This window comes from Camellia sinensis, chromosome 5 (genome assembly GCF_055761805.1).
Source record: "Camellia sinensis isolate YWXY chromosome 5, ASM5576180v1, whole genome shotgun sequence".
NCBI lineage: Eukaryota > Viridiplantae > Streptophyta > Magnoliopsida > Ericales > Theaceae > Camellia > Camellia sinensis.
Genome location: NC_138965.1, coordinates 183,241,910 through 183,297,194, shown reverse-complemented (window position 1 = coordinate 183,297,194; position 55,285 = coordinate 183,241,910). Strand labels below are relative to the sequence as shown.

At 39.6% G+C, this 55,285-nt stretch overlaps 1 protein-coding gene across 1 annotated transcript; it reads left to right on the top strand.

Moving 5' to 3' along the window:
• Window positions 1-44,420: 44,420 nt before the first annotated feature.
• LOC114263015 (cysteine-rich receptor-like protein kinase 43) lies at window positions 44,421-50,610 on the top strand. Its single transcript, XM_028203507.2, has 7 exons — window positions 44,421-44,707; window positions 44,825-44,964; window positions 45,074-45,284; window positions 48,374-48,608; window positions 48,722-48,872; window positions 49,911-50,355; window positions 50,451-50,610. The coding sequence occupies exons 1-7, from the start codon at window positions 44,647-44,649 to the stop codon at window positions 50,453-50,455; spliced, it is 1,248 nt and encodes a 415-aa protein (XP_028059308.2). The 5' UTR covers window positions 44,421-44,646; the 3' UTR covers window positions 50,456-50,610.
• The last annotated feature ends 4,675 nt before the right edge of the window (window positions 50,611-55,285 follow it).

Below are 55,285 nucleotides of genomic sequence, written 5' to 3'. Positions count from 1 at the left end.
CCAGTCCCCCATTAGCAGACATGTAGAACCACCGTGGCCGCCACCTCTTGATCGATGTCGGCAGCCCCGCCACCAATCCCCTCCCCATCACCGCCTGTAGGGTGACCCACGTCTCTTGCTACCCCGAAGCCTTGTAACACGAAAAGAACTCGTGTACTGCCATGGCCTCCCCTCCATTCTCCTTGGGCCACGCGCTCGCACAGGCCAGCAGAATCTTCCATGCATTGAGCATCAATTGCCCCAGCGCTACCTCCAGACGATTCAGTACGTCAATCACCACTTGGGGCAGTGGCAACCTCAGCCCACCTTTTAGCGCCTCCTCGTAAAGGGAAAACTCCCCTGGCCTAGCATCAGACGGCCTTTCCCTTGATGTTGGCAGAAATAACTCCACCTCCGCCAGAATCTGGTATCTTTCCCTGATCGCCTCCAAATCCGCCGCAGTAATTGTGGATTTGTCAGCCTTAGTGTGCCACTGATCCGGCTCCACCTGGCTTATTGGCCTTGAGGCCAATATCAGGGCCGACGCCTGCGATTTTCCCACCGTTTCCCCCACCCCCACCATTCGTGTCTCCGTCCTGTATCGCGCTGCTAGCTCCTCTGCATCATCGTCTCCCAGAGGGTCCACCCTCACATCGACCACTTCTTCTTGTGCCATTTCTAGGGTTTGCTTACGAATCACCTCTGACGCAGGAGCAAGGAAGTTGAGAAAATGTTTCACAGGTGTGTCGTACGCAATGAAGGAATTAACACTTGGATATTTTGAGTTTTTGTAAAAAGGCAGGTGAAACGCATTATACCAAAAACCCACGGTTTACCCGCATTCCATGGATCCACATTAATTTTCGCCCGTTTCAAAACCTTTCAAATCAACTGCCAAAACCGCCTTTTCAAAAACCCCTCGTGACCTATCGTTTCATTTCTGCTCCAACGCTTCACTTCCCCCACGATATTGCCACGTGTATGGCCACGATGCACTGTCCCCTCCTCTTACCCTGTCCTTTTCATTTCACATCATCACATGGCACCACCCCCCCTCTCTTTTTGAGCCCCGCGCCGTCCTGGTCGGCAAGCCTAGAGGTCGACCCCTCCCACTCGGCCACCCTCGCGGTCGGAACGCCTCACGGTCGATCCCTCCCGCTCGGCCACCCTCGCGGTCGACCCGCTTCACGGTCGACCCCTCCCGCTCGGCCACCCTCGTGGTCGGCACGCCTCACGGTCGATCCCTCCCGCTCGGCCACCTTCACGGTCAGCTTCTCCCGTTCGGTCACCCTTGCGGTCGGCACGGCTACCGGTCGGACTCTCCACTCGGTTCGCACTTCTCTTCCTTATTACTATTCCCTTCGTTGGGCTAAAGCTATACTCGGAAATGGGGGACTACTGACATGGATAGGCCCACAAGGCTTACGGCCCACAGCAAACCAACCCAAACCCATCGCTTGGGACCCATAGCATAACCCGGTTGGCAAAGCTCAGGACAGCTGGAAGCCATCTGGACATGGAGGGCCAATGACATTCGGGCACATGGCAGGTGGAACACAGGCCACATCAGCAGACAAAGATCTGCAGAGTTATTGCCACAAACATCACCATTAATGCAGCCCATCACAGCATTTATTATGACAACACCTCCCCGTCGGAACAGAGCCCTCTCACCCTGAACAAGGTAAGCTACGGCACAGGCTTTCGGCGGAAGGGGGCACGTCACAAGGGACAGTGAAATGATTAGCAAAGGATATAAGCAAGAATGGAAGACAAGAGGAAGGTTAAGCTTTTCTATCTCTCTCTCTCTATATATATATATGTATATATTTCCTTCGTCCTCTACTGATTCGCACGCCGGAGGGTTCACTGGGGGACTACCCCGTCCTCCTTTGGACTTGCTTGCAGGTCATCTGGTGGAATCATCCGCCTGAATCGGAACTTGAGGAGCTTGGACCAGCCCAGCCCAGGCCATCCACCCAGGACGAACTGCATTATCAAATTATATATAATTAAATATCACATTAAATTCTCATGTAACCACGTAATTAATGAAGTTAAAAATAAAATAAAGTAATAATAATAAATAATGACTTACGAAAAATTAGGGTTACTACAATAGCGATATTTCTTTTACATTATATAAATTATTTATTTTGATATTATTAATGATTTTTAAAAAAATATGTAAATAGAGTCTGATTTTAATAAATTAATAATTTAGCTACACACACGCAAAAAAAAAAAAGAACTTGAAATTCATATACAATTTGTGCAACTTGGGCAATTTAGGTTTAACTTGGGTTAGATATGAGCAGACGATCTCGAGCTACAATTCGGACAAGGGCATGTCTCAGCACAACTTGAGTTGGGCTTAAACAATCTCCCAATCAGACCGACCCCGTCCGAGTTGCATCTCTAATAAAATGAAGCAATTATAAATATCAGATCGACCTAATTTATTTTATAAATAATATACAAGTAGGGTTTAATAAAATAAATGTTTGAATTATAAAAGTAGGATCCGTAATGGGTCCAAACTATTCTTTTCAGTCCAAACGAAAATTGGAGAGAAGCCTCTCCTAAAAAAAAATGGACGAGAAAAGTGAACAAAATTGATACAAAACTCTAGAGTATAATTCACCATTGAAAATCGATGTAAAATACCACCACGCTTTGCAAACAATGTCCACACTAGCCCACTCTATCGACACTAACCCAGCAGTAGTCATTTCCTTTTGTCCGCTTCACTCACCTATCAGTATTCGATACCTCAATGGTGTGTTAATCCAATGCGTAAGTCGTCCTATCTGCTGCTCGATCCGTAGAGCAACACCCATAAGATCCCATACTCACGTGGGAGCGTCCGATCCCATACTCGGCGTGGTCGTTGGATAACGATCCATTACTATCGATGTAGTCAAATATTACCGCCATCAATTATATGTATCATCCCCTGTTCTTTTATTTTTGTAGGAGTTAGATTTATTGACTCAGTTCACTTATTTACAATCTAATTAAATTTCTTATTCGTGTGTAGTTCTAATGCAATATATCCTACATCAATTATTAATCTAGTAAATATGTTTCCTAATCCAATCATCTATCAGATTAACAAAGTTTATTTTTATTTTAAAAAATTAACATTTTGATTTATAATTCAACTAATCCTTTACATATAAAGGATACATTACTTTTAATAAATAATACTAGAATCGATCATGTAACATGGAGTAATTTTTATTATGTTAGAAATTTCAAATAAATTATTAAATTTTTTAGCAAATCTCTCACATAGGTGTGAGATAGTGGCGGAGCCACATGTGACAAGGGGGTCACATGCCCCCCCGGAATATTTTTTTTTTTTTAACATATGTATATAATAAAATTTTAAACAAAAATAATATTTAGAATAAATGTCAAGGGCATTTTTAAATTTATGAAAACAATAGTGATTGTTTTATTGAAAATGAAGTGACTATAACAAATTATGTTTTTATGTATGAAAATTTTGTGAAAAAATCTCAATATATAGGTAATATCCATCATTATTGATATGTAATTATAATTAATCTCACTATATATATGTAAAAATTACTAGAATATTAGTTATATTTGCATGTAGAGTTCACACTTCATATGTTGTTTTACTATTGGTTGGTGATATCATACGTCAATAATAGCGTGATATTACAATTATATGAAATTTTTACTCAAATTTTGTAAAAATTTGATGTATCTTACCATTATATAATTTATTTTAAGACTTAAATATATGACTTTTTTGCATTGTCCATGATACACTAGTTATACGCAATACTTTCTTTTCAATTTTACTCGAAATTAATTGTAAAATTTTATGTGAAATACTTTTGTAATAATTTATTTAAGTTTTTGTACTTAATATTAATTTAAAAATTATTATTATCTTCTTATTGTTGGTTATGGGGAAAAAAAATTAAAGTTGTAATCAATAAGTACTCTTTCTGATTTAGTTTCCTGGCTTCGCCACTAGTGTGGGACCCACACACATGTGATTTGTGTGGGTCCCACACCCATATGAGAGGTTTAGTAAAAAATTTAGTAATTTATTTGGAGTCCATAACATTTTCTATTTTTATATACAGATAGAGTACATGTCATATGATACATTCTATTATTGTAATTGACTTTAAATAGTAAGGTCCATTACATTTATATTGGTATTTGAGGAACAACGGAAATATATATGATATCTTATTAACATACAAAAATTTCTCCCTTTTTCCCTTCTCATATCTGGCTTCTTCTTTATATATATATATATATATATATTTCACTTTCGCCCTTCAATCTGTTCATATTTCCTATTATAAACATGATGTCTAAGTTTTCAAAATGATCATTAGGGTTAATTACAAATACACCCCTTAAAGTTTGATTAAAATACAAATCGTCTATATAGTTTTAAAAATTATATTTCATCCCTTGAAGTTTCTAATTTCATAACAAATCGTCTATTTTATTAATAAATCATCAAATCAATTAAAAGTTTTTAATGATGTTAGAAATATGTTTCAATTAACAATTTAAGTAATTTTAGGAGAGCAATTATGAATTTTATTTTTTTAGTTAATTCTGTTAAATAAATTTTTTTAACAAGGGAGTGTTTGTAATTTTCCAAATCACAGTGACCAATTTATACTTTAAACAAATCTCAAGAGGTGTATTTATAATTTTCCCTAAACATTAATTGGCACAATGTTTCACAGCTAAATTAAAGCCACACTTGCCTTCTTTTTTTATTTTTTTAATTTCTCATCCTTATATTAAATACTAATATTATATGGCATCAATTAATAAACTAATAAATAATAATATCTATCTATCTATCTATCTATCTATCTATACTATTATAAAGTGAACAGGAACTTTGTTGTCCTGAAGCTTTACTCTCCTCATGCCATGTGGCAGTATTTTTTTATTTTTTAAAAAAAAATTAAACAAAGAGATGGGCAAGGCTTGAACCCATGACCATGGGTTAAAAGTATGAGGACTCATACCACTTAAGCTAAGTACACATTATAATATTAATTTCATTATTATTTTTTTTTATTCCTACTTATTTAAATTGCACACACATCGTGTGTGCCACCCACTAGTACCCATTAAAAATGTTTGAAAATGCTCTCAACTCTTCCAACGGCCTTTTGAGCGATAAGACCTCAAAGGAACAAGATCGTCTCTCCAAAAGCATAAAGAAACTTAAGGCTCTTTCAAAGCTAGATGAGGATGTCTGCATAGGGAAAGAACTACTAGTGGAGAAAGGCAAATCTAACATGGTGGGGAGCGAAGGGGATTCCGCTATGGATAGGTCGGGTCCGAGATCTCTTGAAACCAGATCATTCAAGAAAGCTCTCACTGATAGGAGATTGAACGAGAGGCCTTTCAATGTTGATCTAGACCGATTATTTACAGACGACGAAGAGGCCAGTGAGGCCCCAGGTTTTCCTTATGATAAAGAGGATATGACAAAGGAATCGGTTAATGGGATCCCACGTATCAAGCTCTCTAGAAGTCTAGTCAACAAAATTAGGAGACCGTGGAAGGAGTGTCTAGTCATCAAGCTGTTAGGGAAAACTGTGGGTTGCAAACTATTAATTACCAAGGTAAGGAAAGTTCGGGACCTTCAAGGAGATTTTGAAGCTATTGACTTAGGGCTCGGTTATTTCTTTTTAAATTCCAAATTCAGGAGGATTGTGTAAAGGTCTACACCTTGGATAATTCTTGATCACTATCTCACTGTCCGAAAATGGAGACCTGACTTCAAGCTCGCTAAAGCCAAAGAAGTCTCATATGCTATGTGGGTAAGGTTCCCTTAACCGCCTATTGAATATTTGTCACGACCCAAACCCGACCCTATAGGTTTAGCACCGTAACCGGCCAGTAATCCGTGATTACCAAGGGTCTGCTCAACAGTAATAACAGTAATACAGAGTACAGGGGCTAGCAGAAACCAAAACAGTAATAAAAAGATGTCCAATGAGCTGTGACAGTCTGTATGCAAAAAGACTTTTCTATACATACTCACATTAATGAGTAAAACAGTATGTACATACACATATCATATACAATCATCCAGGATAGGGACTTAATCCCTATTAAAACGGTAGAGTACAGGTACAGGTCTATATAGTCTATACAAAACAGAGACAGAAGGGTGAACTAAGACACCCCAAAAAGCCTAAGCTTGAACACACTTGGAACCTCTTACTGAGGCACAGTGGCTGACTTGACAAAAAAAGAGTTTAACCCAACGTTCCTAGCTCCGATCCGGTGCTTGGACATCTACATATATATAAACAGTGGGCTAAAGCCCAGTGAATAACATATGCGTAAAGAGGTTAAGAATGAATGTCCTTTCAATATTTAAAACAGTTATTTGAACAGTGTATCAGTTATTCGATCATAGCAGTCATAAGTGGTACATCCAGTAACAAACAGTACAGTAGGTCTTAACAAACCGAACAGTCAGTTGATGGCCATCATATCAGTAAACAGTAGCGGTTCCAAACATGGGAACCGACAGAGATCTCTGTGACAGTAGTAGTACAGTATAGTAACAGTAAATTGCTATGGATGCCACGAATACAGTTCGCAAATAGGACAAGCATTCATTCAGTAAGAAATATCATTTCAGAAAGCAGTACAGTTGATCATTCAGAAAAATTCATGATTGAATATATCTTTATAACATTGTTACTCACAGAGTTCTGGGTTACAAATAAGCTAGTAAGCGTCCTCGGATGCCAACCCTACATAGTTACAGGATGAACACACACTAAGTTACACGTTTGGGAAACAATAACTTAGTCTCTATCCTGACTCGGTGTGGTTCTATAGCATTATCCTCATTAAGATGCCTTAAACTAGGCCTAGGAATGCCTAGAATGGAATGAGGATGCAAAGATGCACTTTAAAACACTTTTCAGAATTTTCAGAAAACAGGGGTCTCGTTTGAGCGTGTCTTTCTACGCTCGAGCGGACATGCAGACAAAAGAGCTCCGCTCGAGCTGACTGTAAAAGTACTGGATGCATGAAATTCACGCTCGACGGGCGCTTGACCCCCGCTCGAGCGTGAGACACAAGTCCTCGCTCGAGCGTACATTTCCTCGCTCGAGCGGACTGTAAACACATGCAAAGTACTGGGTACACGCATTTCACGCTCGAGCATCACTTTACTCGCTCGAGCGGACTGCATGAACTCAAAGTGTATGCTCGAGCGTGGATCCAAAATCTGGAATTTCTAGATTTGTCTCCAAGCTTGAAACTCAACATTTAAAGCATCAAATTCGATCCTTTTGGGCTAATTTTTTGGAAAACACTTTTAAACTCGTAATATGACATGTTTCAAAGATCAATTTGCAAAATCAAAGCCCAAAGGTAGTTCAATCGAACCCATTTCTAAACAAAACTTCAAAAACATGATAAACATGCAACATGCATGAATTTAATCAACTTCAAAGCTTCCAATACATAATCAAATGAGTCAAAACTTCCAAAAACATGATGAATTCATGAACTATAACCCAAATATGAACATGCATGTGGGGATTCTATGAAAACAACCTCAAAATTCAACAATGTATACATGCATGCATGATTTAAGCTACAATTCAACATGTTAGAACCAATTCTAGACTTAGATCACTAAAGACTCATTAACCATGCAACGTACAACTAGAATTCATAATCAAGAAGATGAATATCCTACCTTATGTCCTCAATTTCAAGAATGGAAGCTCAATATTGCTATCTACTCTTCAATCCTTCCAAATTCGAACAAGAAATCTAGATGGACTCAATTTTCTCCTACCCCTCTCTCTCTCTCTCTCGGTTTTGTCTTCAAAATGGCTGAAGATACAATGCCAAATGTGTATTAATCAAGTCCAAACAAGTATTGACAAGGTGGCCCACTAACATGGCAAAAGGGTAATTAACTTAACTAATGTAATTCAACACTAATTAATCTGAATTAATCATTCCAAATCAAATTTCAATTAAACATTCCATAAAATTGCATAAATTCTAATTAACATGAAACACTAATCAATTTCAGATTCGGCCGCCGATAAAGCCTTCAATTTACAGTTCAAAACTTAAAACATGAACAGATAATTCAATGACAAACAGATAGAAATGCATTTAAACTAATACACTCAATCAATCAATTCAGAATGTCAGTCTAATCAGTTACTTAATCATGTTCAGTCACAGTTTAGCAGTAATCTGTCACGACCTCATTCCGCCCCTAGTAGAATGGTGTCGTGATGGCCAGTAATCTGAGATTACCAAAGGCCAACTTACAAAGATTCACACACAACTAGAGCATACATATGGGGCCTACATGTGCGGAAGCAATATATATAAATCTAAGCAGTCCATAAGAGCAGTGCATAGATCATATGAAATGACATACATCTTTACATAGCTTTACAACTTGGGCACAAATAAAATAAAGTACAAATATTACATCTTGATCAAGAGGCTTCTCAAGCCGACATAACAAGATACATGAACTACAACTCAAGAAGCTTAGTCTTCAAGATTTGCCGGCATAATAAGGATCAAACAACATCTAGCAAAACACATATCGGCGTCACCGTCTTCTTGGTTGTTACGTACATATATATAAGGAGATGGTGAGCTTGAATACTCAGTGAATGGTATAAGTGATAAAGGGATTAAATGAATGATTCCCGAGGTCCTTATCAAAACAATACATAACATAACTTGTACAAAACATACTTGGCAGAGATCGGCCATCCGTTCATAGACCGTCGATGGCCGAGATCTCATAAACTTGGTGCTGCTTGGGCTTAAAGTCCCCTAGCATGGAAGGACTTGTGCTGCAAATACTTATAGTCCCCCAGCACGTACAGAGTAGTGCTACAAATGCTTAAAGTCCCCTAGCACGTACGAACTTCCATGGATTGTGCTACAAATGCTTATAGTCCCCTAGCACGTACGGACTAGTGCCACAAATGCTTAAAGTCCTCTGGCTCGTACGGACTTCCATGGATGTCATCCAAAACAAGGATAATACTTGATACACAAAATAGGGATAATCATTCATGCTTAACAAATACTTTTCAAACAAAACAAAGCAAGGCTTATCAAAACATAGTAACATAGCTTTATTAAAAATACCACCCACATAGTTCTTGGGACATCGGAATCAAAGCAAAGGTCCAAGTCCTACAAACACATGGCAAAGTCCACTGAATGTACTTCTCAAAACAAGAATTACATGTTGGGAAGACATGCTGGGTACCAACCAGGTCTTTGCCGAGGTCCCACACCTCCTTGCCGAGGTGTAGTCCCAGTGGCCACATTCATGGAAATGAAGTCGGGAAAATCTGGGTTTCCCTCTTGATGAACATGAAGAATGTGAACATAAAGAACATGGATGCTAAAATCATAACTTGTTCATACAAAATCTAGGATTTCATGCTATAAGTTTGAAAACATGGACCTGGGTACCCATACTTGAAAATCTTGGGAAAACAAACACAAAAACATGGATCTTAATGCAAGCTTTCGGATCAAATCATGACTTTTCTTCAAGAACACATGAATATCATATTCTTTTTCTAAAACCGAACTTCAAAGCAATGCATGGCTTTCAAAGCATGCTCGATCATGCAATGTAGCTAGATGAGCAATAAGAATAACAAGATCAGATCAAGAATCTAACCTCAAGACGCGGATCTAACGGCTCAAGGTGTGAAGATCAAGCTTGGAATCTACTTCTCTCTCTAAGAACTTCATCTCCCCTCTTCTTAGAGTTTCTCTCTCTTCAAAAGCAAAGATATGGAAATTATATGGTTTCTCTATCTACCGGCTGATTTAACATTTAGCTCGGACACGTGGTACTACCGGGTTGGTTCTCCTCAAAAAGTGATTGAAAGACAAGACATGTGTAAGACAAAGTGTATTTAACAAGCTAGGCAGCAAGGGCACTCCGGCTTTCAAAGACATCGGCTAATGACAAGGCATTGGCAAGTGAGGGAACAAAGATCTCGGCTAGGAAGGACAACACTTGGCCAAGCTGTGCCACACCTCGGCCTAGATGTGTCACACCTTAATCTAGGTTGTACCAATCCTGGAACAAGATCACTTAGGCGCAAAGGTAACATCTCGGCCTAGATAATACACATCTCGGCTAATATGCCAGGACGAAGGTAGAGGTCAACCAAAGTGGTTCCAAGATAGTTCTAGGCTTAAGGTGACCTCGGCTAAGAATGACCTAGGCTTAACATGACTTAGACTTGGCATGACTTAGGCTTGAGACACTAAGGAATGAACAAAACATGCAACACACTTAAGCAAAACAAGGTAAGATTGGCAATGTAACTTAACATGGCAAGACATATAAATGCATGCAAGCATGACTAAGGCATGAATGTGGGTTGTTACATAATCAGTGGTATTATCAGTAAACAGTGGTGAGGGTTGTCACAGTCTCTCCTCCTTACAAAGAGTTTGGTCCTCCAAACTCGAATTACCTTCATTTTGGATGAATACCGGATCTAGAGGGAACAGTTCAGGATATCTCTTGATCATATTGTCTTCCATTTCCCAAGTGGCATATATGCCACCATGGTTTTGCCAATCAACTTTCACTAACGGAATCTCTTTGTTCCTCAACTTCTTGATCCGTCTGTTTACAATCTGAATAGGCCGTTCTTCATAAGTGTAGTCATCACTTAGCACTACACGGGTAGGCTCAATAACATGAAAAGGATCCCGAAGATAATCCCTCAACATTGAAATATGGAAGACATTATGCATATGCTCCATTTCAGGAGAAAGCGCTACTTGATACGCCATCGAATTAATCTTTTCAATAATCTCGTGCGGTCCGACATATCTCGGCGCTAACTTGCCTTTGACTCCAAAACGAGTCTGGCCTTTCATCGGTGTCACTTTAACAAAAACATGATCATCTACTTCATATTCTCCATCTCGCCTTCGGACATCCGCATAACTTTTCTGTCGACTTTGTGCGGTTTTCAGTCTCTGTTGAATCAGTTTCACCTTTTTTATTGTTTCTTGTACAATTTCGAGCCCAAGCAAAGGCCCATCTCCAACTTCTGCCCAGCAAATTGGAAATCGACATTTCCTTCCATACAAAGCCTCGAAAGGCGCCATACCAATGCTTGAATGAAAACTGTTGTTGTAGGCGAATTCAGCCAACGGTAAGTGGCTTTCCCAATTTCCCTGAAAATCAAGGACACACATTCTCAGTAAATCCTCCAGAGTCTGGATGGTTCTTTCTGACTGGCCATCTGTCTGAGGATGGTATGCACTACTCAGTCTCAGTTCAATACCTGATGCTGTCTGTAGGCTTGGCCAGAATCTCAATGTAAACTTCGAGTCCCTACCAGAAACAATGGACACAGGCACTCCATGCAATCTAACAATCTCATCAATATAGAGTATAGCCAATTTATCCGCATTATAAATTATTTTGACAGGTAAGAAGTGAGCAGATTTAGTCAGTCTATCAACAATAACCCAAATTGAATCCATACCTTTACTGGAACAAGGTAAATTAACAATGAAATTCATAGTGATATGTTCCCATTTTCACTCTGGTATCGGTAAAGGTTGCAGTAAGCCTGCGGGTCGTTGATGTTCAGCTTTAACTTGTTGGCAATGAAGACATTTCGATACAAAGTCAGCAATTTATTTCTTCATTCCTGGCCACCATAAATTCAGTTTCAAGTCTTGATACATTTTCGTATTTCCCGGATGGATAGACAATTTTGAATTGTGGCCCTCTTGCAGAATTCTTCTTTTCAATTCGGAATCACTCGGTACACATAACCTTCCCTGAAATTTCAGTACATTGTTTTCAAATTTGAAACCCGACCTCGGTTTAGATTCTCGTTCATCGATGATCTTCTTCAAGAAGTTATCTTGTTGTTGTTTCTCTTTAATTTCCTCAATCAGTGCCGGTTGAGTAGAAATAGCGGCTAAGGTTCCACCTTGTTCATGCAAAACAATCTCAACTTCAAATTTTTCAAGGTCACATAGCAATTCTCTCTGCTCAATGAGTAAACAGGCTAAATTTCCAACCGATTTCCGGCTCAGTGCATCGGCAACGGCGTTAGCTTTCCTCGGATGGTACAAAATTTGCAAATCATAATCCTTTATCAGTTCTAACCATCTCCGCTATCTCATATTCAGTTCTTTCTGTGTGAAAAAGTACTTCAAGCTCTTGTGGTCTGTATACACCTCACATGTTGCCCCATAAAGGCAGTGACGCCAGATTTTCAGTGCAAATACTGCTGCAGCAAGTTCCAAGTCATGGTTTAGGTAGTTCTTTTCATGCGGTCTCAGTTGTCGGGAAGCATACGCAATAACTTTACCATTCTACATTAAAACACATCCGAAACCCTCATAAGAAGCATCACTAAATATAGTATAACCATCCGTACCTGAGGGTAGGGTAAGAATCGGTGCAGTCACAAGTTGAGTCTTTAACTCTTGAAAGGCTGATTCTTTCTGATCGGTCCAGTCAAATGATATCCCCTTTTGAGTCAATTGAGTCAGTGGTAGGGCAATTTTGGAGAAGTCTTTGACAAACCTTCTGTAATACCCGGCTAAGCATAGAAAATTTCGGACTTCGGTAACATTTGTCGGTCTAGGCCAATTCACTACTGCTTCAATTTTCTGCGGATCAACTGAAATTCCATCCTTACTAATTACATGTCCCAAAAACATTACATTATCAAGCCAAAATTCACATTTTGTCAGTTTAGCGTACAGTTTCTGTTCTCGTAGAGTCTGCAAAGCAATTCTCAAATGATGTTCATGTTCTTCTTTACCTTTGGAATAAATCAGAATGTCATCTATGAACACAACTACAAATTCATCTAAGAATGGTTTGAAAATTCTATTCATGAGATCCATAAATGCAGCAGGTGCATTGGTAACTCCGAAAGGCATAACTAAGAATTCATAATGTCCATACCTCGTTCGAAAGGTAGTCTTTTCAATGTCCCCTGTCTTGACTTTCAACTGGTGGTATCCAAATCTAAGGTCAATTTTAGAGAAAACTTTGGCACCCTGTAACTGGTCAAATAAATCATCAATACGAGGCAATGGATATTTATTTTTCACTGTTACCTTGTTCAGTTCACAATAGTCAATGCAGAGTCTCAATGAGCCGTTTTTCTTTTTCACAAATAAGACCGGCGCGCCCCACGGTGAAGTACTGGGCCTGATAAACTTCTTATCTAACAGTTCTTGTAGCTGAAACTTTCAACTCTTTCAATTCAGTCGGTGCCATTCTGTAAGGAGTTTTAGATACTGGTTGTGTACCCGAAATCACATCAATGGTGAATTCAATCTCCCTATCAATCAAATCCCTTGGCAAATCATCTGGAAAAATATCTGGGAATTCTCTGACTATCGGAATACTGTTCACATCAGTTTTAGCATCAGTAGGTACAGTCAATACACAACACAGATACCCTTTACACCCCTTTTTAATCAGTTTAAAAGCTTTCATGGATGAAATTAGGTATAGGGGAGGTACTACTCTAACTCCGTTAAACACAAATTCAAGTAGTCCAAGTGGACGAAAAATAACTTGTTTTGTTACACAGTCTATGGTAGTATGATATTTTGTTAACCAGTCCATTTCCAATATCACATCAAAATGATCAATATTCAATGGTAGTAAATCAATATAGAAATGCGCATCTCCAACAATAATCTCACATGCAGAGTACATATAAGCACAAGTCATGGATCCCCCAACAGGTGAAGATACAGCTAACAGATAGTTCATAGATTCTAGTGGTCTATTTAATTTTCTCGAAAAAGCATGCGATACATATGAATGTGTAGACCCCGAATCAATCAGAACATAAGTATTTTGAGCACAAATTGAGCGTATACCTGACATAACGGTCTCGGTATTCTGTACATCTCCCGGTACGAGTACGAACACTCGGCCTTGCTTCATAGGCTTTTTTCCAGTGGCTTTAGGATTGGGTTTTGGTGCAACGGTTGATGCTACGGCGCTTGGTGCAGCTTTACTATTGCCCTGAGGAGCAGAAGGGCAATCTTTGACCATGTGGCCCACCTTGCCACACCTGTAACAAGCACGTAAAATTTTATAGCAAACCCCTTTATGTTTCTTACCACATTCAGAACAGGGCGGTATGAAACCACTTCCCTGACTGGAACTAGTTATTGACCTTGTATTTTGCTTTTTATTCAATGAATTGTTCCAGCCTTTCTTAAACTTGAAGCCTCGTCTCTTACCACGCCACTCGGTCGCTGGTGTTTCAATCTGTTTCAGTGCCTCGATGTTCGACTCAGCCATTATTGCTCAGTCAAGAACATCTACATATTTCAGTAGTTTCAGAACATTAATTCTGTCCAGGATTTCAACATTAAGGTCGTCTTCAAACTTCCTGGCCTTTTTGTAATCGGTATCCACCATGTGTGGTGCATATCTGGCGAGTTCAGTGAATTTCGATTCGTACTCAGCTGCAGACATAGTGCCTTGTTTCAGTTGTTCAAATTCAATCACTTTTCGATCCCTGACATACTGAGGGAAGTATTTCTCAAAGAAGGCTCCCTTAAACTAAGCCCAATTCATGGCAGTATTGGTGTTGCGGACCAGCATCCACCACATTCTGGCCTCTTCTTGTAAGGTGAAGGTAGCCAGTAGCACTTTCTATGCTTCAGAACACGGAAAGACTTCAAAAAATTTCTCGGTCTCTAGGACCCATGCTTCGGCCTTTAGCGGTTCGAGGCCTCCTTAGAATGACGGTGGTTTCATTTTACTGAACTTCTGCGTTAGAGAAATTATGTCGTCATTCACATTCGGTTCTGGCTGTACCGGAGGAGGTGGGGGCTGTTGGTTCTGTTGTAGCCTTAAGGCCTCAGTCAGCATTTCAATTGTTCTTTCTAATCTTGCCATTCTGGCGTTAGATGATTCAGTTTCATCAGCATTCCTTGCATTGTCCATTTCACTATATACAGTACAATAATAACAAACATAGGCAGTTGCATACTTAAACACATTGGCACATTAGCACATATATCCATGTCATGGCCACACACACTTTTTCAATGCTCATGCAATGCCCTATTCACTTTTCTAGGACATCCTATAGCTCATTTAGACACGTGTGTGCGGTAAAACTCGTGGTTTGATATCGCTTTGATACCACTCTGTCACGACCCAAACCAGCCCCTATGGGTTTAGCACTGTAACCGGCCAGTAATCCGTGATTACCAAAGGCCTGCTCAACAATAATAACAGTAATACAGAGTACAGGGGCTGGCGGAAGCCAAAACAGTAATAAAAAGATGTCCAATGAGCTGTAACAGTCTGTATGCAAAAAGACTTTTCTATATATACTCACATTAATGAGCAAAACAGTATATACATACACATATCATATGCAATCATCCAGGACAGGGACTTAATCCCTATTAGAACAGTACAGTACAGGTACAAGTCTATACAGTCTATACAAAACAGAGACAGAAGGGTGAACTGAGACACCCCAAAAAGCCTAAGCTTGAACACACTTGGAACCTCTCAGTGGGGCATAATGGCTGGCTTGACAAAAAGGGAGTTTAACCCAACGCTCCTAGCTCCGATCCGGTGCCTGGACACCTACATATATATATAAACAGTGAGCTAAAGCCCAGTGAATAACATATGCGTAAAGAGGTTAAGAATGAATGTCCTTTCAGTATTTAAAACAGTCATTTGAACAATATATCAATTATTTGATCATAGCAGTCATAAGTGGTACATCCAGTAGCAAACAGTATAGTAGGTCTTAACAGACCGAATAGTCAGTTGATGGCCATTATATCAGTCAACAAAAGTGGTTCCAAACATGGGAACCGACCGAGATTTCTATGACAGTAGCAGTACAGTACAGTAACAGTAAATTGCTATGGATGCCACGAATACAGTTCGCAAATAAGACAAGCATTCATTCAGTAAGAAATATCATTTCAGAAAGCAGTACAGTTGATCATTCAGAAAATATTCATGATTGAATATATCTTTATAACATTGTTACTCACTGAGTTCTGGGTTACAGATAGGCTAGTGAGCATCCTCGGATGCCAACTCTACACAGTTACAGGATGAACACACACTAAGTTGCACATTTGGGAAACAATAACGTAGTCCCTATCTTGACTCGGTGTGGTTTTATAGCATTATCCTCATTAAGATGCCTTAAACTAGGCCTAGGAATGCCTAGGATGGAATGAGGATGCAAAGATGCACTTTAAAACACTTTTAAGAATTTTCAGAAAATAGGGGTCTCGCTCGAGCGTGGCTTTCTACGCTCAAGCGAACATGCAGACAAAGGAGTGTAGACACCCCATTTTTGACCGACCTTAAGACTCAGACGTCACCGATTGAGCGCTTGGTGATGTTGCATAATGTGCTCGTTCAGAAGTTTCAGAGTCGCGGCCGTAAGCCCTGCCTCCGGACTTCCGAACCCTTTTTTGTGCCTTGTCTCGGTTTACGAACCAGACTCGGTTTTCTCTGTTTCTTTTCCTGAAGGGAGGGAGAGGTCTCGTAGACCATCTCTCAATGTCCGTAGGCTACATTTGGTGGCCGTAGGCCATTTTGCCCATTTCGGAGTCCGGTTCCCGGTTTTCGGAGCCGTCAGGCCGTGTGCCTCGGTTCGGGACCGCTTAACCATCTCCTTTTGCTTTGATTTTTGGCATACATCTTATTTCATCCATTTTGAGGGACACTGGGGGCTGAGAAACCCACTTCGAGGTCGAATACCATTTTCGGTGCTTAACGGCCCATTTCCAGGACCCCGAACTGCGTGTTTTGACTCCGGAACATTCGTTTTGCAACGGTTTTCGCTCATTTTTGGCAGGTACCTCTGTTTTATCACAAGGAAGGTCACTGAAGGGTGGGAGGCCAGCAATTGTTGCAGCAACCAGTTATCTCTCCTCCGGGGCCTCCCGGCGCCCGTTTTTGCAACTTCCGGGCTAATGTTGAATACCTTAAGGGTAGTGTTGCCAACTTTCAACCACGTATCTGTGATGTACACACCTGAGAGGCCCCTAAAAGTTCATGGCCGGCCATTAAGGTCATCTGACCCTTTTGACCCCTTTCTTCCGGGCTAATGTTGAACCTCTTGGACCTTTTTTCTTGAACTTTGAACCACATATCTGTGATGTACACACCTGAGAGGCCCCTAAAAGTTCATGGCCGGCCAGTAAGTCAACTTGACCCTTTTGACCCCCTCTTTCCGAGCCATTGTTGAACCCCTTGGGCCCACTTTCTGGAAATTTCAATTACATGGTTGTGTTGTACACACATAGGGCTACCTCCCCAATACCTGGCCGGCCAGAAAAGCTGGTTGACCCTTTTGACCCCTAGCCGGCCGGCCACCTCCAGCAAAAGTGAGCGGCCGGCCGTGCTCTCCTCACTGTACCCTTTCCAGCTGTGGGGCAATATCCCCCAGATATTTTCTGTATCCGGGGGATATTTTGGGAGAGAGAATTCCTCTCCATTTCACCCCCCTTTTACACCCCCTTTCTTGACCTTATAACCAGCTGAGGGTCTTCTTCATGAGGGTTAGAAAAATTCTTCTCCAAGGACAAACCCTAAACTCCATTGTCTTCTTCTTCAATTCTTCAAAAAACCCTAAGTCTATAATCTTCATTCCTTCTACACCACCAAGCTCCACCACCACCATCTCATTTCCAGCAGCTAGGAGGGATTCTTGAAGGCTAAAGAAGCTGCAAATCAACCCAAGAAGTAACAAAAGCTTGGATCTTCAAGGGTAAGTTACACTTTGATCCTTTTGACCCTTTCCTTTGATCTATTTCTAAGCCTCATTTCTTTTTGGTTTCAAGCTTCGGACCTAACTGAAAAGGGCCATATTTTGAGCTTATCTTCACTTCTCATTAAGGGCTCAACCTTGTTTGAGCCCTCCATAATATACTTGCTTCATTGACCATCTTGTATGTCATAATTTTGCATGCTATTTTTGACCAATGAGCAATTTATTTTCGAGCATGTTATAAACTGATATGAGGCATATTTTGAGCCCCTCTTCAACATTGGAGAAGGGCTCAACATTGTTTGGTGTTTCCATATGTCACTTGTAGTTATATCCCCTATTTGGCCCCCATTTTTGCATAAATTAGTAGCCCTCTTTGCTTCTGTTTTTGGACCTTGGTCCGAACTGAAAGTAGTCTTATTTTGGCCTATACTTCATATTTCATTCACATGTTTTTTTTCTGTTTGGTGATTATTTTATATACTTCATGTTATAGCACATTTTGGACCTTGTTTTGCATCCCATTTTTAGCATATTTGTATACTGATTTTGAGGCTGCTATATACTGTAAATGTTCATATTTTTGGTCCATCTTCAGTGTTGTAGAAGGAAATTTTTCAGTTTGAGTTTTGCTTATACCACTTGCTTCATTACCCCTATCTTGACCCCTATTCTTGTGTGCTATTTTTGCCATGCTTATACTTGCTGTTTGGCCATGTTTATAACTGGAAAAGTGCTTATTTTGGGACTGTCTAGCTTTTGTCTTTGCATTGCATGTCCATATTGTGCATGTTTAGCATAGCTATAGATCATTACGGATGCCTAATGTTACATTTCGGGACATTTCCTTGCATTTCACGTCATTTCGCCTCATCCCGGGGCTGTTTTTGCCTTGTTTTGTTGCTGAAATTCCATTAGCATGCTTGCATATCATTCTTGCCATGTTGCATCACATTTCATCATTGCCTCGGTTTGCGTGCCCGTGTGCACGCATTTCGAGGCACCTCATTTTCTGCCATCGGCATCTTATGTGAGTGTGGCTGAGGCTCTCTCATGTTAGTATAAGTCCATTTGTCATTTTCCATGTCATTTGCATTGCGTATGCATTGCCTCGGTTTGCGTGCCCGTGTGCACGCATTTCGAGGCACTTCATTTTCTGCCGTCGGCATCCGATGTGAGTGTGGCTGAGGCTCACTCATGTTGGCATAAGCCCATTTGTCATTTTCCATGTCATATGCATTGTGTATGCATTGCCTCGGTTTGCGTGCCCGTGTGTACGCATTTCGAGGCACTTCATTTTCTGCCGTCGGCATCCGATGTGAGTGTGGCTGAGGCTCACTCATGTTGGCATAAGCCCATTTGTCATTTCCATGTCACTTTAGCACCGCCTCGGTTTGCGTGTCCGTATACACGTACTTCGAGGCATCTCATTTTCATTGCATCTGTCATCGCCTCGGTTTGCGTGTCTGTGTGCACGTACTTCGAGGCATCTCATTTTTATTGTATCTATCATCGCCTCGGTTTGCGTGTCCGTGTGCACGTACTTCGAGGCACCTCATTTTCATCATTCTATCATTGCCTCGGTTTGCGTGCCCGTGTGCACGTACTTCGAGGCATCTCATTTTCATCATTCTGTCATCGCCTCGGTTTGCGTGCCCGTGTGCACGCATTTCGAGGCATCTCATTTTCATTACATCCCGTCACTTTCTCGGTTTGCGTGCCTGTGTGCACGCATTTCGAGGCATCTCATTTTCATAACTTTGAGTATGTTAGGATTGTATCCTAGTTGCATTTCATGCATATCATGCACATTGCACCATGTCCGGAATAGGAGTTAGCCCGGGCACGGGAAACGAGGTACATTTCGTACTCCGAGTGACGGAATGTGTCTCAATTCCCCAGTCACCGACACTCCGGATTATCCATGATGGAGTTAGGTTTTAGCTGTAGTCTCATGTGCATTCATCCTATATTGAGTTGTGCATTTCGACTCCTCGGCCATCATGCCTCGGTATGCGTGATTGGTGGCACGAGGGTCGAGACATGCATATATCTGTGCAAATACATTGCTATGCCCCTCTCCTGCTCTCTGTTGCAGCAAAATCAAGAATCAGCATTTTTTTTCGGGGCTTGGCACGCATTTCAAGGACAGATGTAAACAGAGGCTAATTGGGGCATTCCGGTGGATTTCCGCGCAAGACAACCCGGACATGCATCATCCACAGAAGCAAGACAGTCCCTGGCTTGCACGCCAGTTTATTTGCTTTCTAGTTAATTCATTAATTAATTAGAATTCTGTAATATTTTGGACTGTAATATTCTTTTATTTTGGGGACTGTAATATTTGGACTGTATTATTTATTCGGACCCTCCGAGTGAGGGCACAACTGTAATAAGTGTGCGTGAGTGTGATGTATGTCTTCCAACCCCACGTCTTTCTCCTTTCTATTTATCCGCTTACGATGGTTAGATTAGGACATATTTAAATTGGCATACAGTATGACAGCATGTTTGCATTCATTCATCTGTATTGCATGCACCGGGCTCGGCGCATCATACTAACTGCATTGTACTTTCAATTTCAAAGTTGAATACATGTTAGTTGTAGCATTTCATATGCCATCTTAGAATAGCCGAGCCTACTATAGTTGCATTTTGCATGTGTTGCATTAAGCATTTTTGTATACTTAGGATCATGCATGATTTCTAATGTAGTTTCTGTTTTTGGCTTGGAGTACTCGGTAAGATTTATGCTTTAGCATCCTTGCATGTGTGTGAGTGAATGCCATGATAGCATGCTTACCATGAGGCTATGTGCTTATCTGATATATCTGCCTGAATGCCTGTGGGTGAAGGTTGGGTTATCTGAATTGGAATGAATCATCAAAATGTTTCAAGCCTACCTGCGGGTAGCAAACCATTTTCAAAAACAAACATGAAATGTTTTGTTCCAATTCGGGCGACCCGGTCTATACTTATATGCTGTGAGCATCACATAGTAACCTAGGCTAATAAACCGGAATAAGAACTCACAATGTTTTCAAAAATTGATATCATGGTTAGTAGAGGCCGGTCTATGACCGGGCGAGCGGGGGTGCTCACGAAGTGACCTTCCCCAATCGTACCCAAGTTCCCGAGCCGAGGCAACTTTGGTGATGACGGACACGTGGCCTTTTGGCACCGAGTCAGGGTTTCCTAAATTTCCCAAAATGAAATATTTAGGTGGCGACTCTGTATCTGGCAAAGCAGTCCATGTTTGGCACTCCTTTCAAAAATCTGTTTTCCTAAAACGATTTGCCGGATTTGGACTCTTTGGTTCAGATTTAGAACCGTGACTGCAAAAGTCGAGTCCGAGCTGTAGCGAGGTCCCCCGCGGGCTTGTTACAGTTTCTGGCGACTCTGCTGGGGATTTAGAGAACTTGACTCGAACTCATGATATCTGTTTTTGACTACACTTGTGTGTTTCTTTGCATTGCATTTGCATTGGTGCGCCTAGGACACCGTGTTTGCCATCTGCTATTCCTGAACGGTTTGCCGGAGGCTTGTCTTGTCAAGGCATGACCATAAGGCTGACCGGTTGTGGGCTCTGCCAGTATGGGAACACAAACCCCGGTTTTACCGGGGCACCCTCTTTGACCATTCGACCTAGTGCCTATTCGGATCCATAGTGACCATTCCAAATTAGGACAGGTTGCTTACCCGTTTATAGGTTGTTTGAAACTGCTGCGTGCGTAATGAAACCCTAGCTCCTGACAAAATAGGACAGGGAAACCCTACCCTAACATAGGGGTGTTTTGGCTCTCACTCATCTGTTATGTGCTTTAGAGTGCGTCTCTACAGGAATGCATGTATCAGTATATGAGTTTGGGCATTAGGCCTGCGGGCATCGATCAGTATCTGGGAATCAGTTTTGCCTGAGGGTATCCATTCACCAGCAGAATTTTGGGCAGAATTCAATAGAGAGCACACTCATTCAACTATGCTCATATCTATTCAGGTGAAATCAGGCTGAGATGCTGCACGTTTTCTCTTTTGCTAGGTAGTCTTGGAACTATCGCTTCAGAAGGCTCCGATATCCCCCGAGGTTCATCGAACTTGTGCTAATAGACTTTGTCAGGTCAGAGATTCAGTTCAAGGGTAATCAGTGTTCTGTCGCTGAGGCAAAGTAAAGAAAAGCCGGTCAGGGCTCATATGTTCATCTAATCCGTCAGTCACCAGTCACATCATCAGCAGACCCGCGATGGCACAGGGTTCAGAAGAATTTGTGGCCATGATAGCAATATTAAAACAGGGAACTGCCATGCAGGCTAAGACCAGTATTGAAACGCAACGCCCATCTGGGGCATCTGTTTCGTATCCAGCTTTGGGACCCCAGCCGAACTTCGACCCACTTCTACTAGCTGAAGATTTACAGGGTCCAGATCCCCGAGAAAGGTTGACTCAAGCTCGAGTTTCCACAACCCTGGTGCAGCCTACTGAGAGGCTTCGTCTCTCCGATGTTAATAAGCTCGATCCGACTGTAGTGAAAATTGTGAACCTTGAGAAGCAATTCAAAAGGGCACAGGACCTTAACTCCATTCACGACATTGAGGATTGGTCCACCGAGGTTGCCGTAAGGCTCCCAGTCGAGAGTACCAATGCTGGCGGTAGCACTATTTCCAAACCTGCTAAAATCAATACAGTCGCCATAGCTGACCCTTTTGCCAAGGCCAGCCTACAAATAACCAGCCCAGCCCGAGCTCAGGGTAGATTTTTCACCCCCCTCCATATGAGCCTAACCAGCGCATTCAAAGTTCTGATGGAAAGGAGGCATCTCAAACCCCTTAGTCCTCAACCTTTGCCAAATCCACTCCCTGCCAGGCATAACCCCGCCAAGTACTGTATGTACCATCAGCAGCGTGGTCATGGCACCGACCGTTGCTACCGCCTTCGTCATGAGGTCCAAAATCTCATCGACAACCGGACGATCGCTCCACCTTCAGACCCCAATGACCAAACATCTCCTGCCTACCTCAATCTCATCCGTATACTGCCATCCACCTATGACCCCAGCATATACATCACCCCGGCCCATCTACCCAAACCTGAGGTGTTTATCCCAGAAAGTATGGACTTATGCATGATGGGTGCACCTGAACCTCAATCATCTCAAGCCCGTGAACCCACTACTTCTGAGCTGAAGAGAATGATTGAAGATCTTCAGAGAACTGTGACAGATCTGGCCTTCGGGACATTGGCTCCATCATCAACCACACCACATACCGGGAACTTCATGTCAAAAGGCTCCCTGATGTTGGGACGGGCTACATTTGAGGAAGGCCAATCCCTTGGCAAAGTGGAGGTGAGTGGAAGGAACAAGATAGGGACGGACATGGATCCCCATGAACATCTTCTGTTGGCTGTTGAGGCTTTGAAAGCCGAGGGACTGAACAAAGAGCAAGTGCTCGCGGTTGTTGCAAAAACTGTGGACGACACTTTTGCCACTCAGAATGAGAGCATTTTGAATCAAGGGGCAAGCCGGGAGAAGGGTCTTTGTATCAGAAACGTTCATTTCAGTTATAATCCTGCACTCGGGAGAGATCAACAAACCAGGCGAGCACCTGCCAATCCCTTTACTGGTGCGTCCAGCAAAAATCCACAAACCTCGAAGTATCTACCCCGAGGTCAAAGAGTCTTCCATGCTCTCTATATGTCTTTGTCCAAAGCTCTCCAAATCCTTGTTGGACAAGGCCATCTCAAACCCCTTGAGCCTCGGCCTCTCCCGAACCCTCTTCCGGCTACACATGATGTTACCTAGTACTGCGCGTACCATCAACAAACTGGCCATACTACTGACGACTGCTTCCGTCTTCGCCATGAAGTACAGGATCTATTTGACAATGGGGTCATCCCCGCACCAGGTCCTGCAAAGTCTATCGGCACTTGATCAGTGAACTTGTAGGAGATAATGTGATGTGATCGAGGGATGAACCACCTGCGGGCGGCGTTCAGTTTATTTCAGATATGGTGTATAGCACGCACTGTTTTGAGCATTTGCAAATACCAGTTTTTGTACATTCTGACTTAGGTATTGGGTCAGTCTTGTTGTTTTGTTTTGAGTCTGTCTCTTTGTTTTGAGTCGGTCTTTTTGCTTAAGTGTCTGTCTTGTTGTATCGAGTCAGTCCTGTTTTGTTAGGAGTCGGGTGATTCCGGGGGGTGTTACCTCGGGCATCACCATTTTGTTTTGTGTTTGTCTTTTCGTTTTGTTTTGAGTCTGTTTCTGCCAGGGAGCCAGTTGTACCAACATATTTTGAATGAAACAGCAGTGATTTCCACACTCTCACATTTGCTTCTGCCATGTGCTAGTTGTGCCGGGATTTGAATGAAATGGCAGTGCATTCCACCTACTCTTCTGCACCCCAAAATCATTGCATTGACCTAAGTTTTTTTTGTTTTTTTCAAAATTTTTTTTTTTTTAAACACTGCGGTGAAAACGAAGAGGAAGGAATTCCTCGGGATTTGCAAAACTTTGATCATTTGAGAGAAAGAGAGGCATGCTAAGCCCTTAATGATTGAGATCATGCTTGTTAGCGTAAGTAGTGGGAAGGATCCTGGCTCGATCCAGATTGGTTCTACACTATCTTCAGCGCGAGCGATTTGTCGCTTTCTTAAAAAATTTCAAAAACAAAATGTTTTGCGCGGTCTTGCGAAGACCTGTGTGGAATCGCTCTTGAGATTGTGCAGCCTAGGATCGCTCTCAGCCTCGAGACTCAACCCCTTCGCTTCCAAACCTTGAACTTGAAATCAGAAGGTTCGACGGTCAACTACGATGTGAGGCCTGTGTGGCTATATTTGAAGCAGCCCTCGAACAAAAGGCACCAAAGTCAGGTCAAGAAGATCAGATCTCATCAGAAGAAGCTTACAAAGCAAAACAGCAGCCATTCTCCTAGATTCAGATGACTTCAAGATCTCAAAACCATTTGGCATGGACAAAGATACACTTTTACCCTTGAGAGGCTCGCTGGGCCGAAAACCCGGAAGGGCGACCCAGGCAAAAGTTAGAGCAAGAGAGCAATACAAAAAATGCAAAAGAAAAGAAAAAAGAGAGAAAAAAAAAAGAAAGAAAGATGCAAAGAAAAGAACAAAAAAAGAAAATCAAAAAAAAAGAAGGAAAAGAAATGAAAAGAATTGAAAAGAAAAGAAAAGAAGAACAAAGCTCGCAAGGTCGAAAACCCGCAACGGGCGCCTTGGCGAAAGTTAGAGCCTAAAAAGGAGAGGTTAAATACCCGAGTGTACCTTAACCCCGAACTACGTAAGGCTTGATTCCCATCTTTGGGATACGTAGGCAACTTCATTCTGAAGTCCAGCCGTAAAACAATTCGATTGTGTCCATGCGATGGTTCTGATCATCTTCGCTTTCTCTGTATCCGAGAGTTTGGTTGTGTTCGTCACTCTGAGGACTGCATTCAATGCGCCGTGGCGCCGTTCAAACAAGGGGCAGCTTCCCGTTGCCATTCAATGCGCCGTGGCGCCGTTCAAACAAGGGGCAGCTTCCCGTCGCCATTCAATACGCCGTGGCGCCATTCAAACAAGGGGCAACTTTCCGTTGCCATTCAATGCGCCGCGGTGCCGTTCAAACAAGGGGCAACTTTCCGTTGCCATGCAATTCCCCTCAAGCAAGGGGCAATCTTCCTTCGAATCCGAGGTTGTGCATCTCGAGAGTGGGTTCTGTGCTCGTTGAGCAGTGGTCGTTTGCAAAAATAGTTTTTGAAAATTTTTACTGAGGTTGACTAACCTTCTCGAAAAGTATTCCATTTTTAAAACTGGACCATTTCTCGGACCCAAAAGAGGAAAATTTTCAGTGCTCACAGCCTAACTTGCATGATTTTAAATCAGAAAATTGAACAAGCATGTTAATCTAACTCTCATTCTGGTCAATTTTTTTAGGAGAAAACTAAAACAAAAAATGGTCAAAATGATGAACTAAGGGCACAGTTGAGTCAGGCTTCCTGTCTTTTCCATTGTCAACATACTTGCCAAGAAGGGCACTCTACTTGCCAGAAAGGCACCGTATTCGCCAGAAAAAGGCACAACAAACGGCTGAAGGTTCCCTCATCCTCCAAGCAGCGAGGTATCAAGTCGAGTGCGAAGCACGAATTGGAATGGATCGAGATGCTCCATTCCCTCATCCGGCGCATCGACAGATGTCACCGAAGGAAATAGCCGCGAGCTGATTATGTTGGGCGTGAGCCCGCAACTTCCTGTTCATCCATCAACCACCCAGGGGAGGGATGAAAAATGAGAGATTGAAGAATAGAGAGATGTGCGATGAGAGAAAAAGTGAGAAAAGGGTTTTTTCAAAAAAATAGAGCTTGAGGGCCGAGTGATGTGAGGATCACAAATGAGAGAGGGTGGGGAACACTACCCGGTGAAACAGGCTCCCTGTGCACATTTGAGTGTCGTGTCTTTTTGTTTCATCTCGATTCTTGTTTTGAGTCGTTTCGAGTGTTACTCGATGTGTCTAGGTTGCGTGCCTTTTTATTTCCTTGTTGAGTCATTTTGCTGTGTTCAGTCGTGGGCTCAATACTTAGTCGAAAACTCATCTCTCAATTTCGAAAATAAAATCGTTTTGCGCTCCGAGTGCCGTGCCGTTCTCCACATCTGTGCAAAACAAGATTCGTTCTTTCATAAAACCGCAGGGTTCAACCCAGGTCATGCGAGAACAGTAGAACAAGGACCTATTTGAAGCTATATGGGTTCCAGACTACAAAGCAAAAGAAAAGAGGAAATGTCGGGCATCTGAGTTTGTTTCAACTTCAGTAAGTTCCGAGACTACATTCTGTGTGTACCTCTTCAAGTCTTGCCAAAGCTCCGAAGTATGAGTGTGCCTCTACCTCAAGCTCAAGATCAAGTCTGTTTCAAGCCAAAATGGTAATCAGAAGTGCTCTCCCTGAGTACCATTCCCCGCCAGAGGCATCTTGGCTGTGTTCGCAATGAGTTCCTAGGAGACCAACTGCGACGGTGGAAACTAGAGTTCGAGTGGCTGATGCCTAGGACGCAAAGGTTCGGGATTTCCGAGACTAAAGTCTGGTTTAAATACCCAGAGGCGTGTCCTCGGCTTGAAGTCTGTATGGAAGCCCCATAGGTTGAGATAGCATGTATGCACCTCAATTCTGGATACTGAACCAACCTAGTCTGTCACCCCGTTGGAGAATAGGGAAAGTTGTGAACATAGCCAGAAAGGAAAGGTAGTAACTGCGGTTTGGAAGTACAGTCAAGAAAGCGCAAGAAGGACCTACTCTTTTCAGCTCAAAATGTTTCTGCGGGATTTTCAAACTCATGTCTTCGATGTGTAGCTCATTGTCAGTCGGCATGCACGAGGTGTATCCTTTTTGGAATGTATCGTGACCCCTCCGAGAGGTAAATCGGAGGTTGCGTTTGGAAATTGGTCTACTTAAGGCTAGTATTCCCTTGTTCGGTATTTTGTTTCAAATATGCGTTGTCACGCACACTCCACCTGCATTGTTATGCTCATTTGTTGCATTGTTATGCATATTTATCTAGCATTGTTATGCTCATTTGTTGCATTGTTATGCATATTTATCTAGCATTGTTATGCTCATTTGTTGCATTGTTATGCATATTTATCTAGCATTGTTATGCTCATTTGTTGCATTGTTATGCATATTTATCTAGCATTGTTATGCTCATTTGTTGCATTGTTATGCATATTTATCTAGCATTGTTATGCTCATTTGTTGCATTGTTATGCATATTTATCTAGCATTGTTATGCTCATTTGTTGCATTGTTATGCATATTTATCTAGCATTGTTATGCTCACTTGTTGCATTGTTATGCATATTTATCTAGCATTGTTATGCTCACTTGTTGCATTGTTATGCATATTTATCTAGCATTGTTATGCTCATTTGTTGCATTGTTATGCACATTTATCTAGCATTGTTATGCTCATTGTTGCATTATTAAGCACCCACTTCACTAGCATTGTTATATCCATTGCATTGATTATGCACATCTATCTCGCATTATTATGCTCAATTACTTGCATTTTTATGCACCAGTTCACTTGCAATTATCTTTCTTTCTCCTCGCGCCTGCGACGGGTTAGACCTTCTTCGGTTAAAAGCATTCGGAAGAAGTCCCAATGCTCACACCATTTTGAAACGCCGGGATACGTCCCTATGTTTCTCCCTATTCGGTTAAAAGCATTCGGAAGAAGTCCCAATGCTCACACCATTTTGAAACGCCGGGATACGTCCCTATGTTTCTCCCTCTTCGGTTAAAAGCATTCGGAAGAAGTCCCAATGCTCACACCATTCTGAAACGCCGGGATACGTCCCTATGTTTCTCCCTCTTCGGTTAAAAGCATTCGGAAGAAGTCCCAATGCTCACACCATTTTGAAACGCCGGGATACGTCCCTATGTTTCTCCCTCTTCGGTTAAAAGCATTCGGAAGAAGTCCCAATGCTCACACCATTTTGAAACGCTGGGATACGTCCCTATGTTTCTCCCTCTTCGGTTAAAAGCATTCGGAAGAAGTCCCAATGCTCACACCATTCTGAAACGCCGGGATACGTCCCTATGTTCTCCTCATCGTCCTTAAAAATCTTGGGATACGTCCCTAAACACCGAGTTACAGCTTGCTGCATTTGCATGATCATTGAGTTATGTTCGGCTTCTTGCATATCTTTTGCATTTTGCCCCCCCTTGCCTGCGGGCATGCCTGCGGGCACATCTCTGTTTATCTTGTATGTTTGTCTAAGTCTTCGGCCTTGTCAAAAATGGGTCGTCTCTGGGCTTTGACATTCACTCCCGTCACTTGTGACTTCCGAGTTCTGTCAAAGAGGGGCAACTGTAGACACCCCATTTTTGACCGACCTTAAGACTCAGACGTCACCGATTGAGCGCTTGGTGATGTTGCATAATGTGCTCGTTCAGAAGTTTCAGAGTCGCGGCCGTAAGCCCTGCCTCCGGACTTCCGAACCCTTTTTTGTGCCTTGTCTCGGTTTGCGAACCAGACTCGGTTTTCTCTGTTTCTTTTCCTGAAGGGAGGGAGAGGTCTCGTAGACCATCTCTCAATGTCCGTAGGCTACATTTGGTGGCCGTAGGCCATTTTGCCCATTTCGGAGTCCGGTTCCCGGTTTTCGGAGCCGTCAGGCCGTGTGCCTCGGTTCGGGACCGCTTAACCATCTCCTTTTGCTTTGATTTTTGGCATACATCTTATTTCATCCATTTTGAGGGACACTGGGGGCTGAGAAACCCACTTCGAGGTCGAATACCATTTTCGGTGCTTAACGGCCCATTTCCGGGACCCCGAACTGCGTGTTTTGACTCCGGAACATTCGTTTTGCAACGGTTTTCGCTCATTTTTGGCAGGTACCTCTGTTTTATCACAAGGAAGGTCACTGAAGGGTGGGAGGCCAGCAATTGTTGCAGCAACCAGTTATCTCTCCTCCGGGGCCTCCCGGCGCCCGTTTTTGCAACTTCCGGGCTAATGTTGAATACCTTAAGGGTAGTGTTGCCAACTTTCAACCACGTATCTGTGATGTACACACCTGAGAGGCCCCTAAAAGTTCATGGCCGGCCATTAAGGTCATCTGACCCTTTTGACCCCTTTCTTCCGGGCTAATGTTGAACCTCTTGGACTTTTTTTCTTGAACTTTGAACCACATATCTGTGATGTACACACCTGAGAGGCCCCTAAAAGTTCATGGCCGGCCAGTAAGTCAACTTGACCCTTTTGACCCCCTCTTTCCGAGCCATTGTTGAACCCCTTGGGCCCACTTTCTGGGAATTTCAATTACATGGTTGTGTTGTACACACATAGGGCTACCTCCCCAATACCTGGCCGGCCAGAAAAGCTGGTTGACCCTTTTGACCCCTAGCCGGCCGGCTAGGGGGTGTGGCCGGCCGGCCACCTCCAGCAAAAGTGAGCGGCCGGCCGTGCTCTCCTCACTGTACCCTTTCCAGCTGTGGGGCAATATCCCCTAGATATTTTCTGTATCCGGGGGATATTTTGGGAGAGAGAATTCCTCTCCATTTCACCCCCCTTTTACACCCCCTTTCTTGACCTTATAACCAGCTGAGGGTCTTCTTCATGAGGGTTAGAAAAATTCTTCTCCAAGGACAAACCCTAAACTCCATTGTCTTCTTCTTCAATTCTTCAAAAAACCCTAAGTCTATAATCTTCATTCCTTCTACACCACCAAGCTCCACCACCACCATCTCATTTCCAGCAGCTAGGAGGGATTCTTGAAGGCTAAAGAAGCTGCAAATCAACCCAAGAAGTAACAAAAGCTTGGATCTTCAAGGGTAAGTTACACTTTGATCCTTTTGACCCTTTCCTTTGATCTATTTCTAAGCCTCATTTCTTTTTGGTTTCAAGCTTCGGCCCTAACTGAAAAGGGCCATATTTTGAGCTCATCTTCACTTCTCATTAAGGGCTCAACCTTGTTTGAGCCCTCCATAATATACTTGCTTCATTGACCATCTTGTATGTCATAATTTTGCATGCTATTTTTGACCCATGAGCAATTTATTTTCGAGCATGTTATAAACTGATATGAGGCATATTTTGAGCCCCTCTTCAACATTGGATAAGGGCTCAACATTGTTTGGTGTTTCCATATGTCACTTGTAGTTATATCCCCTATTTGGCCCCCATTTTTGCATAAATTAGTAGCCCTCTTTGCTTCTGTTTTTGGACCTTGGTCCGAACTGAAAGTAGTCTTATTTTGGCCTATACTTCATGTTTCATTCACATGTTTTTTTCTGTTTGGTGATTATTTTATATACTTCATGTTATAGCACATTTTGGACCTTGTTTTGCATCCCATTTTTAGCATATTTGTATACTGATTTTGAGGCTGCTATATACTGTAAATGTTCATATTTTTGGTCCATCTTCAGTGTTGTAGAAGGAAATTTTTCAGTTTGATTTTTGCTTATACCACTTGCTTCATTACCCCTATCTTGACCCCTATTCTTGTGTGCTATTTTTGCCATGCTTATACTTGCTGTTTGGCCATGTTTATAACTGGAAAAGTGCTTATTTTTGGACTGTCTAGCTTTTGTCTTTGCATTGCATGTCCATATTGTGCATGTTTAGCATAGCTATAGATCATTACGGATGCCTAATGTTACATTTCGGGACATTTCCTTGCATTTCACGTCATTTCGCCTCATCCCGGGGCTGTTTTCCCCTTGTTTTGTTGCTGAAATTCCATTAGCATGCTTGCATATCATTCTTGCCATGTTGCATCACATTTCATCATTGCCTCGGTTTGCGTGCCCGTGTGCACGCATTTCGAGGCACCTCATTTTCTGCCATCGGCATCTTATGTGAGTGTGGCTGAGGCTCTCTCATGTTAGTATAAGTCCATTCGTCATTTTCCATGTCATTTGCATTGCGTATGCATTGCCTCGGTTTGCGTGCCCGTGTGTACGCATTTCGAGGCACCTCATTTTCTGCCATCGGCATCTTATGTGAGTGTGGCTGAGGCTCTCTCATGTTAGTATAAGTCCATTTGTCATTTTCCATGTCATTTGCATTGCGTATGCATTGCCTCGGTTTGCGTGCCCGTGTGCACGCATTTCGAGGCACTTCATTTTCTGCCGTCGGCATCCGATGTGAGTGTGGCTGAGGCTCACTCATGTTGGCATAAGCCCATTTGTCATTTTCCATGTCATATGCATTGCGTATGCATTGCCTCGGTTTGCGTGCCCGTGTGTACGCATTTCGAGGCACTTCATTTTCTGCCGTCGGCATCCGATGTGAGTGTGGCTGAGGCTCACTCATGTTGGCATAAGCCCATTTGTCATTTCCATGTCACTTTAGCACCGCCTCGGTTTGCGTGTCCGTGTACACGTACTTCGAGGCATCTCATTTTCATTGCATCTGTCATCGCCTCGGTTTGCGTGTCTGTGTGCACGTACTTCGAGGCATCTCATTTTTATTGTATCTATCATCGCCTCGGTTTGCGTGTCCGTGTGCACGTACTTCGAGGCACCTCATTTTCATCATTCTATCATTGCCTCGGTTTGCGTGCCCGTATGCACGTACTTCGAGGCATCTCATTTTCATCATTCTGTCATCGCCTCGGTTTGCGTGCCCGTGTGCACGCATTTCGAGGCATCTCATTTTCATTACATCCCGTCACTTTCTCGGTTTGCGTGCCTGTGTGCACGCATTTCGAGGCATCTCATTTTCATAACTTTGAGTATGTTAGGATTGTATCCTAGTTGCATTTCATGCATATCATGCACATTGCACCATGTCCGGAATAGGAGTTAGCCCGGGCACGGGAAACGAGGTACATTTCGTACTCCGAGTGACGGAATGTGTCTCAATTCCCCAGTCACCGACACTCCGGATTATCCATGATGGAGTTAGGTTTTAGCTGTAGTCTCATGTGCATTCATCCTATATTGAGTTGTGCATTTCGACTCCTCGGCCATCATGCCTCGGTATGCGTGATTGGTGGCACGAGGGTCGAGACATGCATATATCTGTGCAAATACATTGCTATGCCCCTCTCCTGCTCTCTGTTGCAGCAAAATCAAGAATCAGCATTTTTTTTCGGGGCTTGGCACGCATTTCAAGGACAGATGTAAACAGAGGCTAATTGGGGCATTCCGGTGGATTTCCGCGCAAGACAACCCGGACATGCATCATCCACAGAAGCAAGACAGTCCCTGGCTTGCACGCCAGTTTATTTGCTTTCTAGTTAATTCATTAATTAATTAGAATTCTGTAATATTTTGGACTGTAATATTCTTTTATTTTGGGGACTGTAATATTTGGACTGTATTATTTATTCGGACCCTCCGAGTGAGGGCACAACTGTAATAAGTGTGCGTGAGTGTGATGTATGTCTTCCAACCCCACGTCTTTCTCCTTTCTATTTATCCGCTTACGATGGTTAGATTAGGACATATTTAAATTGGCATACAGTATGACAGCATGTTTGCATTCATTCATCTGTATTGCATGCACCGGGCTCGGCGCATCATACTAACTGCATTGTACTTTCAATTTCAAAGTTGAATACATGTTAGTTGTAGCATTTCATATGCCATCTTAGAATAGCCGAGCCTACTATAGTTGCATTTTGCATGTGTTGCATTAAGCATTTTTGTATACTTAGGATCATGCATGATTTCTAATGTAGTTTCTGTTTTTGGCTTGGAGTACTCGGTAAGATTTATGCTTTAGCATCCTTGCATGTGTGTGAGTGAATGCCATGATAGCATGCTTACCATGAGGCTATGTGCTTATCTGATATATCTGCCTGAATGCCTGTGGGTGAAGGTTGGGTTATCTGAATTGGAATGAATCATCAAAATGTTTCAAGCCTACCTGCGGGTAGCAAACCATTTTCAAAAACAAACATGAAATGTTTTGTTCCAATTCGGGCGACCCGGTCTATACTTATATGCTGTGAGCATCACATAGTAACCTAGGCTAATAAACCGGAATAAGAACTCACAATGTTTTCAAAAATTGATATCATGGTTAGTAGAGGCCGGTCTATGACCGGGCGAGCGGGGGTGCTCACGAAGTGACCTTCCCCAATCGTACCCAAGTTCCCGAGCCGAGGCAACTTTGGTGATGACGGACACGTGGCCTTTTGGCACCGAGTCAGGGTTTCCTAAATTTCCCAAAATGAAATATTTAGGTGGCGACTCTGTATCTGGCAAAGCAGTCCATGTTTGGCACTCCTTTCAAAAATCTGTTTTCCTAAAACGATTTGCCGGATTTGGACTCTTTGGTTCAGATTTAGAACCGTGACTGCAAAAGTCGAGTCCGAGCTGTAGCGAGGTCCCCCGCGGGCTTGTTACAAGGAGCTCCACTCGAGCGTGACTTTCCTCGCTCGAGCGGACTGTAAAAGTATTGGATGCATGAAATTCATCCTCGATGGGCACTCGACCCCCGCTTGAGCGCGAGACACAAGTCCTCGCTTGAGCGTGCATTCCCTCGCTCGAGCGAACTGTAAACACATGCAAAGTACTAGATACACGCATTTCACGCTCGAGCATCACTTTACTCTCTCGAGCGGACTGCATGAACTCAGAGTGTACGCTCGAGCATGAAGTTCCTCGCTCGAGCGTGGATCCAAAATCTGGAATTTCCAGAATTGTCTCCAAGCAATTTCAAAGATCAATTTGCAAAATCAAAGCCCAAAGGTAGTTCAATTGAACCCATTTCCAAACAAAACTTCAAGAACATGATGAACATGCAACATGCATGAATTTAATCAACTTCAAAGCTTCCAATACATAATCAAATGAGTCAAAACTTCCAAAAATATGATGAATTCATGAACTATAACCCAAATATGGACATGCATGTGGGGATTCTATGAAAACAACCTCAAAATTCAACAATGTATACATGCATGCATGATTTAAGCTTCAATTCAACATGTTAGAACCAATTCTAGACTTAGATCACTAAAGACTCATTAAGCATGCAAGGTATAACTAGAATTCATAATCAAGAAGATGAATATCCTATCTTATGTCCTCAATTTTAAGAATGGAAGCTCAATATTGCTATCTACTCTTCAATCCTTTCAAATTCGAACAAGAAATCTAGATGGACTCAATTTTCTCCTACCTCTCTCTCTCTCTCTCTCTCTCTCTCTCTCTCTCTCTCGGTTTTGTCTTCAAAATGGCTGAAGATACAATGCCAAATGTGTATTAATCAAGTCCAAACAAGTATTGACAAGGTAGCCCACTAACATGGCAAAAGGGTAATTAACGCAATTAATGTAGTTCAACACTAATTAATCCGAATTAATCATTCTAAATCAAATTTCAATTAAACATACCATAAAATCGCATAAATTCTAATTAACATGAAACACTAATCAATTTCAGATTCGGCCGCCGATAAGGCCTTCAATTTACAGTTCGAAACTTAAAACATGAACAGATAATTCAATGACAAACAGATAGAAATGCATTTAAACTAATACACTCAATCAATCAGTTCAGAATGTCAGTCTAATCAGTTACTTAATCATGTTCAGTCACAGTTTAGCAGTAATCAGTGCTATTATCAGCAAACAGTGGTGAGGGTTGTCACAATATTATAATGAGAAGGTTCTATATCACATAGCTAAAGCCATTGGTAAACCCTTGAAAATAGATATAAACACAGCCACCTCCTCCAGAGGAAAGTTTGCCTGAGTTTGTGCGGAAGATCGATTTGAGTAAACCTTTGATCTCACATTCTACAATTGGTGTGTATACCTATGGTATTGAATATAAACATCTTTATTCCTTCTGTTTTTCTTGTGGAATGGTGGGTCATCGTAGAGAAAATTGCAGTGTGATTCCGACAAAAATTCTTAGTGGCAGTTCTCCGTCCAAACCTGAAGAAAATTCAACCGTTGTACCCGAATTGACTAATGGGACCAGCAGTCCTCCATCTAGGTTGGGCTGTAAGGAGGGGAATTTTACTGAGCCCAGTGGTGAGATTTTCGGCCCATGGATGATTGTTAATAGAAGAGGTCCTCAATTTAGTTCTAAGGGGAAAAAATGAATGCCTTTTGAGGTTAAGGGCAAGGCCCAAAAGCTAGGTTTAGTCAAAACCAACCTTGTGGGTCGAGCCCATTTTAAAAGAGAAAGCTCGAATAGTCCTGCACCCTCTAGCAAAGGTCTACACCCTGAAAAGAGTTTATTTTCTGAGCAAGGTGTGACTACACCTAATTCTTTCACTAGTCTGTCTCCTGCAGTTTCCCAGATGTTCAATTCTGAGGTAGCCAAAAACCCGTCCCCTGATGGGACTATACCAACTGGGAAGGATACTCCTGTAGTCCCTTGAGTGCAAATCTCTCAACCTCCATTAACCAGATCATTAGAACTACCAGACCCACCTTTTCATTCCTCTGAAGTTAGTCTTAACTCTCTTTTTTAGTCATCTTCCATCCATGGAGATCCCGGTAGAGAATCACCATAGAGTCCGAACTGGCATGATCTATTTGTCGTTTGATCAAGAAAACGAAGCCTCTCACTTGGTCAATATAGATTGGTGGATCGGAGAGGCCCGCCTAATAGTTGAGCAAGAGGAGATCAACCCTTACTGCATCAAGAATGTCTCGGTAAGGGTGAGTTCTATCAACTCAGTGGTTTGCGATCACATGAGAGTAAGGCAGATCTTAGAAACGCCTGACTATGTTTCCCTTCCGTCATTTCCTAAAGCTGTCTCCATGAAGTTACTCATTTGGAACTGTAGGGGCGCTGGTAACAAAGCCTTTAAATGCACCCATGAAGGAGTTGGAAAAGAATCATAAGCCTTCTATCATTGTCTTGATGGAAACAAAATTTGAACTGAGTTCTATGGGTTCATTCTTTAACAATCTTGGTTTTATTGCCTTTTCTCATGTCGATCTAGTTGGTAGAAGTGGTGGCATTTGGGTCTTGCGGGATCCTTCTCGTGCCACAGTTAAAGCTCTTGATGTTAATGCTCAAGTTATTTATGCCAAAATCCAACGAGACAGCTATTCGGACTGGATCTTGTCCGCCATCTATGCTAGCCCAAATCTGAGGATGAGGGATTCTTTGTGGGAAAACTTGGAAGCTGTGGCTCAAAATATGAACAAGCCTTGGCTTGTTATGGGGATTTTAATGATATCTCCTCTCATAGTGAGAAACATAGTTTCTCTGCCCATACCAGTATTGCTCGGACTTAGAAGTTTGCAGCTAGGATAAATAGATGTAATCTCATGGACTTGGGGTGTTCTGGGCTTAATCTCACATGGTCTAATGGAAGGCAAGGCTTAGCCAATACTTTGGAAAGACTTGATTGAGAGGTGTGCAATACTGAGTGGCAACTCGTTTTTTTGGAGGATATTGTCAAGAACCTCCCTTGTACTTATTCGAATCACTCCTTTATGATTGTGTATACCCAAGGTATGTCTGCTCTTAATCCTCTAGCTAGACCTTGTAGAATGGAAGTTGTTTGGTTCATTGACTCTAGTTTCACTAAGATTGTTGAAAATTCTTGGTCTGATAGCCATTATTCTATTCCTGTAGCTGTTAATTTGGTTACTAAAAATGCTATCTCTTGGAATAAAAATGTTTTCTGTAACATATTTCGGAAAAAAAGATGGTTGTTGGGGCGTGTTGAAGGAATTTAGAAATCTCAATCACAGGTGTATGCCCATAATTTATTTTTGTTGGAAAAGGAGCTTGTGAAAGAATACAATAGTATTCTTTTTCAAGAGGAGCTTCTTTGGTTCCAGAAGTCCAGGGCTAATGGATTTCTTAGGGGGAAAGGAACACTCATTTTTTTCACGTTTCTACTATTACTAGGAGACGAAGAATGCGAGTTTCCTCCCTCATGGATGGTGATGGTTGTTGGATTTCTGACCTTGAGATGCTGAAAAGACATGTCCATAGCTACTTTTGTAACTTGTTTAAGAGTGACTATGGGCAGTCTTATCCTTCTATTTCTACTATTCCTCACCTTGTTCTTTCTAATGATAATAATTGCTTTCTGTCTAGACCTATTTCCACCCGAGAAGTGTGGAAGACAATCAAAAGTATTAAGGCCTTCAAGGCCCCTGGGAGTGATGGTATTCCTTTCCTTTTTTACCACTCTCATTGGGAGATCATTGGCCCCTCGGTTTGTGCTTTTATTCAAGACTATTTTTCAAAAAAATCTATCCCGCCGAGCTTTAAAGATACTTTGATTACTCTTATCCCCAAACTTGATAATTCGAAATCCTTAAATCATTTTCGTCCTATTAGTTTGTGTAATGTTTTGTACAAAACTCTTACAAAAATTTTGGTGAGTCGCCTTAGACCCATGTTGACAAATGTGGTTGGGCCTTTTCAAAATAGCTTTATTCCTGGCCGTTCTACTTGTGATAATTTCATTATTGCCCAAGAGCTCGTTCATACCCTTGGAAGTAGAAAAGGGAGGAATGGGGACATGATTTTAAAAATTGATCTTCATAACGCCTATGATAATGTTTCTTAGGAGTTCCTCCATCACACCTTTTTGGATTTTAATTTGAATGCTCATTGGGTTGAACTCATTATGAATTGTGTTACTAATGTTAAAGCTTCGGTGCTTTGGAATAGGGAAAAGCTGCAAGACTTTCACATGGAGAAAGGACAGAGGCAAAAGGATCCCTTATCTCCCTACCTTTTTGTGCTTTACATGGAAAGACTCTCTAATATGATTTTGGCTAAAGTTAATGATAAGAGTTGGAAAGGGGTTAAGGCCTCTGCGCAAGGTCCCACTATCTCTCATCTGTTTTTCACTGATGACCTGCTCTTTTTTGGTAAAGCTGTGGAAAAAAAAAATGCCAAACTATCATAGATGTTTTGACTAAGTTCAGTGCTATCTCAAGCCTTAAGATTAATTGGTTGAAGTCAACTTTTTATATCCCCCAATGTGCCTATTCCTCAAACTAGGTTTTTAAGTGGGATATGTGGTATCTCTCTCACTCAAGACTTGGGCAAGTACCTTGGTATCCCCTTGCTTCATAGTAAGTGTAATCGTAACCATTTCAAGTTCATTATTGACAAGATCCAAAGTAGGTTTTCTGGGTGGAAAGCTAATATGTTTTCGATGATAGGGCGAGCTACTTTAATTCAATCGATTTCTTCAGCTCTACCTACTTATACTACGCAAACCATGCTTTTTCTCGCCAATATTTGCAAGGAAATTGATAAAATTAACCGTAATTTCTTGTGGTGGTGACTGTGAGAATAGAAAAAAAGTCCACCTTGTGAATTGGGCTACGATTTGTAATAGTAAGAAAATAGAGGGTTGGAGAATTCTGTGTAAGGATTCTAGCTTGTGGGTGAAGGTGTTGAAACATAAATATTTGCTTAATGAGAAACTCATGATCTACTCTGCTAAAAGAAACTCCTCTCTTACTTGGAGGGGTATCTTTAAGTCAAGAGATGTCTTGAAAAAAGGCACCAAATAGGGTGTTGGTGATGGTTCTAAAATTTCCATTTGGCATGATTGGTGGTATGGGTAGGCTTCTTTAGCTTCTCAATACCCGAACCATGACCCTATTAATATGGACACTGTGGATAAGCTTATGAATGGTATGGAAGAGCGAGATGTGAACAGGATTGCAAGTTCTCTTCCTAGTGCTGTTTCGGCTGATATACTCAGAATCCACTTACTTCATTTTGTCACTTTTCCTTATACTCATTTTTGGAAGGGCTCCCCAAATGGTAACTTTTCTTCTGTTACGGCTTATCAGATTACATCTAATCCGGTAAAGAATCCCATCAATTTGGATTGGGTTTGGAAACTAACAATTCCCCAAAAGCTTAAAGGTATTTTGTGGCTTATCTTTCATGGAAAATTGCTTAATAATGCAACGAGAATGTTGAGAGGCTTAACGGAAGACACTAAGTGTCCCAGATGCAATCTTCATCTGAAGGACACTGAGCACTTGGTTCGGGATTGTATACATTCCAAGAATGTTTGGAATAATTTGGTTGACAGCCATGGTATTGCCCTGAACAGACAGGGGCCATTTCTTGCCTGGTTTACGAGGAATCTTTGGCCCCGTTCTGATGTGGATTCTAATTGGAGCTTATTCTTTGTGGTTGTCGTTTGGCAAATCTGGAAAGAAAGGAATAGGAAAATTTTTGAAAATATTGAACCCTCCTGGCAGAACACTGTTTCTCTTACTCACAAATATGTCAATGAGATTCAACATGCTTTTGATTTCAATTTAAATCCATGTAGGTCTATTCCAGTTTTTGTTAATTGGTTCTCTCTCCATGCAGGTAAAATTAAACTTAATACTAATTGATGCACCCGTAAGGATCCAAGAGAAAGTAGATTTGGCGGAGTTTTTAGAGACGAAACAGGTGTTTGGCTCCGTGGATTTTATAGGAAGCTTGAATCTTGTAAAAGTCTGGAAGATGAAATGTGGGGTATTTACCGAGGGCTCATGATTGTGCTGGAAAAAAAGATACATGAAGTCATAATGGAAACAGATTCTACTTCGGCTCAAGCATTGCTCTCTGATGGCTCTCTCCAAAATTTCCTTTTTTGCAGTATTGTTGAGGATTCTCGACACCTAATCCGTAGGTGTAATTGCTTTATTCGTCATATTTTGCGAGAAGGCAACAAATGCGCCGATCTCCTTACATACATGGGAGCAGGCCAGTTGGAGTTTTTGGTTATTGTGGATGATCCACTTGTTGAAGTTCGAAGCCAAGTTGTAGCCGATATGATTGGGATGACATATTGTAGAATCTAGGCGTCTCATTGCATGTTCTTGTTCCGTTCTTCTTTGTTGTTCTTGTTTGCTTTTGCCTTTCCGATGTACCAAAAAAAAATTAATTTTTTATCATTTTTTTAATCACGGTTGACATGAACATTTATAATTGGTTCTTTTATTTAATGATAATTATTAAAAAAATTAATTAAAATAAATGATATATTGTCATATGATATAAAATGGTCAAACAAACAAGTGACATATAGTAGTTTTCAACTTTTGTCCTTCATGTTTATCTCATAAAAGAGTGCTATATATCACTTAAATATTTACCAAACTAAGATAGCATGTAACACTACCTTTTTAAATACCCAACATAAATGTAGTAGATCCTAGGGAAAATTAGTCTACCATCCCTTTCCAATTTTTAGTAATGGAATAGGTCCACAATATTTTGTTTTGTAGTCTAAGGTCCCTCACCCCCATACCCTTATATCACACCTACACTCTCATTCTGTTTTCTATCTCTACTTTCTTCTCTGTCTTTTCCTCTCTCTCTAGGGTTTCGATTGGCACGACAAAGAAGAGGAAGACGATGAGGGCGATGATTGCTCCAATGAAGATTCTGATCACTATCCATAATTGTAGGACAAATATCAAGATCGACTTCGAGAGCTGGCTGTTCACAACACTGGGTTTGTTTAAGGAAATCAAACGCGACCTTCAAGTGCTGTATTTTTTCGGCGATAACATCAACAGTGGCCTTTGTATCTTCCGGTAAGAGGTTCGAGTCTAGCGTCGGCAAAGGAATCAAAACAAAGGTGACGAGTGATGATAATTCAAGAGGGAGTTAAGAAAGTCTCTGGATTTTTCTTGGGGTTGAAACGTAGGAGACGCGAATACCGGCTTTGGCTAAAACGAGAGAGAGCTAGTAAAATGGCATCATGTGGCCAAATGCAACAAACGAAACAAGCACGCCATGAGTCTTTGTCTCTATTTTTTCTGGCGAAGAGAGTTTTATTTTTTGAAATTGTGAAAGTTTTGACTAGTAAAAGAGAAACAAAGCAGCAATACTAGTAAAAAAAATCGTTAGATATAGGCACAGTATTTGGGAATGGAAAGTTGTGTTGCATGACCTCCATTTAAATATTGGCACAACAACTGGAAATGATTGTATTCATTTCACTATATTGCGTGTTCATAACACTCAATTTGTTCATACGAGTTTAGATGCATAGATTTTCCTTTGAACTATTGAATTCCTCTCTCTTTTATCAAGAAAATTTCTCTGGTTTGGTTAAAATAATCTTCTCTGGTTTAAAATTGTAAACAAACACGGAGAAATTTGTGCTATAATTTCTCTGGTTTGATTAAAATTTTTCTGATTTGAATCCAAAGAAATTCTTTTATCACTCAATTTGTTTACATCTTCAAGCTCATGCAAGTGAGTTTTTCTATGTACAAACATATATTCCTAATTTTTTGTCCTAATGTTGCATGTGTAGTTGTTATTGATAATAATTTTTTTTTTAATTTTATTTGCTTTTAGACTATTGTAATGGTATTGATTATAATACTCTATTGACATGCCACAAGTAACAAAATCTAAAGTGTTAAACAATTGATATATTGGTGTTTGTTTGGATGTTAGTAAACTGCTTGTCTCAAAGATATGTAATCAAGAACACGGTAATAATTGCTGAAATATGACCTACAGGAAATGAAATAGCTGGGTGTAGTTGAAGATAGACTTATGCTTTTGAAGGGTATTAGTGAAGTTTTCAGGCCGGTTGTTCTCACAGCCCTAGTGGTTGTCAGTGGTGCTGGTAAAACTATTCCGATGGATGTTCTGGCAGGTAGGAAAATATGAGGATATGTTGAAGGTAAAATTACAATTTCTAGCTATCTAGAAAAGCAAGAAACATTTGCTCAAATTTTTGGTTACTGTGAACAAAATGACATCCGTTCCCGGGTTGGTTAAAATCATGCAAGGATGAACATTTCTTTTGGGTATGTTGCTTCAATTAGCTTGGAAATAAAAACATATTGGAAACATTTCGAAAACAGAAGGGAAATGAGAAAATAAATTTTATCTTCTCCTTTCAATCTCTGATTTTCTTCTTTTCTTGTTTGTCATTATACTCAATTTTCTCTGGTTTAAAGTTGTGAACAAACATAGAGAAATTTCTCTGGTTTAGTTAAAACAATTTCTCTAGTTTAAAATCATTGAGCTAAAATTTCTCTTGTTTGATTAAAACAATTTTCTCTGACTTAAAATTGTGAACAAACACAGAGAAATTTGTGAGCAAAGCCATAGAAATTCTATGTGAACAGAGCCAGAGAAATTTCAATTCTCTGTGAGTAAAGCCAGAGAAATTTCAATTTTTTTTGGTTTGAATCCAAAGAAATTCTTTGGAAAGTCTAGAATTTCTCTGGAGAGAATTTTTCTGGGATCGAAATTTCTCTAGATCAATGTTGAGGGACTTTAGACATTATTGAAATATTACATGTCTTTTATGCTATAAAATCTTAATATCAGTGATCTTAAAAAAAAATCCCCTAGATCCTATTATTAAAGCCAATTATAGTAGTAAAATGTACCACATGATATATATCCTAAGGCGGAGGTAGAGGTGGTGGTGTGGCAGCAATGACGGTGGCCATAGTGATAGTGGTGTGGTGGAGATGAAAGTAATGGTGGTAGTATAGTGACATTGATACTAACAGTTTAATTCAGAAAACATGTTTTACCTTTTAAAAATATAAAACATTTTCTGTTCACATAGACTTATTTTTTGTTAATTATGTAAAATATTTTTAATTAATTTTTATTTTTTATTATACCAAATGTCAAGAAATACAAAAAAATTCATCCAAACAAATCGAGCAGCAGTAGAGTTGCTCTTACAAGTAGAACAAATTAAGGGTTGGTTTGGTATCTATGAAAAAAAACAAAAAGTTAAAAAGTTACTAAAAAAGTCAAAAAGTTGTCACTATTCAGAAAAAAATATAAAAAAACAAATTAAAAAAAAAAGTACAAGTCAAGTTTTGGTATGACAATGATGGTGATGTCTAATGCTGTCAGAACATATGTATATATATATGTGTGTGTGTGTGTGTGTGAATAAATATTATTGGAATGATGTGCTGTCAGAACATATATGTATATAGGCTGAGGTGTCACGAATACTTTTGGGCCAGTGGGAGCCCACCACAGGTTCTGTTTTGATAATCGGAACTGTTCAATATGTAGAACTCGTCGAATATTATATGCCTGTAAAAAATCACATTGATCGGATATCGATAACTATATGATCAAATCAGTTTTGTATACAAAAAAAATGGACAGTGCACAAAGTAACGGTTGACAAAAAACTAATCCGATCAGATAACTATAGACATCCGATCAACTTGATTTTTCACAATTATAAAGTATTCGACGAGTTCTATATATTAAAACAGAACCCGTGGTGGGCCTCCACGGGCCAAACAGCGCCGTCCAGTCCGAACAGCACCGTAGGTAATTTGGTCCTAGCTGCCCACCGTATGCATGACGGTATCATTACTGTCAGTAGGCATTTATATATGTAGGGGTAACATAGTAATTTTGTTATTTTATACAATATTTTAATACATATTTTTTTTGTGAAAAATCAAAAAGTTATTCCAAATAACTATTTTTTTTCTCTACTCTTTAGTCGAAAAAATTAAAAAATACACTTATTTAGAACACTCCAAACAAGCCCTAAATCATGAGGAACCCACCCTTGCTCTCATATTTTAGGAAAAACATAAAAAAAAATACATAAACTGACTAATTTATAAATTTTTTTATTTAACATTGTAATGGCATATTATACCGGAGAATTATTAATTAGTGGGAAATGGAACATATTTTTACAAAATTGTAAAAATCTAGTCTGATCCAAGTTTTTAAAAATTAATCACTGTTTGAGGTTTTAAATTTTTTTATTTTTTTGTATTTTTTAATTTTAGTGAATTGTTTTAATAATTAAAGTATGTTTTAAATTTATTTGATCTAGATACACTTAAAAAATAAAATATTTATGAACTAAATACCCAAAAAAACAAAATAAATATAAAAATCACGTTTTCATATTATGTTATATTTATTAATTTTGTAAATATTTATCCATAAATATTTCATTTTAAAATACATCCAAAAAGTTAAAAAAATTAATTAAATTTAAGAAAAAATTCACTAAAACTATATATATATAAAAAAAAAAAAAAAAAAAAAAAAAAAAAAAAAAGCACCCCCAAATGATGCGTAATTACCTAACTTTTTAGGCTAGAACACGGGATCTTAAAGAGCCTAGCGTCTTAAAAGTCAACACGTTGTTCTTTGTAACAACTGCCCTACTTTTCGATACTACACAGAATGAGAACGATTAGACTTTTCGATACTTCAAATTAGTATCGTCTTCTTCACAACACAAAAACACAAACAAAAACAAAAACAAAAACACCAAACACCATTTTCAACCATCTCTGATCCTAATCCTAAGCTCTCTCACAATCCCAAAAACTCTCTCATCTCATCTCCAATTCTCCAACCTCTTCTTCTTCATGGGTTTGTAAATAACCATGACCAAATCAAGCAACAGCTTCTTTCAACTCCTCCTCAAACCTTTCAAATCCAAGAAAGGTACACTTTTTTTCCCTCTCTCTCTCTCTCTATATATATATATGTGTGTGTGTGTGTGTGTGTGTATTTATATATAATTGTTATATTGTGCTTGTGGTTCTGTAATTGATGAATCAGAAGGAAACTCTGGAGAAGATTTGGAGAAGATCGCGGCACAAGAGCAGAAGCAATTCTCACTCGAAACCCTAGTTTCTGCTACCAAAGATTTCCACCCCAATCACAAGCTCGGCCAAGGTGGATTTGGCCCTGTTTACAAGGTGACCACCCTTAATTCATTCATACAAACTATATCTCTATCTTTGTGTATGTATGTATATATATGTGTGTGTGGATTTGTATGTGATTGTTAGGGTTTTGGAGATGTAGGGGAGGTTGAGTGATGGGAGAGAAATTGCGGTGAAGAAGCTGTCGCAGAGCTCGAATCAGGGGAAGAAAGAGTTCACCAATGAGGCCAAGCTGTTGGCCCGCGTGCAGCACCGCAATGTTGTCAATTTGTTGGGGTATTGTGCGCACGGTGCGGAGAAGCTGCTTGTGTATGAGTATGTAGCTAATGAGAGCTTGGACAAGCTTCTCTTCAGTAAGTCCTCTTCTGCTTTGATCTTTTTTTGGATGCGACATTCAGTTCTTATTTATGTGGAGTTGAAATTGGAACACCGAAATTGAATTTATAGTTGTTATAGTAGCAATTAGTGACAAGTTTATTGAATTTTAGCTGTCATGGTTAGGTGCCCATTGAATAAACAGGGACTAGGTAGATGTATTGAGATTTAAGATATTGAACTTGGGCTCATTTTGAAAGCTTGGAAATTTTGAATATTGGAGATATTTACATGGGGAAGCATGTTGGTTGTATTGCCATTTTTACTGCACACTCGGGTTTTAATCGCTTTGGAAGCTTGATCCTTCAACCCCATTCCCTTTGGCTTATCTTCCAAAAGGAAAAAGAAATTAGATAAAGATGTGGTCACTTATCTTAATTTTGGCAAGCACTTAGAAATCAGCCAACCTAAGGATAATAAATCCTTGAGCATCACAAAGTTTAGCTGAATTTTGGCTGGTCACCTATGTATAATTTCAATCACATAAGTCTTTGTTCCAAACTTGCGAAACCGCCCCCCCCCCCCCCCCCCTTCCCTTTTTTTGTGGATCCATCACCAAGAAGTAAAGTACTATATTGTTTTAACTTTTCCTTTAAAATTAGCTTACTTTCGAACTATGTAGCATGATAGCTAAACTAAAACTCCATTATTGTTTCGTGTAGAATAAAATCTCAAGGACAACCATCCTCACTATGGTATGTTTCATACACTTAGCCATCCATCATAAGAAATACTATTTGATGCATGCCTTGTATGAAGTACATCACCTTGAAGCAGTACCATTTTTAGAACTGATGCTTAGGAGCATGTGAGCCCATTCTTAGACAGGAATGTAATGGAGTTCTTTGCCTTATTTGTATTCTTTTCATCTTTGTAAATGGAAGTTCTTCATTAAATTGTTGATGGTGCCATAGTACCATTCAGTGTTGCACTTTGCTAGACCTGGGGTGGTCTCAACTGCCTCATTCATATTCTCTGCATCTTGAAAAGAATCAAATCAGCTGCTATAGTCTACATTGGCAATTGTTTATTAAGGCATAATGCAATGTTGCACGTGCTTGATGTATAGTTCTAGTGAAACATGTTAGGAAAATTATCTTTTGTGAAAGAAAAAGAAATGGGCAAAAAGTTGGCTAGCATGATCTCTCTACATCAAAACCAGTTATTGAAAGATTTCTAATTGCTGTTCATTTCATTCCAAATGCCCTTCAAAATGTTGTAGTGCAAATGGGAGCAAAATGCTATTCAATTTCAGTTGCTTGAAAAACAATTCTATTTTAAGGGGCCATTAAACTTTTGAATAATGTTTTTGAGAAAGGACCCAAAATTGTTTGTTTGAAGTCTTTCCATCCAAACCAAGGAATGATTGTGTAAAAGGGTGCATGAAATGTATGCTATGTGTATATGTAACTGAGTTTCAAGAAATTGGTTTGTTTAAAAAAAGCTTGTTCAAAATTTGGGGAAAAACATCTTAAGCTACTTTTGTTCTATTGGAGCTTGTTCATATAGGATGGAGAATTTGTTTTTAGTTTAAATGTTTTTTTCCTTTTTATTTTTCCATACAGTATTCTTGTAAATTATTTTTTTTTGTTATTTTTTTTCCAGAATAAAACTTTCATTTAATAGGTTTTTTGTTCCTCTTTCTAGATTTTGAAATAATCAAATGATACTCTTTTCTAAAACTACGTGTATAATAGTTGAGATATGTCATAATTAATCTCCTTCTTGTGATTTATCAAATTTTGAGAAGGTTCTTCCCCCCCCCCCCCCCCCCCAAAAAAAAAAAAAAAAAACTGCAGTAAAAGCTTTGTTGTTAGTCTCCAGGTGGCACGGCTTCATGTTACGAAAACAGTCTCTGTAGAATGGAGGTATGGTTGCGTACATCCTGCCCTTCCAAACCCTGTTAAAATAGGGAGCCTCATGCATAGGGTCACCTTTTTTTTCTTTTTTATTTTTCCCAAATATTTACGCGACAGTCAAACCTACTCATTCACACTTCACTCTCCAGCATCAACCATATAACTGTTGAAATTGGGTGGCACAAAATTGATGTGCCAGTTTTGATTATATGTGTCTATAGTTATTTATCAATAATAATAATAATAATAATAATAATTATATGTGCTTATAGTGTGAGAATGATACCAAACCAAGCCAAACCATGCCTTGTGTATCACTCAAGTGGAGTCGGCTATATAAAGCCTTTTTCTCCATTCTGCTCTATCAAGGGCTATATGCTCAGTTAAATTCATTTAATTCATGTCTGGTTTTCACTACTGCATCTCATGCTAGGTTAGTTTTTCCCTTGCCCCAACATTTTCATTTATGGTGATCATATCACTCTTTCTTATTGTTATATATATCTTTGTTGTACATGACCAAACCATCTTGATATGTTTTCTCTCAATTTATTTTTAATTGGTGTTATTCCTACCATTTCATGAATATATTCATTTCTAATTCTATATTTCCTAGTCTTACCACACATCTATCTAATTATTCTCAGTTCAGCTATAATTATTTTTTGAACTTATTATTTCTTAGTTGCCCAACATTCTATTTAGTAAAGCATTACATACCTACTAGTTCTAAAAAATATTTCTTTTAATTTTGTTGGTATTCTCCAATCACATAATAAGCCAGACAAATGACTCCACTTGACCCAACTTACTTCGATTCTATGGATTACATCATCTCCATCCTCAACTTCTATTAAATACCATGTGTTCTTGTAATATATTCATTCATATATCTAAGAAATGCTTTGCCATCTTTCATAACACTTGGTGAGACAGACAATGAGACTGTGATGACCCTTTTTTTGTTCTTTGTATGGCTGTGGCATAGCATCCAATATGCTGAACTTGCAATGTCTTGTCCAAATCCAAGTCTATCTTGGTGGCAACTTGGAAAGGGCTGCCAATTTCAATGTTGAAACTAACCCTCAAGTTTGTTAACATTAGAAGCATTGGATGTAGATGATATTCTTGACTTTATTAATAAGCTATGGGATGAAGAGAGAGCATTAATTGTGATAGTGATACTATTTGTGATGGGCTTGATTCAGAGTCTGGTAGACACGATGCACTTGATTGGAAGCGGAGGTATGACATAATTGCTGGCATTGCCCGGGGCTTGCTTTACCTTCATGAAGACTCGCATAGTGTAATCATCCACCGTGACATCAAGGCCAGCAATATCCTATTGGATGATAAATGGGTCCCAAAAATTGCTGATTTTGGCATGGCCCGCCTCTTCCCTGAAGATCAAACGCATGTGAATACCCGTGTAGCTGGTACAAAGTATGTTGCCAAGCATCTAAGCTTTCCTTGCTTATATTTTGATTGTAGTTTTAGCCTTTGGATCGAGGATATCACTGATACGGTATCTAATAGATGCATGTATTTGGAAACAGTGGGTATATGGCTCCTGAGTACGTCATGAATGGACATCTATCTGTGAAGGCAGATGTATTTAGCTTTGGGGTTGTGATTTTGGAGCTGATAAGCGGTCAAAAGAACTCAACTTTCAATCGAAGTTTGGATGATCAAAATCTACTGGAATGGGTAAGCACTTCATCCATTTGTCTTCAATATAATTTTACAGTGGTCCTATTTTTTGCTGTATTTTTTACGAGGAAATCACCTTTGTCATTGAAATCATTGTTGTCCAATTGTGGTCTTACCCATAATTGGACAGCTATAAAATTCAACTAGAAAAAAAATTCAACGAAAGTTTTAATTTTACTATTATTATTGTTGTTGTTATTATTTTATTTGGTGATAACTAATGATGGTGTTCACCATTTATCTCCGTCTGTGATTTTCACATTATATTGTAAAATGGTTGAGACTAAAAATTTTTAAGGTTAGAGATTTGAGTTCATCGGCATTTTTCTTTTCCCTTTCCTCCATGTATACCGAGCATATCCCCTAGAACCTGGCCATAATGGCCTCTTTTTATTGACCTATGGCTGTAGCTAGAGCAGGTAGGCGGAGTAGGGTCCACATCATTTTGAGCTGACCGTTTGTTAACATGCACTGACATTTTCATAAAGATTGAAATTCTAGGTGGAAACTTCATAACCAAAATTTTCAAGAGATGACGAATGCAGAGCAAAAGTTAAATTTGGCAGCTGGTTTGACGCCAATAAAATAAGGAAAATTAAGTCAAAAAGTTTTTTGTACAAAAAAAATTAATAAGAAAGCAAGTTTAAGAAAAGTACTTTTATCTTTTGGGAAAAGTTAGATGCAGACTACTATGACAGAATTTGAATTGGTCAAAATTCGTTAGAAAAAAATTGGCAGAAAATACAGAATAGATGGTGAAATTTGGGGAAAAATGATTTTTTCATTAATTTGGTGGTGAAAAGTCTACCAAATTTTTAAAACTTTGGCTGAGATTTGGAAAATTTTGGTTAAAAAAAAAAAAAAATTCAGAAATGTGTTAACCTTTGGATTTGGACAAGTTAACCAAATTAAACAAAAATTAGCATTTTGTCAAAACCATGAAATTAACTCTAGGAGATTGGACCTTGATGGTTACCCACAACCCATTACAATCTGAACTGTGTTCAACTCACATTTTGCGATTATCATTTGCAGGCATACAAGCTGTTTAAGAAGGGTAAGAGCTGGGAGGTTCTGGACCCGAGATTGGTGTCATCGGCTGTCCCTGATCAGGTAGCAATGTGTGTACAGATTGGGTTGTTGTGCACCCAATCTGATCCACAGCTTCGTCCCACAATGCGTCGTGTGGTGGTAATGTTATCAAAGAAGCCTGGAGCTTTGGAAGAACCGACACGACCTGGATATTCCAGTTCCCGGAATAGAAGAACTCGAAGGCCCACTGCCGGAACTTCCAGTGAGTCAAATTCCCACACATTTGGTTCCATCACCAGTACCAACACTGCCACTGTCACTGCCAGTGCCAGTGCCAGTGCCAGTGCAAGTGCAAGTGCAAGTGCAGGTGCAGGTGCAGGTGCAGGTGCAGGTGCATCATACCGTACAAGCCCCCGGCCAGACCCTCATGGAAAACGTCCCATGCGAGGTTAGGCTCTCGCATTTATAGGAGATTTTGAATTATTCTTTTGTGTATAAATAGGTTTTTGCTGTTGTTTAATATAGATGTGTAAATTTTTATAGAGTAATGACTAGGATTGAATGCGAAGTTGTGGTTCAATGGAGGATTGCCACATTTGTGTTGGCATGGAGAGTTAATTTACTCGGAAAACTACTCTCGAAACATCTATTTTGGCTCTCGGCATTCATTGCAACTGTAATCAGGTTTCTCACTATTACCAAATTTCTCTAGACGTTTTTTTTTTTTTTGGTAATGATGTGATAAGGGGGTTTATCGAGTGAAAAATTCAAAAAAATTATTAACAAATGTGATGCCGAAGTGAGGGCTGGCATCGTGCTACAGTGACCTTGCACGTCGCGGGTTGACTGCAACCACCAGCGTCTGCATCTCCTCACATTGAAACTTGACTCCCTTAACCGATGATGGAAAATAACAAAAATACCCTCTATACTCTCGTCACTCCATATGCTTTTTCGCAGCGCGCGCTCTCTCTCTTTGAAACATTTTGTCAAACTTGTTTGTATGCCAACACCAACCACATCACCTTGGGAGTGTACGATATGGTTCGAGCGGATTTTGATTAGAAGTATAAATTAAATGGTAAATTAATGAAATGACAAATTGTGATGTAGATAATTTTAGACAGATTGACTGATTAAAAAATATTCTTAACCAATTATCAAGTATTTACATAATATATAACATTAATTCGTATAATATTTTTCATATATATAATACAAATTAATTTTATATATATACATATATATAACTATTAATTTGTAACAAATTTTATATCTTAAATTTTTTTCACTCATTTTTACTTTGATAGGTTAGAAAATGTATATATAGTGACTATAACGGAACGATTTCGAATGCGAATTATAAATTTTAAATTTTAATTTGTAATTAACGAATAAAATAATACAAATTAATACGAATCGATATAATTTTAATAAATCCAACTATATTTTGCAGAGCCCCACTTATCCTTTTCTGCACAATAACAACACTGCTAGTATTGTGGTTCACTTCTTTGCATTTTCTCAATATCCAACTTTGTCTATCTCAAAAAATAGTGTTGAAATGAAGATTCTTGGTGTATTGCACCATTAGCTCCTATTCCTATTGAATATCTATTTGATTGGAAATTCTAATATATACCCATAGTTATGTAATTTTTTTGGGTAAATTATATTGACGACTCCTGAGATTTTTTTTTAATACAGATTTTCTTCTCACATTTGGAAAATTATATTTTCCTCCCTAAGATTTGTAATCTCATTATAAATTGCTCTCCAGATTGTTGAAGTCATGTCCTAAATTTTTTTAAGTAACCATTTTGCCCTTTTCCTGCCATTTATTCTTCCCATCATCATAAATAGAGTTGCAAACGAATCGAGCTGTTCTTGAATAGCTCGAACTCAGTTCGTTTAAAGTTTGTTTAAACTCGATTCGTTTACTAAATGAATGACCCCGAGCTCGATTTTTAGGCTCGTTTATTAATCGAGCTGAGCTCGAGTAACCCTAATCTCGGCTCGATAAAACTCGTGAACATAAAAATAAATAAATATTTATTTATTTTTGATAATATATTAAATAAATTTTCAATAATCTATTTTATTTTTTATTTATGTTTGGTGTTTGTGTAAATTTACATATTTGATTGATGAAATTTATTATTAATATAAGTATTATTATATATTTTACTCATAATTTTTTTTTGTCTTAAATAATAAATTAATTTAAATTTAATTTTTTTTCGAGCTCGAACTCGAACTTGAACTCGACTTGTTTATGTAATCGAGAGAGCTCGAGCTGAGCTCGAGTTCAACAAATATTTGACGAGCCAAGCTCGAGCTCGGTTTTTGAAGCTCAACTAGAGCTTGGCTCAAGCTCGGGCTCGACTAATTCTTAATAGACGAGCTTGAACATTCAAAAGCTCGGTTCGGCTCGACTTGTTTGCAGCCCTAATCATGACTACATTTTACAACTTTCCATCATTAAATTTTACCAAAACATATTCTTGTTGAGTGATGATATACAAACATAAATTTTATATAAAATTTTCAAATACAATGATATAATTTAATAGTGACATTTCACTTTAAAACAAAATATTCATAAACATGATTTATATTTACAATAATATCACTATCACAATATTTTTATGATATTTTTTAGGAATTTTTGGTGAAACCCCCCTTTTTGGACTTTTTTTTCTAGGATAAAGGACAACTTAACTAATTTAGCTTCAAAAAGTCCTTGAGGAAGAGGAGAGTAGCTCAGGATAGACATACCATAATTTTTTTTTTCATGGACAATATTGCCCTTTCATATATATATATATATATATATATCATATATTTGACAATCTGATCCATATATACACGATCTCATATATTTGAAAATCCAATAAGTGAAGATCTCACAAAAACTCAATCTCAAAATCTCAAAATCTCGCCGCTAACAATCTCATTGTCGCTCAACAATAGGCGATTCGCCATCAACGATCTCACCAAATTTGCTTCGATCACGTATTCTCCGACAATCTTGAAATCTATATCAACAAGAGCTTTATATTTCAAATTTGTATCAGATTTTGAGAGTTTCATCAAGATTGAGAGTGTTGATCCAATTTTAGAGGTTTTGCTTCGATCACGTGTTTGATCGGGTATGTTGATTTGTTAATTAGTTTTTTTTTTTAGTTGATTATTTATTTTTGTTTGATAGAATAAAATTTTATTCTAGTACTATGTGCTCTGTTTTTGTTCAGGAGTAAAATTTTACTCTGATTCTATGTGCTCTGTTTTTTGTTTGAGAGTAAAATTTTACTCTTGTACTATATGCTCTGTTTTTGTTTGATAAAACGAGAGTAAAATTTTATTCTGGTTTGTGCTCTGTTTTTATTTGATAGAATGACAGTAAAATTTTACTCTGGTATTTTGTGCTTTTGTGATTTGTTTTTAGACTCGTAGTGATAGTAAAATTTTACTTTGATTGACAGTAAATTTTTACTGTAAACTGATTGAAGATTTGAAAAATGGTTCCAACTTTATGTTGTTATGTGAGTAGATCCAACATTACTGATGATGAAATTGATTTACTTCCCATGTTTTGTCGCCATGAAGAAAGGACTTTTGTTGTCTTTTGGATGGGTGAATAGAATTACTCATGTAGGTCAAAGATTTGTTGGAGGTGCAAAGGATTTTCGGATTGCATTATGTAAATATGCCATTGAGACAGGATTTGAGTTTGTGTGTGAAAAGAATGACAAGTGTCGAGTCCCTACTGTGTGTTCAATAAAAGACATTTTTACTATATTGTTGAATGGTTGTCTATCCAAATTTATGATTTGCTTTGGGGTTGAATTTGACATTTTAATATTTTTTTTTCATGTGGTTGGATTAGTTTCATGTAAAAGAACTTATAATGGAGTTTGTTAACATGAAGATTTTGAGCAAAATTCTAGTCTTAAAAATAGTAAACATTACTTTTCTTAACATGAGAGTAAAATTTTACTCCCATTCAGAATAAAATTTTACTATATTTCAGAGTAAAATTTACTTTGAATTGAAAGTAAAATTTTACTATGTTGGAGTTGTTTGACAATCTTTACTGTATTTAATGAAATAAATTCTGTTTGTGTACTAAACAACAAACAGAATACAAAAGAAATATAAAAAAAGAGAGAGTTTGTTCGATTACAAAAATCAAACTAGAAAATGAAATAAAATAAGTAAAATAGATTTTTATTTTGTTACAAAAACAAAAACAAAATCTGAAACAAAAACAGAAGCAGAAAAAATAATAAAACAAAAAAGTAAATTAATTACTTCCCAAATTAATTTGTTGAACAAATTTTCTAATCAAGTCTAGTGTTTAACACTATGTCCTTAAGACAGATTCGTCTTCTCCACGGTATTTTCAGAATGTGGACATCTATCTCCCAGGATAAAATGATAAACAGCAAACAATAGTAGCACTACAAATTGTTTGCACAACGAACACACTTTGTGTTTACACTCTTTCATACAAAAAAACAATGCAGCAAAATGCAAAGAGAGCAGGCAGGGTTAGGGACGAAATTGAAGTGAAAGAATCAAATGAGAGGCTGCCTATTTATAGATGGAATGGTGACTGTTTGGTTTGAATTCAACAGGTATGGTACCTGTTCGGTTTAAATTTAAACAGATACAAATCTGCTTGAATTTAAATTAAGCAGGTAAAGGAGTGTTTGGACATATTTGAAATCTATACAGAAAGGTGCGAATTTTTGAACCAAATTTTGAATTTAAACGGTCAGATTTTTAGAATTAATTTTCGAATTCTGGACAGATTTTATTTTACAAAAAAATAAAATTAAATTCGAATGTTTTTGGCCTAAAAAGAAAGGTATTGGGCTGGGCAAGCCGAACCCAACCTCACACCATGCACCCGCGCCCAAGCCCAGCCCACCCGAACGGACAGTGGCGGCGACGCTCGCATGTGTGTTTATTTTTGGGTCCAATGGGTCTAGCCCAATTTGTCCATAATCTCTCCCTTCTACAAACTTGGGGTGTCCCTTGGGGCCCTTCCCAAGTTATAATCCCAAGCTTTATAAACCCAGAAATTTCTTCCCACCAAACCAATGTAGGACAAGCCTTTATTCAAATCTTACGAAATTTCCACCAAAAACTTCATTTCCATAGAGCTCACTTTGACTTCAATTTCCCATTTACCCGATAATGGTTTTGACCAACCAAATATACTACGTGAATCACAACGCAACATACAACGCGTTACTACTTAGACCCACCAACTTTGGCCCATGGGTCCCACCTAAAAATTAGACCAAAGTTGAGGAAAAATTTTGTTTTTTCAAAACTTCCAAAACCCATTTCTAACAATCCCCCACATG

Bases quoted from the DNA above. Each gene is read 5' to 3' on its own strand.
- LOC114263015 (XM_028203507.2), top strand. From the start codon at position 44,647: ATGACCAAATCAAGCAACAGCTTCTTTCAACTCCTCCTCAAACCTTTC. The intron at 45,285-48,373 runs GTAAGTCCTCTT...GGCTTGATTCAG, and splicing joins CTTGGACAAGCTTCTCTTCA to AGTCTGGTAGACACGATGCA. The intron at 48,609-48,721 runs GTATGTTGCCAA...ATTTGGAAACAG, and splicing joins ACCCGTGTAGCTGGTACAAA to TGGGTATATGGCTCCTGAGT.